The sequence below is a fragment of the Humulus lupulus genome, chromosome 8, assembly GCF_963169125.1.
Source record: "Humulus lupulus chromosome 8, drHumLupu1.1, whole genome shotgun sequence".
Lineage (NCBI taxonomy): Eukaryota > Viridiplantae > Streptophyta > Magnoliopsida > Rosales > Cannabaceae > Humulus > Humulus lupulus.
In genome coordinates, this window is record NC_084800.1 from 162,199,950 (window position 1) to 162,272,038 (window position 72,089).

Below are 72,089 nucleotides of genomic sequence, written 5' to 3' on the forward strand. Positions count from 1 at the left end.
ATCACATAATCACATAATTTCCATAATTTTCCATCCTGGCCCCCTAATCAAGGCCCTAAGCCTTATTAGGTTATTTGGGACATTACAACCTTTGTATTTCTTCAAGTTTCCATGAAATTACTTTTCACTCTGTCCTGCCTCTCTTTGGAACCCTAAAATGTCATAATGGCTTTCCTCAATAGTTGTACCGACGGTTGTGAAGTTACCGAAGAGGGACATGCCTGGGGAGATGTGCCTGCAGCGGCCGAAAGGACTACTGAGTGGACAGTTTCATTAATGTCAAGTAGGTGAGAGGACACTCTGTAGCGCCAGGGATGCCCATGAGGTCCCGCTCCTTGAGGAAGAGTCGAACATCTCGGGGCAGGAAGAGAAGACCCAAACAGAGTATGCCAGGAAGATCAACACCGAGGCTATTCTTAACCCCTCACCAAAGATAGAGAAGGCCTCCCTAGACGTAGCTCCGGACAGAACCATCTCTAATAAGCAGTTGCAAAATGTCAAAGAGCATTTCAAGCTCGGAGATGCTTCAATCCTCAAACCTACTACCTCACAGACTGTCAAACATCTCAGGGGCCATTTCTGCGCCTAGAGCAGGTTTCACATTACTCCTGGCGCCACTCTTCCACTTCTACCATACTTCCAAAGTGTAGTAGATTATTTTGAGCTTTGCCCCACCCAGATCAGTCCTAAGGGCATCAGGTTCCTCTTAGCCCTCTGTAATGCCCTGAATTCTCCGATGTGGTTTAATGGCGAGATTAGTAGGCCGGGAGGGCCATACTTGTTTAATTATGCCATTAAATGATAATATGCATATTTATATGAATTATATTATAATATGATGTTATATGCATGCATGTGGGTCCACATTTGAATATTATGATATTTTGTTAAATTGGCCGTTTAGGGCATAATTGTATATTTGGGTGCATATCGTGAATTGTGAATGAGATTCCATTATTATGGAGATATATTCGAGCTATTCGGCATGAGACGGTCATATATAATGGATTAGCGGTTTTGTCATAATGGGGTCAATTTTGGGGTAATAGGAATGTTTATTTGATGATAAATTAGGAATATTTGAGATCGGGAGGAAATTTCGGAGGTTTTGACTATAATGTCCCCGGGGGTATTTTCGGGACCCCGAGCACTAGGTTTTATTTGAGGTTACTTAAGCTTGAAGTAGCTTATCAGATGGAACGTACGTTAGAAAACCTCTCGTTCTTCCTTTCGTTAGCTCGTTTTACTGCTTGAGCCTTTTTGAAGAAATCTCGAGTTCTAGGAGTCAGAATCAAGTGAGGATTGAGGCATAGCGATCCTAGGAAAGATTAGAAGCTTCTTAACTGAAGAATTTGACGAAAAATAACCCAATCAAAGGTAATCGAAGTTTAAGTTTTGAGTTTTTCGAGTTTCTAAGCTTTGAATTAGATTTTGTAAATTGTTGAGTTTTTGGTTGGTTTGAGCCTTGAGTATTGAGGGTTTTGGAGCTTTGGGAAGCTTGGGAACTTTTTTTTGATGATTGGGGAATGTTTAGGTATGATTTTGGAGGCTTTGGAGTGTTAAAAACACGTTTGGGAGTGGCCCAGAGTTGGGGGTCGCGGCCCTGTTCTTGGGGTGCCGCGGCCCTGCTTTGAAGAAGCATGTGGGAGTTCTGAACCTGTTGGGCGCCGCAGCCCTTGCTTTAAGAAATTTTGGGGGCCACGACCCAAGGTGCCACGGCCGCAGCCCTTGCCCAGTTTTCACCCCGTTTGCACGTTTTGACCCCAGGAACTTAGTTATAGGCCTCGGGAGTGTTCCTACTACTTGGATTAGTTTGGATTGATCTTCCGGAGGCTAGATATTGGTTTGGGAACCTATGTTGATCATTATTATTAATGATGTCCCGTGTTTGGTTATAATTAGGTGACCACTAAAGGACTAAAGGTTGATCATTCTCAAGGGTCGTTCTTTTAATCATTCTAGCTCGAATTTGAGGTAAGAAAACAGTGTATGAATACAATTGCACCATGTATATGTATATGACATGCATGATTGTTATTGAGGCATGTTGATTGATAAATGTGGGCATGGATTGCATATTAAATGCTAGTGAATGTTGATTACTTGTATATGGCACTGACTAGTCAAGGACACTGACCTAAGAGTCAGAAACGGCATAAGCGTCCTAAATGCAGGGCCAAATGAAGATTAGATCTAATCAATATCAGTGTTGAATGGCTCTAAGGCATTAGCACTGGACCGACCCTAAGGTCGATGAACTTATAAGCGCTTGACTAGTCTAAGACTAGTTACTCAGAGCCAGGGCATAAGGCCCCGGTGACTGTTGTCACATGGCTAGGGAACGATGTTCCAGGGTTATGACTCTATGGTCATGAGGAAGGTTATGTTGGTAACTATTCACCATACACCTATCCTGGTCAAACTTATGAAAGGTTCACTTATCTGTTAAGCCCTAGTGACCCTATGGTCACATGGCTAGAGGGGGGTTGTACCCACTTTTGTGACTCTTGCATTTGTCACCTGTCTGTTTTGGACTGATAGTCCTGAATGATTATTATGATCATTGTTGATAATATATCATGCTATATGGAGTTTTCTTGCTGGGCCTTGGCTCATGGGTGCTATGTGGTACAGGTAAAGGGAAAGAAAACTCACCCAGCCTTGAGTGGAGAGCTTAGGTGGTGATGTGTACATATGCGGCCGCTTGACCACCACGGCCAAGGAGTTCTCAGAGGAACTAGGGGGCTTACCCTATTTTGCCGCTTAGGTCGGCGGGATTGTAAATTTGAAACAGTAATGACCATTTTGTACTGAGACCAACTTGTAAATGTTTTGATTAGCTCTGCAGAGCAATTTGTAATGAAAGATATCCATTCCTTTTTATTGGTTTTCCACCTTAACTTGTTAATCACATTTAGAGCATGTTTTTAACTAAAGGACTCGGGTAGTGGGTCAAATTTCCGGTTCACCGTAACTGTTCTGGGGTAACCAAGGCGTTACACCCTCTGTGTTTTATACAAGTCCTTAAACTGGCCGGTGTTGTCTGCGCATGAAGTAAAGTACCTTTTTTACCTCCGCTAGGGGTATTTCTACTTTAGCCATAGAGACTCTAATGTTTATTTAGCTAATAACGAAGGTATCTCCTAGGTTAGGGAGTATGCCAGCCAATACTTCGTTACAGCGTACATTGCCACCCATCCCTTGTCATTTCGACGTAATGGTCCCTTCAGTTGGCCTGCCCCCACTAGGGAGATGGAGAAGCGAGCCCAAGAACTAGCTGCCATGGACCCTAACTGCAAACACTTGGTGGCCCTGACTATTGCATAAACACTTGCCAATGTCTGGCTCTACCCTAACCCCAATGCAAAGGTTAAGGGTGCCACCGCTACCAGACAGACTCCTAGGAAGCAGCCACCCAACACCAAGTCATCCAGTCAGCCATCGCCCAGCAAAAAGCCAACAATGACATCCGTACCCCAACTAGGCCTTGCGTTGCCCACAGGACAAGGACTTTGACTGGAATCGTTTTAAAGGAACCCTTTGAATGCAGCGCTCCTAAGACTGCTGCTGCCCCCCAGCTTGGAAAGGGCAAACAAATTGAAGTTGAGCGCATAGACTCTGACTCATCAAATAGTGATGAGGACCTTCCACCTGGGATAGCTGGCTGTTTGGGGGACACAGAAGAGGGTGACCTGAAGCTAACCTTTAGAACTTTTTTTCCTTCTGCTTATTTATCTCTTTGCATGTTCTGACTTTGATCAGCATATTACTAACCTTTTTCTTTTACTTTGTAGATATGTCATCCGTCTTTTTCAAGAAGTTTGCTTAGAAATAGGCTGGCACTCCAAGCAGCGAGACTCCTTTGGCCAAGCGCCAAAAAACTGACCCTCCTGCTAAGGCTACCGAGCAGGTTGAGAAGACTCCCGAGAAGTATCCTTCTTGTAAAAATATGCAAAGTCCCTCGCGCAAACCTGGCAAGGGCAAAGTAACTCCTACCGAGGAAACTGCCCCCTCCGATCCTGCCTAAGAGCTTTTTGTCTCAAGCAGAGTTTAGGACGGTGGCGTTGAGGACCCTACCGAGGAAGTTAATGAGTCGCTCAAGAAAGCCTTGGCAATCCACCAAGGGCATGTAAAAAGGGTGTCCTCTTCCCAAGGAAACTTCATGGCTACCCTGGGCACCAAATCTCTGGAGTACATCAATAGCACTGGGCTTCAGGACATTGTCAGGGTAAGTACTTGAACTGGCCGGTGTTTTGTTAAATTTTCATCTTTGATATATTTCTAACTTCCTTCTTATAATGTTGCAGGCCATTTTAGCTCTCAGCTATGCTCACCACCATGCCAAGATTGTGAACAAGCAGGTGGGCAGCTTGAAAAAAAGAGTCTAAGGAAAATGCCTCCAGGTCACCCAGCTAACTGAGCAGATCTAGGAGCTACAGAGGACCTCCGATAATGTTACCAAAGACAACGCAAGCCTCAAGGCTACTGCTGAGCAAAGGAACCTAGATGTCAATTGGCTGGAGATGAGGGTGGAAGAGCTGAAGGATATAGCCAAGAAAAATGTTGCGGAGGGGAAAGCTGCCTAAAATGAGAGGGACAAGTTGGTGAAGGGCCTCGATGAAGAGAAAATTGGTAGGGCTGGTGGTGTGAAATCCTTTGAGGACTTTGTCATGAGCACCTATTATGACTTCTGCATACACAACAAAGGGGCAAATTACTGCTACTCGGGGGAGGCTTTCGACGAGCTTATGCACTATTGTACCCAGCGAGAGAAGACTGAGGCACAGGCTACTCCCACCGTGCCAGCCTCTGACCTAATTACTGCGACCCCTGAGGAGGATGCTCTGCCTTCCGGCCTAAGTGCCTCAAATGATGCCCAGACCCATACTGATCAATCTTAAAGCCTTCTAGGTGAACAATCTAACATCCAGCAAGACAACCCAGTTTAAGACCCTTGAAAACTTTATTTGTATTTGTTTTTAGTATTATACATTGTTGAACTTCTTTCCTTTCTTCCTGAACAAAAATGGCTTAGCTGAGCGTCTTTATTCTCAAGCAATCTTTTATTTTTGTTGAGACAGCATAGTTGAGCCAGTAGCCTTTAATCTCGAGCACTTAACACTTTATCTGATTAATGTTTTTCATATTGACTTTATATCTGCTCGTGTCTTATTTTTCCTTAGTACACGGCGTATACTATTTTTGGAGTTGTGCGGCTCTGTAAGTCGGAGCTATTCAATTTTTTTGAATGAGTTGTAAACAAAAACTGTTCAACCCTATCTACAGAAATTGTTTTATGGCTCTTTTTGTTGCTCGGTACATACCGAGCAACATGCAAGTGCTTTAACATTAATAAAATTAACGTTTCTAAGTCCTTTTAATTACGCACTTTTTCCTTTGTTTGTCCATGTATGACTATGGTGCCCCCCAAGTGACCCAGCAGGATTCATAACTCTTGGGTTATCCTCTTGGTCAGTTGCTAACTGACCAAAGTTGCTTGTTATAACCTGCTTGAGACCACTTGGGTTTTCCAAAACCTACGAAGGTTTCATACACTGCCGACAATCCGTGAAACAATTCACTAGTTAGCAAGATAATCATTGTAAAGTAAGGCTTGTAAAATTGGATAAAAATCGTGTCTTATTGATTAAAACTTAACCATACAAGTTGTGTCACTACAATCATAGCTTGCATTAATAAATACTAATTATTACAATAAATGGGCAAATCGTGCTTGTGCATAATTAATATAGCTAACTTGAGCTGGTCGGTGGTCGGCAGTTCTTGTCTGTACCAGCCAGTCAACAATCACTTAAAAGTGATCTCTATTGGTAGTAGTTCCTTAGGTGTTCCCCATTCCAGTAATGGGGGATATGTACTAACTAGAGATCTCCATCGTACTGTGCTAGCTTGTATGTGTGGGCAATACTACCTCTGTAACCTGGTAAGGACCCTCCCAACTTGGACCTAGTACTCCTGCAGAGGCATATGGAGTTTTCACGACTAGATCTCCCACGTCAAACTTTCATTCCTCAACTCTAGAATTAAAATACCAGGCAACCTTTTGGCGATGGGCAGCTAGGCATATGTTGGATTTTCCCATCTTTCTTCAATCTGGTCTAAGGATTTGGCTAGCATCTGATGGTTATGATCTTGGTCGTATGACGCATGCCAGTGAGATAGGGGAGTTACCTCAACTGGAAACATTGCTTCATACCCATATGTGAGTGCAAAGGGGGTATTACCAATGGATGTTCGCTCGGGAGTCCTATATGACCAGAGTACTTCAGGAAATCTCTCAGGCCAGTTTCGTTTAGCCTCTTCTAGACACTTCTTCAGAGTATCTTTGAGGGCTTTGTTAACTAATTCTACCTACCCATTTGCTTGAGGGTGCGAGACTGCTGAAAAGCTTTTTGTGATGCCCTGCTTTACACAGAAATCAGTGAACAGTTTGCCGTCAAACTGGTTGCCATTATCGAACACTATTTTCTGGGGTAGACCAAATTTGTAGATTATATTTTTCACCACAAAGTTCAATGCTTTTTTGGAAGTGATGGTTGCTGGTGGCTCGGCTTCCGTCCACTTGGTGAAGTAATCAACTGCCACTACTACATACTGTACTCCCCCATTTCCCTTTGGTAACCGACCAATAAGGTCAATCCCCCAAATGGCGAAGGGCCAAGGACTTTGCATTTGACTAAGCTCGTTTGGAGCTACTCGGGGTATCTTGGCAAACCTTTGACACTTGTCACATCTTCTAACATATGCAAAGGAATCTTCATTCATAGTTGGCTAGAAGTAACCTTGCCTTATAATCTTTTTAGGCAGACTTTGCCCCCTGGTGTGATTCCCAGAGAAACCCTCATGTACCTCCTCGAGCAGTCGTCCTGATTCTGTTTGGCTAACACATCTTAGCAATGGCATGGAAAATCCCCTTCTATGCATAACCCCGTCTAGGATTAGGTACCCGAGCAACTTTTCTCATCAGTTTCCTAGACTCATTATGGTTGCCAAGCAGGGTTCTGTGCTCTAGATAAGTTGCAATTGGGGTAATCCAGGATGGATTATCGTCTATCAGAAGGACTGGCTCTAGCAGGCTGATACTGGGTTTGGCCAAGTACTCAATAAGGACCAGGTTTGCCTTGTATACTACAGCACTGCTGACCAGTATGGCCAATGCCTCTGTTATGGCGTTCAGTTCTCTTGGTATCTGTCATATGGTGTATTTCTTGCACTGAGCAAGCAGGTCCTTGACCTTACTAAGACAGGCCATCATTTTTTCTCCTCGAGCAGGGTACTCGCTGAGGACTTGATTGACAACCAGTTGCGAAGCACTGTATATATCCAAGAATTCATCCTTTACTTCTTTTGCTAATTTCAGACCCACGATTAATGCTTCGTACTCTGCTTTGTTATTAGATGCGTTAAACCCAAAACAGAGTGCACAATGGATGCATTGCTCTTCTTGCGTTATTAGTAAGACTGACCCCAGATAGCTATTCGGTAGACGAGTTGTTGACATGCAGCTTCCAGACTTGTGCTTCATTCTAGAAATGGATAGTACTAGACTCTAGTTGTTCGGTGTTTTGCTCAGCACCTATATGAGGCTGTGGTCCAGATTTTGATGGCTGCTCGGCCATTTCCTCATCTATTTTTTGTACTCCAGTACACTCAGCATCAAAGTCTACTAGAGCCTGACCTTTAGTTGTCGTTCGAGGTTGGTAGGTGATCTCATACTACCCCAGCTCTATAGACCATTTTAGTAGCCAACCAAAGGTGTCCGTCTTTTGCAAGACTTGACGCAATGGTTAGACAGTAAGGACCTTGATGGGATGAGCTTGGAAGTATGGACGAAGTTTTTTGGAGGACAAGAGCAGGCAGTAAGTCAATTTTTCAATTAGATGATACCTACTTTCTACCCCAATCAACATTTTACTAACATAATAGATTTGATGTTAGATTCTGTCTTCCTCTCTGACTAGGACTACGCTGACAGTGTGTTCCATCACTGTCAGGTATATGCACAGTTCTTCACCCTCAAGGGCTTTTGAAAAGATCGAGGGTTGCTGTTTTAGAGCTTTAAAGGCTTGTTCGCATTCCTCAGTCCATTCAAACTTCTTGGTACCCTTGAGGGTATTACAAAATGGAATGCACTTATAAATTGATTTGGATACAAACCTGCTCAATGCTGCTACACGCCTTGTCAGGCTTTGCACTTCTTTGATCCTTGTTGGTGAGTGCATGTCTAGCAGCGCTTTTATTTTCTCGGGGTTTACTTCTATTCCTCTGGAGTTCACTATAAACCCCAAAACTTGCCCAACCCCACACCAAAGGAGCATTTCAAAGGGTTCAATTTAATTTTGTACTGCCTCAGAATGTTGAAACATCCCTCCAAGTCACCAAAGTGCCCCCCAGCCTTTTTGGATTTCACTAACATATCATCAATGTAAACTTCCATGTTATTGCCAATTTGGTCCTTGAACATATGGTTTACCAGTCATTGACATGTGGCTCCAGCATTTTTAAGGCCGAATGGCATGACCTTGTAGCAGTACAACCCTACGTCTGTGCGAAAACCGGTGTGCTCTTGGTCGGGGGGATGCAAGCTAATTTTGTTGTACCCCGAGTAGGCACCCATAAACGTTAAAATCTCGTGACAAGATGTAGCATCCACCAATTCTTGGAAGTGGGAAGTAGTCTTTCGAGCATGCTTTATTTAAGTTTATGAGTCTATGCATACCCTTCATTTTCCATTAGGTTTTGGTACCAACACGGAGTTGGACACCCATGCCGGGTAGAAAGCTCCTTAATGAAATTGTTATTCCAATGTTTCTCCACCTTCTCCTTTAACGCCTTAACCATATCTTTATCAACTAACCTCCTATTTTGTTGTACCGGCTTGAAGTGATCGGTATTAATATTAAGGGTGTGGCTTATAACTGTTGGGAAGATCCCAACGATATCCTCATGGAACCAGGAAAAAACGTCTTGGTTGTCACGAGCCTTTTCCCCACCTTGACAACTCTGGTCGGGTATTCTGGGTCAAGGAGGACTTCTTCTAATTCTTCGAATGGGCCTACTCATGTATCAATATCCCTAAAATTGGGCTCTATGTCCCCGCCCCCCCCCCCCCCCCCCCATTTTGGGTTGCATCCTATTTCTTGTTACTGGGACCTGCAGGTTGTGCGGTGGAGACTGTCTTTCCTACTTTTTTCACTAAAGAGTTATAGCACTCCCTAGCCACCACTCAATTCCCTTTGAGACATCTGATACCTGTTTGAGTTGGAAACTTGACGAGTAGGTGGAAGATTGAAGTTATTGCTCGAAGGTCATACAGGGCTGGTCGCCCTATCATGGCATTATATGGAGAGGGGATGTTGATTACAACGAACAAGGCCATGACACTGTTGCTCTTAGGTGCTATCCCCACCGTTAGTGGCCGCCTTATGCTTCCTATTAGGGCCATACTGCTTCTTGTGAACCTGTACAGAAGCTGCTCGCACGGCTCCAGATCTTTGATGCTCAAATTCATTCGCTCCATGGTATTCTTGAATAGGATGTTGGCGGATGACCCATGGTCGATCATTTTTTGGGCCACAATCATGTTGGAAATTTGGACTTCCACAACCAAAGGGTCATTATGTGGATGACGCACATGATCAGTGTCTTCCTCGTTGAATATGATGAGCTCATACTCATAGCGAGGTTGTTTGGGAGTACACTCCTAAACAGCTTGTACATCATTGTCCTGCTCGTATCTAAGGGAACGAGCGTATTTTTCTTGTGCCCTGCCAATATTATCGGCCAAATGTGGTCCTCCATAGATCATATCTAACCGACCAGCAACTGGTGGTGGTAAGAGAGGTTAATTACCCTGATACTATTGCAGGGATTGTTGCTGAGGATGTTGGTTGGCTGGCAGTCGGCTGTACATACCTCTTCAGATGAGCATTGTTTTGTCGAATAAGGAATTCTATCTGTTCCTTCAAGTGATTACATTCATTTGTCTCATGACCGTAGTCATTGCGAAACCAGCAGAATTTAGTCAAATCCTGTCTGTTAACATCCTTTCTCATTTATGGAGGTCTTCTGTGCGGTACGACCGCTTGGGTAGCATTGAAAACATTTGCACGGGGTTCCAACAAGATGGAGTAAATAGTAAACTTAAGAACATATTCTCGTGGTTTGGGCAGCTCAGTAGTCTTAGGCTTCTTATTGTCATTGTGATTACTACTACTTCCAGACCCATTACCATGTTTGTCGTTTTTGGCCCCATTTTTACTTTCTCCTGCTGTGTTAGTGGTATTCCCAGCTTCTGTTTTTCCCTGCCCAGCAATTGCTTCAATTGGATTTATCTACCTTCCATTCAACTTCCTCAAGCTTAATAAATTCTTCTGCCTGATGAAGGAATTCATGGGTGGTACGCACAGACTTCCTCTTCAAGCTGCTCCAAAATAGGCTTTTTACTTTGATTCTAGAGTTAATGGCTATCAATTTACCATTATCGCTCAGGGATTTCACCTTGGTGGCCTCCTGCATAAAACGTTGAATGTAGTCCTTTAAAGGTTCATTATCTCTTTGTTTTATGTCCACCAGGACATTCGGCTCAGGCAAAAGGGGCATCGCCGACGAAAATTGGGAATAGAATATGTGTACAAATCCATCCCATGATGTAATTAACCATGGCTGTAGCTTGAAGAGCCACTACTGGGCGATTTTCGACAAGGTGGCAGGGAAGATCCTGCACCTAGCATCATCCCGAACCCCTTGGAGATCAGTTTGTAGTTCAAATATGTAAACATGTTACACTAGGTCTTCCCGTTCAGTGTACATCTTCCATGTTGGTATCTTGAATTTAACAGGTATGGGCAGCTGGTTAATACGTTATGAAAATGAGGAGTCATTCTGCCTCTTCATTTCAATGCCCTTCAACTTGGGAGCTGTCAAGTCTCTTACCAATCGCGTTAACAGATCTAACTGGGCCTGGATGTTTAGGTCTACAGCTGCGTAGGGCTGTGCTACATTGTGGACCTCATCAATTCTCAGGTCTCAAATAGGCTCAAGCGAAGCTATGTTATTCGAGTCCGAATTTTCCCTGTTGCAACTGAGAGCATCTCGTAAATCTTCACCTCCCCTAGGGGCCATTCGGTTGAATACAGAGTTTGGTCGTGGCCTTCCCCTAGCATTTTGGCTATCTGCTCAACCGGGTACTGGAGGTACTCCCTAGAACCCTTCACCTCGGGTGGTTGATTGGGGCATCCTGCCTTCGGGCTGGTTACCCCTCTGATCCTGATTATTCTATTGGCGGACTTGGCTCGCTGCCTCATCATGATCATATCCATCGGCATAGTGGGGTTTGTACGCATTACTAACCTCTGGCTCCTCCCTTCTAGATCTTGTTCGATACTCTTGGTGTTGTTTATACCAACCAAGCTGTTGTTGGTTGTTTCGAGGCTAACCACTCCTATTCGGTGCTGGTGCTCGGGGGTTGCCATCCAGTCCTGCAGCACTAGGATTTCTGTCATGGCCACTGCCCTGAGATCTCGACCAATAGTTTCTTGCTTGGTCCTGTCCCATACAGATCATTAGAAGGACATGTTCATCTGCTAGTAAGGGTTGCCTATTGTTGTTGGCTTGGACACCCCGACCAGATCAATGACTCTTGGTCAGACCCTGATTCCCATTCTGAGGTTGAGCCTCTAGTCCATTCATGACTCCATCACCAAAACCAAATACAGGAGGACATTGTTAGTTGTGGGCAATAGTTCCAACTACAATTCCCATACCCTGAGTCTACTGTTGTTGTATATAATTGTGAATGGATTCAGCAACCTCCCTAGTTCAGCGTTCCATGTCTATCTGATGGGCCTGCACCTTCCGGGCATGTCGTTCCATCCATTCTTGGAAATCTCTTCTTTGTTTTTCGAAAGCCTCATTAAGGACCTCCTAAGTAGTAGCTCACCCCTGGTTCATGGTGGCAAGCTGATCTTGCATCTGTCCCATGGCCTCCCAAATTTGCTCAATTTCAGGGTCAAGTCCTTCAATATCCATGTCAAGTTCATATTGTCCAAGACCTCCAGCTCTCGATCTTGGTTGGTCAATACCCCTTGCAGCACCTCCACCTGAGGCTCTTGCGTTAGTAACTCCTGTAAAGGTAGTAGCCCTATACCCGGCTGTAGTGAGCCCTGCAGCCTGTCCCTCGGTGCCATGCGAGTATCTAGGTGGCAAATCAACTCGCCTCCCATTAAGATTTCTCATTAAGGGAACTTGGAGCGACGATTCAGCTTCGAGCACTAGAGGTTCTTGACCTGATCTTCTTGTTGAAACTACCATCTTTGCATCAACGAAATATGAATGCGATTGTTCCTGCTCTCAATGAAAGCACCAAAATGTTGACTGGTTGTTTAGACAACTGACGTGGAGTCATAAACATGCTTCGTAGTGTACAACAATCAATAGAGGTTCGGCCCCAAGGATTTGTAATGACCTACTTCCTGTTAGATTTGTATTAATCTTGAAGGTTTACACAATATCACAAGAGATTGGAAGTAGATTTCTATGTGTAAATGACAATACAATTAGGTAGAATCGCTACTAGGTATGAAAATAAAGTTTCCCAGTATGTATCTAAATACTAGCCGGTAGGCGAGTTTCTGAACCCCCTCCACTGTGGTGGAGGGTTTGTATTTATAATGTTCTGTTGGCCCAAGGGCTGCACACAACGTAACTGATAGTGGAAATATCTCATTATTCTCGCATGTAGTTACAGTCCTATTTGTTAGGATGCTTGACCGAGTTTTTAGGGTTGTTAGGAACTCCTGGAAGGTGGTTGGTCGATTCTTGCGGAGTGCTAATGAGAGTGTAACCTCCTCTTGCCGACCAAGTTTGTCTATCTGTCATACCGATCAATATGTGTTTCTAGTGATTCTGTCGAGCAGTAACTATTATATATTATGTAAGTATACGTCGACCAACCTGCCCGGCCTAAAGCCATGTGTCTAAAGCATAATGCCACGTGTTCAAGATTAGTGCCACGTCAGATATGCCTATTTTTGGGATAACATTATGAACACTAAATTTCAAACTAATAAACAACATCAAATAATTTACTTTAAAACTAGAATGCATCATATTTTTATGTGAAAAAAGTGTATCTAACAGATTCTTCATTTAACGAACTTTTTGAATAAAAATTATGATATTATTTAAAACTATAAACAATGTTTTGGCTTAATTTTTTTAAATATGTTTGTGTTGTCCATGTGTTCACCTCTGACACGTGGCAACCCCCAGTGGCTGGCTCAGACGTTCATGAACATCATCAGGGCATGTTACAACCTGAGGCCTCTAGTCAGAGCGAGGGTTCTCCTAGGTGAGATACTGCCTCTGACAGTGGGTCGTGGGTGCCTGGGTAGATTACTCTCTAAGGTTTGTCCTCAGAGATGGAGGATCTCTAGCTCGGACAATTAAGGCGAGGGCTCTTGTCTCCCAATCATCTCACAGGTCCGAGGTTCTGATTCTTAAACCTAACGTAAAGTGCAATGTGTCAGCAAATGCGGGTTTTCAGAGCCAGAAGATCGTCTGACAACCTTTGTGGGCGATTCGTCAATAATGTTGTCAAGCGTTCGACTCGATAATTCGCACTCCCACTACGCCGTCTGAAATGGAGGTAATTACAGCACACCTTAACTGTACCTGGGGGCATGTTCCCTATAAAGTTGGTGTTCTTCTGCAGTGGGCCCTGCAAATCTTGCTTGGGCCGTGGTCTCTATTCAATGCAAGCCAAAGCATTGAATTGGTATTAATTCACCAATAATGGGAAGAATGTGTATTAATTTCCGATGATTAGTATTAATGACCCCAGCCACTATAAATAGGATTGGGAGTCCCATTGTAAAGGGTACGATTTTTTAGAGAAAACACCTGATAATCAGAGCAATCTAAATACTGCCTGAGAATACACCATTGGAGCTTGCCATCATAAGCTTTCAATCCTCTTAATACAAGAGACTTGTTGACTAGGGTTCTTTTATAAGTTGAACCACATAAAAATCTTTGTGTTCTTATTGCTCATTTCTTTAATCTCTCTTCTTAAGGTTGATAGCGAAAAAGGCAGTCAACATTTTGGTGCTTTCATTGAGAGTTAGAAGAAAGCATTTGAAACAATTACAGCCATGGTAACTACATGAAGAAACATTACAGATGACGTGCTCCCTCCTACTGGAGTTGAAGGAGGAGAACCCAGTCGATAGCCACCTCAGGACGTGTCTGAGATGATGAATACACCGAGTACAACAGCGAAGATAATGGTGTCGACCAGGGTTATTATGAGGAAGAATAACCTCAACCCATGGATGCAGAAGAGACACCAGAGGTGGTTGTGCTCTGTGAACAGGTGGCCACCCGGCAACAAAAGATCGATGCTCAAGAGGATAACATCACCACCCACAGGAGATGGTACTTGCCATGAAGGCCACTCTTGCACCCCAGGGGCTGCAAGTGGACCCCAATGGCAAAGTACCTATTGGGCACCCAACTGGCATACCACCTACGTACCCCATTGGAGTAACACCTGTCAGTGTAGCTGGAGTGCCTCCCGAGCACCCGCCTGCAAAGGCGCGAGATCCGCCAGCTGAGGTGCCCACCGGGCACCCAGCTGAAGTTGGAACCCCAATGCCACTACAGGACTATGGTAAGGGAAAGGCTGATGATAATCTTGCTCCAAAGCAGAAGAAGGCTCGTTAGAACCCGGAGGCCACCAGATTCCTCAGCAGGTTGGCAAGGGTAATGACCCAGGGGCCCGAGGGCATCGCCAGGCAGTCAACACCCGTGGAGCTCGACCGCCCTGATGCATCCATACAAACCGCGCGAGGCCTGGAGCTGGTGTCCCCTCGGAACCTAACCATCCCCATAGGAATAACGGTCCAGGGATCCACTCGAGGAATGTCCCACAAAGCTGAGAATGCGGCATCAGTATCTCAGTAAATGAAAATTTCGAGTCCGATGGAGAGACCGAGTGGCTCTTCCCAAGGGTAACGGTGCATTTCGAGGACAAGCTGATCTACGAGACAACCCTAATGCCTGAAGATGCAATAAGGCAGGGGGACGCGAGCCTGGTGGGAGAGGTCCATTGGACCTCAGAGAAGACATACCCTGGCTTAGAGCATCAACCAAGATCGTGACCAGCTTCATGCAGAATTAGAAAGTTTGAAGCAGATAATGCTCAGGATGACCAGGAAACAAGGCCATGAATCTGACTCGGAGGACGAGGAGGTGGAGCCATGTTTCCCTCACCTTGTTGAGGCCCCTCTGCCACCAGGATTCAAGATGCCATCCGTACCGCCCTATGATAGTGGTTGGGATCCCACGGATCATCTGTCTAAGTTCAATAGGTTAATATCGGTGCATCGTGTTTCCGATTACGTTAAGTGTCATGTATTCCCGATCACCCTGACGGGGCTAGTAGATGAATGTTTTAAAAAGCTCCAACCAGGATCCATTCAATCATGGCATCAGTTATCATTCGCCTTCCAAAGACAATTCATAGCGATTTGGAAGGTAAGCTTTGAGGTCAACGCCTTGGCCAACATAAAGCAAGGGCCCTTCAAGACCCTCAAGGCCTACATCAAACGCTTCAAGGAGGAAGCAGCAAGAACTAAAAGGGTCAATGATGGCCAGCAATTGGTGGCATTACAAGCTGGCATCTGCGCAAGGTACCCTCTTTGGGATGATCTCCCACGGAGGGGATGGCGACGTCTCGACGACTTCATTCATCGAGCACAAGAATATATCAGCTGGGAGGATGCCCAAATCGGAGCATCAGCCGTTTTCCCTACTTCGGCCATGGTCGGACCTGTGGCTTTAGGAATCCAGTATTCCCCCTTTGTTCCCGTCCAACCGAGCTCGGGAGGATTCCAACCCAGCCAAAGTGCCCCCACCTTCTAGTTATAGCGTCGTGTCCACTTCTGGATTCAGTATGGCTCCAACAAGGTTCAGGGCAGTGCCTACTGGATATATCACTTTTCAGCCTACATTCAGTGCTGGATTTGTTGCCCTCTCCCATCCTGTCGAATCCAATCGAGCTTCCAACAACAGTAGGCGCAGAAGGAAGGGTAAGGGCTGAAACGGAACCGCACAGGCCGAGCAGGGAGTCACATCCGGTGAAAAGTATGTCTCGCAGTATTCCGAGTACACCGACTTGGTAGACTCTCAATATAATATCTTCGTGGCCAGGACACAGCACGTTCACTACATAAAGCCGCAGCCCATCCAGATAGACAGGGATAGAGGGGACCCTGGAAAATTTGTCGTTTCCACAACGACATAGGGCACCACACCAATGAGTGCCGCCAAATCAAGGAGGAGATTGAGAATCTCATCAAGCTGGGACACCTCCATCAATATGCTAAGGGTTGAGCGCATCAAGCACACCCTCTCGTGGTAGGACCAGTGGTCCCACCTTTGCACCACAGGTCCCAGCAATATCTCTTGTTGCTCCCCAACATCCAGTGGCCTAAGGACCTCCTTCGGTGAATGGGCGGGTAGGAACCATCTCAGGAGGGCCTCAATTGGGGGGCACTTCATGAAGCTTGGAGAATAGGTATGTGCGAGCTTTGAATCACGATGATGAGGTCATGGCTTTGGCCCAGCTACCTGCCCAAATGCCACAACTGACTGACCAAGTGATAACATTCTCCGACGACAATGCTTAGAGGGTGCATTTCTCACTTCACTACCCGTTGGTGATTGAGAGTCAAATCTCCAACAAAATAGTGGTGCAGATCCTAGCAGACAACGAGAGTTTGGTGAACATCCTGTTTAAGTCAGCCTTCGAGAAGATAGGGCTGACAATGACAGACTTGTCCTCATGCACCTCGACACTCTATGGATTCTTGAGAGAGGCCCTCATCCTAATGGGACAGATAAAACTCCCTGTGACGCTTGGAGAGGTGCATCGCCAAGCCTACAAATACTGCACCTTTGTAGTGGTAGATTGTTCCTCAGCGTACAACGCCATCTTGGGATGACCTGCACTGGTGGAGTTCGGGGCCGTCACCTCCATCCATCATCTGTGCATGAATTTTCCCACGGATGTAGGAATTGGCATGGTCTGTGGCGACCAGAAAGAGGCAAGACAATGTTACAATGTCTCCCTCAAGGCTCCCATGATGATGGTAAGGGAGGTAGGCCCAAGAAGTCTAAGGCCTCGGAGGTACAAGCTGTCCAGGAGACCAGGCTCGACGAGTTGGACCCAAGGTTTCAAGAGGAGAGGTCCATTGAACCAATAGGGGAGGTGGAGGATGTAACGGCCTACTTCCTTAAAGCCATTACTAAGTGAGTTTAAAATGTGCTTCTAACTCGCTAATCGAGGTTTTAAGACAAAAGTGTAATTAAACCATAAACAGAGTCATAAACTTTGAAAATAATTCCATTTACTGAAAATCATAAAGCGTTTAACATTTAGGATCCCAAAATATTGTTTAGAAATATTTACAACTCAAAAATATAATCAGAGTCGGCTAAACGACAAAATCTAGGTTCAGTACAATCATCTCCCAAAATACCCCTGGCCGTGGCAGCCAGGCAGGCCAAACATGTACGTGCCGCTTCACGCTCTCCATACTCATGGTTGGTCAACTTTTCCCTTGCCCTTACCTACACCACAGAGCACTCGTGAGCCGAAGCCCAACAAGAAAACCCTCACAAGTAGATAACATATGCATATCAAACACTTTGCATATAAACAGGCCATCAAAAGGCTATACACATATGGCCATGCCGTCCCAGGCGCTTTACCAGGCCCTGGGTTCGCGGTCCATATCGTAAGGATATCCCAGGTATCCTTTAGGGTCTCGCCCTGGCAACTCGCACTCCGCATGCTAAACGCTGCTCCCGGCCCCTTGCTGCACTCGACCTTGCACTCCACGTGCTTAACGCCATTCTCGGCCCCTTACCATTGCTGGCCTTGCCGACCTCGGCCTACGCCGTTCCCGACTCTTGCGGAACATACACACATATGCATACATAGCATAATAAAGCAAATACCAAACATGAATAAACTCAATCAAAGGGCTACGCTCTGCAACACAATCATATAGGGCCCTGCCCTGCATACAAGCTCTACGGGAACAATAGTTTTTTGACCTGTGTCCCGAGCTTCCCAAGCACCGCAATCACGAGCACAGTCCTCTAACCCAAGCCTTGAAGAAATCCTAGTCACAACGCATGAATAATAATCAACCACCACATTCTAATCCATTAAATAATTTTTAGATATAATTCTAACCTCTGGGACTTGGTTTCTACCAAACTGGGTAGTAGAAACCTTCCCGAGCCTTAACGTTCAAGTTCCCAAGCTAAAAACCCTCATTTTGCCAAAAATCCACATTTGGGCCGCTGCTCAGCCTCACTTAAGCGTCACGGCGCGCCCCAAGACAGAGGCAAAGTTGCCTCAGATCTACCAGCCTAGGGCCACGGTGCCTGGGAAATTTCCTGAAGCCCCATTAGCCTATAAACACAAGCAGGCTGCAGCACTGAAGAATAGGGCCACGGCGCGAGCCCGAAACCCAGAATGTCCATGCAAACTTTTCGAGCTAACTCCCCTGAAATCATCCAAAACACACCCCAACAACAGAATAATCACCCTAATACACTTTAAGCAGCACATAAGCCCAGAAAAGCCAACCAAAATCCTACTATAACTCAAGTTTAATTATCTAAACTCTAACCTCTCAAACTTCAGCAAAACAAAGGAAAATTAGATAGAATTCAAGCTTAAATCCTTACCTCAAGAATGGTTTCGACCCTCAGCTGTTTATAATCTGCTCCAAGCTTTGATTTCCCCAACCCTCAGCCTTAAATTCAGAGCTTTCTCCCCCAAAAATCCCGAAAAACCTTCCAAGCCACAAGAGGAAGTGAGAACCAAATTGAGAGAAAACTAAGAGAGCTATATGACTTTTGCTTCTTCCTTTTTCTTCCAGAATGAGCCTAGAGACTAAGGATAACCCCAGCTGCCTATCATAAATCTAACCTTTAACCAAACTGACCAAAATAACCCTTTACTTACCCTTGATCCTTAAGCAACCCCAAGGGCATTTCATTCATTTGCCATACCCCGTTAAGTCCTTGAGTATTCTTATAAATCCACGTTAATCCTGACATATCCCAACCATCATTTAATTGCTACCCGCTACTTAATAATTCCCGAACACATTACAATATTCCCAAAATACCCTAACCTCCTCCCGAGCCGGGTATTTGACCCCGTTGTGACTTTCTAGCTAAATCGCTCCCTAGGACCGTCTCGGATCGTACATCATATATATCACCAATATATCACAAATATCACATATATTGCATTTATGCCCTCAACGGCCTAAAATTACAAACATGTCCTTAATAACCAGACGGGGCCCACATGCATATATAATTCACCTAAACATGCATTTCTAATGACATACTCATCAAATTCACATATCATAATAATAAATCACTTATTGCCCTTCAGGCACACTAATCAAGGCCCTACGCCTTATTAGAAAATTTGGGACGCTACAGAGGAGGTAGTTCTTGATACCTCCACCCCCGATAGAAAAATAAAAGTTGGGGGAAGCTTGAAAACGGAAGTCTGAGAGGCATTGGTGGGGCTTCCTTCGAGGAAACCAAGGCGTATTCGCATGGTCACAATCTAACATGACTGGTATTGACCCAAATATCATATTCCATGCCTTGAATTTTGATCCTAACTTTGCTCCCATCCAGCAGAAGCAACAGACATTTGACCAAACACGAAAAAAGGCTTTCAAGGCAAAAGTTAACAAGCTCCTCTCCAACGGGTTTATCCGAGAAGCCCAATACCCCAGATGGCTATCCAATCCTGTTCTTGTGCCAAAGTCGAATGGCACTTGGAGGACGTGTATAGATTTCTCAGACCTTAACAAGGCTTGTCCGAAGGACTGCTTTCCACTCCCCAAGATAGACTGAATGGTTGACGCCACCTCCGGTTACGAGTTTTTGTCGTTCATGGATGCTCACTTGGGCTATAACTAGATATCCATGCACATCACCGTTCAGAAGCACACCAGCTTTTGAACAGATAAGGGTATCTATTGTTACATTGTGATGCATTTCGGGCTGAAAAATGCTAGCGCCACCTACAAGAGGCTGGTTAACAAGATGTTCAGAAACCAGTTTGGATGGAACATGGAGGTCTGTGTGGACGATATGTTGGTCAATTACAGGACCACCCCTGACCATGTGGGCGACTTGACCGAGGTTTTCACAGTGCTACTTCGGTTTAGGATGAAGCTAAACCCCCCAAAAGTGCACATTTGGGGTCGCCTCCAGCAATTTCCTAGGCTTCATTATCAGTGCTCGAGGAATTGAGGCAAACCCTGAGAAGATCAAGGCCCTAATTGAGATGTTGTCTCCCTAGAAACATAAAGTTGTTCAAAGCTTGACAGGGAGGATCGCAGCTTTGAGCCATTTTGTCTCCAAAGAAACGGACAAGTGCATCCCTTTCATCAATGTTCTCCGAGGGAGTTAGAGGTTTGAATGGACGAAAGAGTGCGAACAGGCGTTCCAACAACATAAGGTGCACATGGAAAATCATCCAATTCTGTCCAAGTAAGTAGACAGAGTGCCTCTCCTACTCTACATGGCTATCTCGGAAGATGCCATCAGTGCTGCATTGGTAAGAAAAGAAAGTCGTGTTCAGCACCCCGTCTATTATGTTAGCAAAAGACTCCTCAGGGCAGAGTCTAGGTACCCACTGATGGAGAAGTTAACCTTTTGCTTAATGGTGGCCTCTCAAAAGCTAAGACCCTACTTCCAGGCGCATTCGATTTTAGTCCTCACAAACAACCCCCTCAGACAAGTCCTTCAAAAGCCTAAGTCATCGGGAAGGCTCTTGAAGTGATCAATGGAACTGAGTCAGTTTGACATCACCTACCATCCGAGGACTACCATAAAAGGTCAAGCACTTGTCAATTTCATCACCGAGTACACAGGGAATCAAGAGAAGACTGAGGGTACCCCAGTGGTCGGACCAACCTATAAGTTATTTCTAGATGGGTCTTCGAACAAAAATGGCACCGGGGGGGACTTATTTTGGTTTCCCCCGAGGGGCATAGGGTACATAGTGCCCTCCACTTTTGGTTTAGCACCTCTTACAATGAAGCGGAATACAAAGCCTTAATTACGGGGCTCCGAGTGGCACTGGAGCTCAAGGTCGAGGGACTCAAGATCTTTAGTGATTTCCTACTCGTGGTGAACCAAGTTCTCGGAGAGTACCAAGCCCGGGGAACAAAGATGGCAGCAAAAATGACAAAGGTTCAAGAAATTCTCCACAACTTCTAAAGATTCACTATTTGGCAGGTACCACGAGAGCAAAATTTCAATGCTGACACCTTGGCTATGCTGGCCACGACCAAAGATGCTGAGTTAATCAATGTGGTCCTCATTGATTACCTGGGGTCTCCAAATATCTTAGCTCCAGACGAGGTGGAATCTATACAACCCCAAGATGGATGGATGGAGCCAATACTTAAATACCTCGTCTCCGAAGAGTTGCCCCAAGATAAGAAGGAAACTTGGAGGCTTCTTTATAAAGTACCGAGATACATAATCATGCACAATAGTTTGTATCGACAAGGTTATTCTTTGCCCTTGCTTCGATGTGTGTCTAAGCAAGAAGCCAGTTTAATACTCTTAGAGGTACACAAAGGCTTCTGCGGAGATCATGCTAGGGGGCAGAGCCTTTCCAAGAAGATCTTAAGGCAAGGATATTTTTGGCCCACCATGAATGGAGACGCAATGGATTACATCAAGAAGTGCAACAAGTTCCAGTACTTCGCCAATATCCACCGAGCACCTCCAAATGAGCTTGCGCAGATGACCAGCCCATGGCCTTTTGCTGTTTGGGGCATCGACCTTATCGGGTCCTTGCCTATAGGGAAGGGAGGAGTGAAATATGCCATAGTGGTCGTCGAATACTTCACGAGGTGGGTTGAGGCCAAGCCACTCGCTACAATCACCTCCATAAAGGCTTTGGATTTCGTCATTAAAAACATTGTTTGTCGGTGTGGGCTTCCGAGGAAGATAGTCTCTGACAACGGATTACAGTTTGATAGTGAAGTGTTCATGGACTTATGTTAACGGCATGGTGTCGTCAAGAGCTTATCTTCTGTGGTATATCTGCATGCCAATGGCAAAGTGGAAGCAGTTAACAAGACACTCAAGTACACTTTGAAGAGAAGGCTGGAGCAGGCGAAAGGAGCTTGGCCCGAGGAGCTGCATAGGGAATTGTGGAGCTACCGCACCTCTGCCAGGACCTCCAACGGCCATTCTCCCTTCTCAATGGCCTACGGGTATAAAGCTATGCTTCGAGTTGAAGCAACAATCTCCACACACTGACGGGATACATATGACCCGACCACGAACCATGCTTTACTTCGGAAGTCCTTGGACCTTGTGGAGGAGCTACGCAAAGATTCTCAGCATCAAGTGGCGTCCTACCAGCTGAAGCTAGCCAGATATTTATACTCTAAAGTAAAAGACAGAAAATTTGGGGTCGGAGATTTGGTGTTGCGAAGAGTCTTCTTAGCCACTTGAGACCCCAGTGCGGGAGAGTTGGGACCCAACTGGGAGGTTCCATACTAAGTCGAGAGCATTGTGTGTCTGGGAACATACAAGTTAGCCTGACTAAGTGGGGAGCTGATTCCTCACGCATGGAATGTCAAGCATCTTCTCCGATATTACTAGTAATATAAGCAGTAAACATTGTCTATTTTTGTAATAACCCCTGTAGCCTTCGGACACCTGTAATGGAAACCGTGTATCTAAAACATGATAAGAAATTTATTGTCTGCTTATATTCCTTGGTGTCCTTTATGTTCTATTAATGTTGTGTAAGAGCACCCGCTCGCCTGGACAAGTGATCACGGACTAGTCTCCGATCACTTGGGAGGCATGGAGTTAGGGCAGCATCACGCCTCACAAGGAACAACCTATGAAACTAAACTTGTTAAGAGAAGTAAGGCTAGTGTTGCCATCCAAAGAATAGAAAATCCTAGGAAACTAGTCAAGTCTAGCCTTGAAGGCAGCTTGTTCCAGGTAGAACTGAGCTTAGTACCTAGAAGCTAGATGATCCAAGTAGCGCGAGAATAGATTTTCGTCACCTACCGTGGACACCTAGCCCGAGGAGCTCTGACCAAGTCTCTTGATCTCGAGATGTGAACGGGAGGTCGAGTACCCCGTACTCAACCTCGGGAAATCCTTAACATGGGGAGCTTGGCTAGTCGATGAGTGAAGCGCCCCAAATGTCACTATATCCCATAGCTAAAAAACCTAGTATAATGCAGACTTAAGAATTCAAGTTACCTCCTGGGGACAGCGCGTGCCCAAGGAGTAATAACCAAATCCCAAGGAGTATAACGGGGGGCAGGCGGCTTCACGTGTAAGGACCCCTGAAAGCCTGAATCTTTGGATTGCAGGGGTATAGGGCATCGAGTTAGGACAAATGGTAAATTTCACGTCAAAGTTACTTCTATGAATATGGGTCTACAAGTGACTAAGCGCTGGAACAACTTTTGAAGCAGTTTGAGTTCTTGTTCTCATGACATTCGTGTTACGTTGAATTTATAGAACCAAGTGTATGAAACGGTTTGATTTCTTGTTCTCATGACATTCATGTTACGTTGAATTTATAGACCAACTGTATAAAATGATTTGAGTTATTGTTCTCATGACATTTGTGTTACGTTGAATTTATACAACCAAGTGTATAAAATGGTTTGAGTTCTTGTTCTCGTGACATTCGTGTTATGTTGAATTTATAGAACCAAGTGTTTAAAATGGTTTAAGTTCTTGTTCTCGTGACATTCGTGTTATGTTGAATTTATAGAACCAAGTGTATAAAACGGTTTGAGTGCTTATTCTCGTGGCAATTTAAGTTACAGTGAATTCATAGAACCAAACCAAATAAAAAGCAAGGCAATCTACATAAATCTTAAACGGGCAAATAATTACAACTATGCTCGGGGGCTTAAGCGATTGTTTGTCTGTACCCCTATAAGTCTATGGCACGCAAGCCTAAGTGTAGAAATTGTAATCAGTCAATGGGGACCTCCGCCACTAGTTCAATGATCGTATCTCTACTTGTAGCACCCTCTGATAGCGAAAAAGGTAGTCAACAGTTTGTATCAGTCTTTTCTAATATATGATATTGTTTATTTATTTAAAATTTAAATGATAATTAAAAAATATAATAATTTATAAACAAAATTAAGCAAACATGTATTGCACGTTGCTTATACCTAGTGTATATATATATACTAGGTATAAGCAACATGCAATGCACGTTTGCTTATTTTTATTTTAAAAAAATTATTAAATATATTTATTAAATTTTATGATTGTCATATAAATTCTAAATAAATAAATAATATTATACATATAAAAGAATGACATTAACATGTTAAAAGAAAAATTAAACCTAAAAATTGTTTATGTTTTTTTTAATATATGATAATATTATAGATCATAAACTACACTATTTAGTGTATAAAATATTCATGAGATTATTCAAATCACATATTTATAATTAGAGAAGAATGTTGTTTATTATTCATAAAGGATAAATGTTATTCTAATTTTTTATGTATTATATATCATTATAATAATGATATTTTATAATATTTGAATTTATATTAATATAATTAATAAATTTTATTTTTAATAACTTTTAAAGGTATATTCCATTAAATATTTGTAATATTTCGTTAAAGTTAACAAAAAAAACCTTAAAAACAAAGAATTTTCATTATCTACACACTTTTTATATAGAAGATATATATATATGTGGCATGTATCCTAAACTACACATAAAAATAGTGAGTCTCACTCTAATTTTTTTTTTAATGGTTTAAGATCCATGACACATCATTGTGTGTATAAAATAAGTGTCTGCCTATCATTATGGATATATTAAAATAAAAACCAAGACTACAATTACTCTCTTAACTAGGGAGAAAAAAACCTTACTACAGCAGCTTGTGTTTTATAATGTAAGGCTGAATTTTACTAATATATCAAGGGCCACAAAACATGTTATGTTGAACCCCAATTTACAATATAATTTTTAAGTCGAACACTGTCCACTAGGGAATTCAGGCAATTGCATATTTAATCTTTGTATTTTTCTGCTTAGAGTACTTTCCTTTAGCACATGTATGGGGAGAAAGTAGTGTCGGGTAACTCTTAAGGAGGGGAACCAGATAAACCACCACAAAGGAGGACAACACATACCACCACAAAAAAACACTATATAATACGAGGAATCTTCTTAGGTATGGGTTTTTTCTATTTTCAGTATTTGGAGAAATTATAATTAATTTTTTTGTATGATGACATACATTATTATAGTTATAACAGATATCTCGCCAATTTTCGAGAAATTCTGAATAATTTACAATGCCGAAATCAGAGTTCAAACAATCAATTTCATGCGTGTCTGGTTGTTTTTATACGCGTGGAAAACAGACTATTTGAACTCTAATTTCGACAGTGTAAATTATTCGAAATTTCCTTAAAATTATTGAGATGCCTAATACAACTATCATGTACGCTGTCATTAAAGAAATATTAAGTTATAATTTATTTAAGTGCCAAAAATAGAAATCTTCCTACCGTAAAGGTAAAAGTAATGTCCCTAGGAAACTTCTTACGACATAATTATTGCAACAAATAATTATTATAAGTAGAAATTCTGAAGTAATGTTTATGGGTGAAGTTACGCTATTAGGAAACAACATTTAATGGATCAAAATGTCCCATGATTAGTATAATATAATTTATTCTTCATTTTTTAAAGGAAAGCTTTTTTTTTTCATTTGGTTCATTTCCAAATAAATTTCGATTGCAATTCTTTACAATTGGAATTTCACCATCCGTTTTCTCATTCAAAATTGTCGGAAGACGACCACTAAGTAATAAAATATTAAAATAAACTTATTTATACCGCTGTAAATATTGTGAAAACATAAAATATTAAGACAGAATCTTTAACAAGAAGACAACACATTGTAAAAGCGAAATAGAAGTTCTTATATATTCTGACTTGTATCACATAGAAATGGAATAATAAATTGTTTTTAGTGTAAGATAAATCATAATTTATATAATACTAACATGATAAATACAATATTTATATCTACTAAATTAAATATACATAAATATTATAAATATAAATAATTTATAATATATATAACAACATAATATTATAATTATAAATAACTTATAATATATATATAACAATATAATATTATAATTATAAATAACTTATAATATATATAACAATATTATAATTATAAATAACAATATATAAATAACTATAATATAAATAGCAATTATAATAATTTATACAATAATTATAAAGAACAAAATTAAAAGCTGAGGCCTGTGTAGCACACAGTTTCTTTAAAACAGATTCGCCGCCTCTACGAGGTTTAGACATCTATCTCCCAAGATACAACGGTGAACGACAAGTAACTCAATTACTTCGCTGAACCAAATATATCCGAACTCTATCACACTAGAATAGATCTAAGAGTAGAAAGGAAAAAACAATATTGAAAATATATATCTATCACACTAGAATAGATCTAAGAGTAGAAAGGAAAAAACAATATTGAAAATATATATATCACAATCTTCAAAGGAAGACAAATTTATATAAGTATAAGTTTTTTGTGTAAAAATAAACTAAGACCACTAAGGTCTATATATAGTTTCTAACTGTGGAGATTTTTCATTCACAAATATTGTGGGACAAATAAAAATTACTATTCACTACTGATTTTTTCTAACAGTTATGTCTAAATATTCTGACTTTTATCCATGTGTTGTTATGTCTAAATAAGTTTAATGGTTTAAAAATAGTAAATAGTTGTACTAAAAAAACATTCCACGATGAGCTGTGATATCATAGTAAATAACGAAATTATTATAATTGATCACTAATGTTTTTGTGCATAAAAAAGTGAATACGTATATATATGAATGGTTTCAAATTTGGTATTGTACATGCTAATTAAGATTCGTGAAACAACATAAAGAATCTCCCATAATTTTATTATTCAAATGTCTTCCTTGAAAATATTAGACATCTAAAAGCTACAGCAAAATCTCTTTTACAGATATTCATACTTATTTTTAGATTTGGGAGAGTAGATCCAACAACTACACAATTTAGAGTTGACATTTCTTATACACTTACTTTAATTAAACCAAAATATTTATTGGTGCACACGTTTGTGGATATAAGATCATCTCAAATAATTTATTAAAGTAATACACAATTTTACAAATTTGGATAAAGACAATGGTACTTGTGAAAATGATATTATATAAGGATCAAATGTATTATCATGTAAAGTTCTACAAAATCATGAGTAAGTTTATCATCAAAAGGGTTGGGCTTACTTTAAGGAAAAACCCTACTTAATTAATAATGCGCCAGGTGAGGTGTCCTTTTTTTCTTCTTATTATTATTATTATTTTTCTTTTGGTTGTGTTACTTTAGAGAAAGCTAACTTCTTTTTATAAAATATGTTTGACAAGGAGATAGTATGTGTATGAGGATAATTTCACTATAATTGAGGTGGCGTGATTTTATAGGTGAACACAAGGAAAAATGTTGCGAACTCGGCATCTTATTGACTGAACAGTTAGACGAGCTCTGAGGTCTGTTGATTGAGTAATTAGCTGAGCTCAGTGCTCATCAGATCGAATAATTAGCTGAGCTCAGCGCTCTCAACAGATTGAATAACTAGCTGAGCTCAGCACTCAACAGAATGAATAATTAGCTGAGCTCAACGCTCAATTGATTGAATAGTTAACTGAGCTCAACGCTCTATTGATTGAATAAATTAGCTGAGCTTAGCACTCAACAAACTTAATAGTTAGCTGAGCTCAGCGCGTGAGTTAAGTCCGACATGTGGACAATAAGGATAAGTGTTCTTAACCTTACCCTTTATTATTTTTCTATAAATAGACTACGGATGGACCACATTTGGAATCTCGAACTTTAGTTCAATTAAAGTTTGAATAGATTGAGAATTGAGAGGGAAAACATTGTGTTAACTTAAGCATCAGAGTGTCTTTTGCAGGTACACCCCTTATGCTTTCTCTACTCATTCCATTGAAGAACACATTTATGCTATTGACATTTCCAATGAAATGCGTAAAGTAAAGACGGTTCGCATCAACAATATAGCGATCTGAAGACGCAGAAGATTCACATGGAAGATTTTGATAGAAAAAATATGTTTGTAGAATTTTTTTTCTCTTTAAAAAGGAAAAAATTATTAAATGAGAACAGAAAACAGTTTTTGTATTTTTAAAAAATAACAGATATTTGGTTAATGTTTTCTAAAAATAATATTTTAGTTTTATTTTTAAAAGAAAATCTTAAATAAAAAATTAATAAATATATTTACAAAAAGAAAAATCTTTTAAAAATTTGTAATAAATAATGTGAAAGAAAAAATGATGAAAAATAATAAGAGAAAAAGTAAGTTTAGAAATTTTGAGGAAGAAAAATTGAGAAGAGAGAATTTGATGCAAGAGAAAAATGAGAGAGAAAGTGATGAGAGATAAAATAACAAGATAGAAAAAAATGAGGAAAGAGAAAATAAAGATATAGAAAGTGATCAGAGAGAAAATAATGAAATAATAAGTGATGAGAGAGAAAATACGCAAATAAAAAACGAGGAAAGAAAAAGTGAGAAAAGAAAAATTAATAAGAGAGAAAGTTATATGAGATAATAATAATTTAAGAGATTATGTGAGAAAAAAATATTTGACAACTAAAAACAAGTTTTTATTTTTTATAACTTCTTTTTAAAAAATTATTTTAAAAAACAATGCAAAATACAACTACTTGTTTTCAGAAAAAAAAAAAAAAAAAAGTCATAACAATTTTTTAATTAAGGACCAGACACCCTCGATATGTTTCCTCAATACGTTTGAAGATTTCTTTCTCTTTAAAAAGGAAAAAATTGTGTCAGAACAAAATCTCCTAGTAAAGTCATTGAGTCAGTAGTAGGTCCCATCTATAATTCTATATGTATTTCCCTTTTCATGCCGCACGTACATGATTGAAAATGGCTCCATCAAAAGTATCTTTACTTTTCAATTATACTTCCATTAAAAAAGCTGGGAAAATAAGATTAATAAGAGTCGATCAAATATGAATTGTCAAAGATTACAAACTATATACATGTATAAAAAAGATTGTACAGATTAACTCAAATCAAATTAATGTATACCTCATATCTTAGTATATATATATACATGCTGTCTCTTTTTCAACAAAAAAGGTGTATTTAAATACATTGCAGTATAACTGTGAACTGCACTAATCAAAGAATAGCTGTATACATTGCCAAGCCAATTTAACCCTGTAAAAATGGTTTATTTTTCTTTTAACACACATTACGGTAAACATAAAAATCCCACTCTTTTTTGCAAATTACTCTTTTTCAACACTAATCAAATTCCCAAACTCCCAACCATTCTGTTTTCTTCTTCTTTTTTTTTTATCCATATATTTTTTCTTCTTTTTTTTTTTTCCTTTAAAATTATGCTTGGGATGAAAATATGGTACACCTTTTTAAAAAAAATGAACCTCTCATGTGCGGACCTTGTTTGCAGCCTGTTGTAACACCATTTTAGTTCAGCATTTGGTTTGGTGTAACTTGTAGCTATAATAACAAGGCTATTTACCTTCAAATTTCTCAAACTGTTGTCCATCGAATCTCAACATGTATCATTCCATTTTTCGAATTGATTAGATGATATTTCTCATTGATCCGCCCGTTGTCAACAACATCGCTCAGATTAATTTCAACAAGCCCCAATGATTCCTACAAGATATAAAAAATAATGAAGCATTTTATAGAGTGTGGAGTAACTTGCATGCCAAGTAAAAGAAAGTAAATAATGGAGCAACATACCTTTGACAGAAAGCTAATTAGTCCTCTCTTGCTCAATACCTCAACATGAATCTTCTCATTCAAAGGAGGCTCCTCAAGCATGAACTGAAATTCCTCATTCCACAGCGGGTTACGAGTTCTTTTCATTGTCTGCACAGAGCAAAAACTTATGGAATTTAGCAAAAAACTTGAAATGTGATGATTGCATATAGTTTTTGAAAATGAGAAGAGAATTAAAATATATGAAATAACTGTGCTTATGATGTAACTTGTAATATTACTCAACGAAAAAACCATTTACCTTTGTTTTCTTTCTTTCTCCTCTAAAGAGAACTACAGCATAAGGATTGTTGTGACTCCGACCCTCAACGTCCTCAGCGCCTTGGACCAAAACTGTAAGCAAACCTGCTCCACCAAAGGATCCATCATCCGATGCCCTGTCAATACCACTTTCTGTTTTTCCATATGCATCTAAAGTTCCATTTATATATTTGAGGCTGTTTTCTTTAAATGGAATGAAAGTCATTTCAACTTCCAGTTTTCCTCGTTTCTTCTTGTCTTGAATATCTATAATATTTGTGTCCTTGAGCAAATCAAGTGTAAACTCCTTTGTCTCATAAGCTGTCAGCTGTTTCAAGGGGACTAACTGTATTCCTAACCTGTCATGCCCACCAACCTATGAAGAGCGAAAAACAACTAGAACCAGTTAGCTTCCTAGATAATCATAAATGCAAATAAAAGAAACGCTTCAAAATATTGAACAGTCTCGCCTGTATTGCTTTTTGACAAGTTCTGTAAATGTTAAAGCAATAGTACACATCTTCAGCAATTCAGATGAACTTTTCACTTACTCTGATGATTCTAGTGAGCTATTTTTCCCTATAGTTCTTAGTAACACAATGAAGTGAGCTCAAAAGTTCTATTGTTAAGCAATGATGCAGAAGCTTATATCAAGTTTCAATTTTAAAGACTTTAGACCAGTGGAATAATTTTGATGGAAAATGACTTGAGTTGTGTTAAGCTACCAATTAAGCATATGAAGAACCAAGTAAGAGTTTCTTGTTCTTTCCCTTTCTAACTTATTGAACATAGGGTAAGAAAAAGTTAACCTTGTCCCAATCATAGACTTGTAACTCAAGAACTTGAGACTCCGGCTCCTTCACAATAAGCTTAAAGTTCTCATTCCACTCAGGGTTTAATGTTTTCTTCTTAACAGTGGTTTTCTTTGATGAAAGGCTCTCGCCTGTCAAACTAAGTTTGACGTAAGGATCAGAAGCTCCTAATAGGTCCTTCTTCAAGAGTTTATAAGCTCGAACAACATTTACATGCAGTATCCCCACAGGCTTTTTTATCGCAGCTCTACAGAGAAGCAAAAGATTTATTATTATTTTGATTCCTTATAGCTCAAATGTTACAAACAACATGAATTCAGATACGAAATTGTAATATAAACGCCAGAAAATAGAGAGTTAATAAACTCACGTTGAAGCATCGAGTACAGGTATTTCAAGAATTTGAGGCCAAAGGTACATGCTTGCAACTTGCTTTTTAATAGTCTCCTATAGAAAATTTATTGGCAGGTGAGTTATATCCACCAAAACATAACAAGTCAACTATAGTATTCTAGATTAAACCAAAACCTGAAACTATTACCAGTGCAGCACCTGAACAAATCGATAGAGGCCTGGTATAGACATGATATCTCCTCCCAATACTTCCAACCCGAAATCGACATGTGGCTGCCAACAAATCAGTTTTAGCATACCCTATATTAAAAAGGTAGAACGATATAATAGATGTTCTGAAAGATCTACTTACCCTTTCCATCAAAGATACCACAATGTTAGCAAAACATGGAAATGAGGGCACCAGAGGTTTCATTGATATCCTTGCCGTGGAAAAGATTTGTAAATCAACTAACTGTGAAGAAGCATAATTAGTGTTTTAGCATCCTTTAGGGTAGAAGAGAAAGGAGAAGGAAAATTATGGACTAAATATATAAACTACATATTCTTTTGGTAAGGATTCATCTTAAGTATACTGACCTGAACTGTAATTTTTAGAGACAACATTTTTATCACCAAGGATATGTTAGAATTGGCAGCCCATCTAATTGGAGTTTCTAAGACTAACTCCTTCTCATTTGTCTCATAGACTTTAAGACCTGAAAATATAAGAAAAACCAAAACAAGTAAGAGAACTAAACAAGTAACAAGGTATTAAGTAAAATGCAAACAATTGTCAGTGCAATCCTTCTTAAATAATTTCACCACTATCTCATGAAAGTACCGCAATCACAACTAATTTTATATTTTATAAATCAAATAGAAGCAATCTGATAAAGACAGAAATATCTAATCCCCAGTTAAATAAAAGCAAACTTATCCTTTTCTGGAAATTTGATTAATACAAGTAACATACACAAACTTTACACTGACTTCAAAGTGATTCCATGCACAGCTAACTTTATACTAGAAAGATAAATTGACATGGAATACAACTAATAAAAAAGAAATGGCGATTTACTTGGCAGGGATCTGTAATTTCTTATGAAAGATCGCGTAACACTTTTGATCAAAATGTTTATTTTGCTATGAACCATTCAAACCTGGAACAATAAAATTACGAGCGACTTTGATAACATCAACATACACTGTGAGTGTTCTTACCATATAGTAAGGGAGGAAGATCTCCTAGACTTAAAGTGTCAAACTCAACCGATTCGATAAGGAACTTCCCAATGTACTCTTCAAATATTGGTTGGGCTGTATTTCTTATCATACCAGAGATTGCCTGTAAAAACAATGAATTCAAGCACAGAAACTCAAAAGCAAAACATATATTACTTTATTACTCATCTTATTACCTTAGCAAGGTAAGGCCACATCTCTATGATAACTTTATTTAACCAGTCAACCTGCACCATTTAGAACATAGACGGTCAATCATAAATAAATTGTTGAAATTCAAGATAAATACAAATGAAAAATGTGGTAATAAGATTTAACAGTGATACTCACTCGATCATAATCCGCATTCTTCACCCACAATGGGATTTCAGGCAAAAGATCTAGCAAGGCACATGTGTCCAACACAGAAAGTGGCCTGACAATAGGATCCTGCAGCATTAAAAAAAACAAAACTTTTTCCTTAATTTATGCGCATATATCAGACTTGAACTAAGCCTTACTTCAAATTAGATTATATTATCAAACAATTTGAAAGATACTCCTTAAAATATATAGAACAAAAATCATGTTGGCTACATCTTTTTTCTTCGAAAGGGGATTGTTTCTAAAAATTCAACTCCAGATGGTGTGGACAAGAGATGGAATATTCACAGAGAATTATCCGTTATAAACAAAACATGATACAGAATTATTGCAGAAGGGGTTAATCAACGAGCACAAAACTATAATAAAAAAAAGCCAATTTTTAAAGAGGGTCAGAGTCTTGTTCTTGAATACAACACATATCAACCCATTTTGGATTAATCCCTCCTAACAATCAATCTCTGAGAAAAATATCAATCTCACACAGAACTCATTTGTCACAGCCTTAAACTCTGAAGGACGGAAACGTAAAGTAACCCACTTCAACATTTCAAACACATTCTTGACTCGAATGAACTGCTCTAAGAAGATATATCACATATACATACACACACATTTATATACATTACCTCAACTTTCTTGGGCTTGGAGTAAATGAAGAAGAAGAACCCAATAAGGAGTCCAAGAGGCAGTCCAATTCCAAAACCAATGATCCCAAAGATGCTGCTGAGAAATCCCATTTTCTAAAATCTGCAAAGAAACCTTAGCAAACCATCAAGAAAAAATGGAACTGCATGCACCAGAGCATTGGCATCCAAAACAAAAACTAAAGACCGGCGATACAATCTAGGACTTTGTCTTTTTGGAAACGTATCAAGTTTTGTATTTATATAAACGAAAACAAATGGAACAGAGACAGGTTTGTTCTGAACAAGCTGACGAGGAAACCAGAAAAAAAGAAACTGATATGTACAGAGATTTAGGCACGGTTAGCTCTAGTTACGATGGTGTTTCAATTTTAAATAAAACTTACAAAATGAGGTATCGAAACTTACTTTGATCATATTTGTATATATCTACTCCTATGCCCCTCTATGTTTCTATTCTATTTTTTTAAGATTTTATTTTATACGAAACCACCTGTGATTGTATATTTAGTGCTGATAAATGTCATATTGTCCAAGATCCAAACTCACGTCAACATGACCAATCAGATCCATACAAATCACATAATCTCATTAATTGCTCAATTCCCGATTAAGTTTTTTTATTTTTTGTTGGTCGGGAATTCCCGATTAAGTTATCTAAATTATAATAAAGAAAAGTTTAGTCATTTTTATTTTGGAGATTGAATCGAATGTCACTTTCTAACTTAAAATAATATAAGACAAAAGAAAAAGAAAAAAAAAGCCAATGAATAACACTAGTATGATGTCATGTAGACTAAATCAGGTGGTGGTTAGATGTGTGAATGTAAATGGAAGGAAAACTTGACTAATTATCCTTCTTAACATATGGTAATTTTTTTATTATGTCAACTTTAATAATTCATACATTTTTTTTGGTCAAAAATATCCTTCTCATTAACAACCTATTCCTCTATCTTTCTCAAACTCTCTCAATCACTCTCTCGTTCTCCATCACTACGACAACACCACCACTACCTCTCCACGCTGCCAACGTCATTGACCCCCACCTCCCACCAGCATTGAAGCCATCATCTTCTACCATCATTGAAGCTCTTTCTTTAATTTTATTTAATTATTGTGTTTTGTAACAATTAAAATTGTGTGTTCTATGTTAGAATTTTATATGAACTAATATAATTACAAACATAATTCCATTATCACAATCATTTTCTAGAGTGCCTACGAATAGTTAAAGACCATAATGGGATGGTTAATATTAATCTAATTGCAATTGAGGCACATGGTAGCACCCTAAAGACTATAGGTTGGCCCATTAAATCATAGTCCACCATATCTGATAATATAAGCCCAATAGGCCCAATATACCCCTTAGGGTAAGAAGGCATATGAGACATATATATTGAACATATATGTTGTTGGGAAACATACAGTGGCATATGGTTTGGTAAGGGTTGCTCTCCATAAGATCTCTCTTGTATTGTTTTTCTAATATTGTTTTGTGTAGATCGTGAGAGATTCAAGGATGAACATTGGAGACTCAATGTCAGGTATGTTTCATCTATATGTATTCAATTCAATGCTCTAAATAAAATGCGTTCCTGGATTGTTGTATGAGCATGCTATATTGATTTGAATCTGATTTATGGATTTATGCTCATAATATTATTTTATATTTAACAATTGGTATCAAGAGCCAGGTCTTTTGATTTTAGAGCTTATTGTCATATACCCCAATTTTTTGTCAATTTTTTTTTTACAATGAAATTTTGAATTGGGCTATGAAGAAAATTAGTATACTAATCATCAATGGGTTCAGACCATTTTTTTACAAAATTTTGGGGAATTTTTTTGAGTGTTTTCGGCCATGGATACCTATTTTTTTCCAAAAATTTTCATAGATAAAAGTATATATGATTGTTGATTTTGAGAGTTTTTTTAACCCAAATGGAGGCCGGAAATTGATAGAGGATGAGATGTGGAGCAAAATCCCTCAAAAAGAGTCGGATTTGGTGGCCGGAGATGGTCTATACGACCGGGTCACGAACCGGGTCGCGTAGACCCGAGATGCAGACCCACAGGTCAAATCTGGGTGACAGGGACGATAAAAACGACATGTCGTTTTGCCTCTGTCAGGCAAAAACGGCATGTCGTTCGTACGGAAACGACACGTCGTTCGACGTCTGAGGGGGTCGAATTTTTATAAAAAAAAACGACAAGTCGTTTTTGAAAACGACACGTCGTTTTGACGTGTGAGTGTCGATTTTTATAGTGACAAACGACAAGTCGTTTTTGGTAAACTACATGTCGTTTTTGGTAAACTACATGTCGTTTTTGAAACTTAAAAAAAAAAAAAAAAATTTGGGGCGCGTGGGGGCGCGTGAGGGGTCTTTTTTGGCCAAATTTTTACCATTTCACTCCTATTCTTATACCTTACTTTATATATGTTTATGCACGAGATTAATCCATGAATTCTATTCATAATTGTATTTGTATTTAATCTTTTGTGGCATAAATCTTATTATATATTGTCAACAATTATTGTTTATTTTCTTGCCTGTCGTAAGAATAAGCATATGAATTGTTTAGTAGAGAGGAACATTTAAATAATTATTTATTTAAATTTTGTGTTTTTTTTCTCCAAATTACATTAAGATCTATATAAGTAATTAATTATCCTATCGATAATAATTGCTTGGTAAGGATGCTTAATATGGTGAAGAAAATTAATTAAACATTATGAATCACAATTTATCTATCCTTTCGATAGTAAATTAATGTATTTGATTATAATGTTTAATAGATTGTTCTTACCTGTGTATGAGTTCTATTTAGTGTGTTTGTCTAAGAACTCTAGCATACATAATGATCATTTGTTATTTTGCGATCATATATTGATGAGAAAAGAGCACAAATGACATGGTTTATCATAACATGTATTTAATAGTTATTGCTCTTGTTTCTCATTCAGCTGTAAGCATTCCTAGATCTCCTGCCGTCTTGACGTTGAATGCAACCAACCACAAGCAGTGGATTGAAAATATCACGATGAACTTGACCTTCATGAAAGTGGACTTGGCCTTGAGAATTGATGCACCATCTAAGCCTGTTGATGATGCTACTAAGAAGGATAAGAAATTTTACGAGGACTTGGAACACTCCAATCGTTGTTGCTTGATGCTTATGAGATATCACATGGATGAATCCATTCGTGATAGTATTCCCAAGTTTGAAAATGCAAAGGATTTTCTTGCTGCCATTAAGGAAAAGTATAAGAAATTCTCAAAGAATGAGAAGAATGAACACTTGAACATGCTGCATCACACTGTTTACGATGGTTTAGGTGACATCAGGGCTCACATTGACAAGCTCATGGGCCACTATCATAAACTTAAGGCCATGGATATGGACCTTGGTGAGGATTACATGGTGTGGTTAGTGATGGAGAACATTCCATCTCAGTTTGATTCAATCAGATCAAGCTACAATGCTCAGAAGGAGCAATGGACTGTTGGGGAGATGTCTGCTATTCTTGCCAAGGAAGAGGAGGACATGAGAAAAGGTAGGGCAAGAAGTATCTCCATGGTGACGAACCCAAACAATCCTCACAAGAGAAAGTTCACTTCCAACAACTCTAGTGACCAAAAGCATCCTAAGAAGAAAGCCAACCATCCTAAAGGAAATGGGCAAGCTAGCTCATCTTCAACTGGTCATAAGAATGAGTTTTTCAAAGGGAAGTGCAACTTTTGTCAATGCTTTGGGCATAAGAAAGCTGATTGTCGAAAGCTCAAAGCTCACTTAGAGAAGAAAGGTAATTGTCTTGTGATGGTTTGTTTAGAGTCCAATATTATTGATGTGCCCTTAAACACTTGGTGGTTAGATACTGGAGCTACAATTCATGTTACAAATTCCTTGCAGGCAGTGACAAACCGAAGAAGACCGAGTAGGTTGGAGGAGAATGTATACATGGGAGACGATACTAAAGTCAGAGTTGAATTTTTTGGGACTGTTAGACTGCAGCTAAATACTGGGCATTTTTTTGGAGTTGCATGATGTTGCTTATTTACCCTCTATTAGGAGGAATTTGATTTTTGTATCTATTTTGGATAGACTAGGTTATAGTCTTCATTTTGGATCTGGAAAACTGACTTTGTATTGTGACTCTATGTTGGTTGGAAATGGAACTTTATGTGGAAACTTATATAAGCTTGATTTACATGATGTTGTTCCTGTTACTTCTACTTCTTCTTGTTCTTCTTCTCTTAATGCTATTGTTGGGTCAAAACGTGCAAGATCAGATTTGAAATCTTCTATGCTTTGGCATAAAGGTTTAGGCCATATTTCTAGAGATAGAATGGAGAGATTGGTGAAGGATGGTGTACTTCAAGATCTTGATTTCTCTGATTTCACTGCCTGTGTTGATTGTATAAAAGGAAAGTTGACTGCCAAGGTTAGAAAGAGCAAGTCAGACAGGTGCACATATGTATTGGACACTATTCATACTGATATTTGTGGGCCTTTTGTTCCACCTGCTATGGGTGGTTATAGATACTTTATCACCTTCATTGATGATTTTTCCCGATATGGTCATGTTGAGCTCATTCGTGAAAAATCTGAATCTTTGGATGCTTTTAAGATTTTCAAGACGAATGTTGAGTTTCAAAAGGGAACGAAGATTAAAATTGTCAACTCTGATAGAGGTGGAGAGTATTATGGACGTTATGATGAAACTGGGAGGAACCCCGGGCCTTTTGCCAAATACTTGCAGGAATGTGGTATTGATGCAAGATATACAATGCCAGGGATGCCCCAACAGAATGGAATCGCTGAAAGGAGAAATCGCACACTTCTTGACATGGTGCGCTGTATGTTGATTCATTCTAGCTTGCCAGAATTTTTATGGGGTGAGGCATTAAGAACTGCTGCTTATATCTTGAATCAAGTACCTAGTAAGTCTGTCACAAAGACACCATATGAGTTGTGGTCGGGTGAGAAACCAAGCTTGCGTCATTTTCATGTTTGGGGTTGCAAAGCAGAAGTGAGGCCCTATAATCCACAGTCTAAGAAACTTGATCCGAAGACCATTAGTGGCTATTTTGTGGGCTACACCATTGGATCAAGGGGTTCCAGATTTTATTGCCCATCTCACACCACCAGGGTTATAGAATCAGATAGGGCTGTCTATTTTGAGGATGAATTTGGTTCAAGTCAAGGGTCAAGAGAAATTGTTTTCAGGAAAGAACGTATTTTTGTCCCTGTACCTGTTGCTTCCGCTTCTATTGATGACCCTGTGATTGAACAGATTCCGACACAAACTCATGATGAACCTCAAAATCAAGAACAAGGTGAAAATCTTGATATTGGGGATGATGAAGCTATGATGAGAAGATCACAGAGAACCCGCAGGTCTGCTATTCCTAATGACTACCTTGTCAATTTACAGGAACATGAGTTTGATGTCGGAGACACTTTTGAGCCAGTTACCTATCAAGAAGCTATTAATAGTCCTCAATCTGTGTTGTGGATGGATGCAATGAAAGATGAGTTAAATTCTATGTCACAAAATGAGGTTTGGGATTTGGTTGAATTACCCAAAGGTTGCAGGCCCATTGGATGCAAATGGGTGTATAAGATCAAACGTGACTCGAATGGGCAAGTGGAAAGGTATAAGGCTAGGCTTGTGGCTAAAGGCTATAGCCAGAGAGAAGGTATTGATTTCAAAGAAACATTTTCACCTGTTTCCACCAAAGATTCGTTGCGAATCATTATGGCTATAGTTGCTCATTTTGATCTAGAACTCAATCAAATGGATGTGAGGACTGCCTTCTTGAATGGAGATTTATTTGAAGATGTTTACATGACTCAACCTATTGGTTTTGAGAAGTCTGGCAAAGAACACATGGTTTGCAAGCTCAAAAAGTCAATCTATGGGCTTAAACAAGCATCAAGGCAGTGGTATCTCAAGTTCGATATGATTGTCACTGCAAATGGCTTCAAGGAGAATGTTGTAGATCAATGTATATACATGAAGGTCAGTGGGAGCAGTTTCATTTTTATAGTATTGTATGTCGACGACATCCTGCTTGCATCTAATAATTCTGATCTGTTGTCTGAGACAAAACAACTTTTGTTTAGCCATTTTGATATGAAGGATCTTGGTGAGGCTTCCTATGTGCTTGGGATTCAGATTCTTCGAGATAGGGCTAATGGTATTCTTCGTTTGTCTCAGAAGACTTACATTGATCGGATCTTGAAAAGATTCAATATGCATGCATGTTCTCCTGGGAAGGCACCGATAGTGAAGGGTGATAAGTTCTCAAAGGCCCAATGTCCACAAAATGATAAAGAGAGAGATGAAATGAAAGTCATTCCTTATGCATCATTGGTTGGTAGCTTGATGTATGCTCAAGTATGCACACGCCCTGATATTGCATTTGTTGTCGGCGTGTTGGGTAGATACTTGAGTGATCCTGGTCTTAGCCATTGGAAAGCGCTAAGAAAGTCATGAGGTATCTTCAGGGTACAAAGGATCATATGTTGACTTATCGGCGAGCTGACACTCTTGATATAGTTGGGTTCAGTGACGCCGATTATGCAGGATGCGTGGATGATAAAAAGTCCACTTCAGGCTACATTTATATGATGGCTGGAGGAGCTGTTTCATGGAAAAGTGTCAAGCAGACACTCACAACTTCTTCTACGATGGAGGCAGAATATATGGCGTGTTATGAGGCTACTTGTCAAGCAATATTGTAGAGTCCAAGAACTTTACTTAGCTAATTGTTTAGTAGTATTATAGTATGTTTAGTGTTATCATTGTTACTTTGGATTTTTGGTTCAGACCGGGAGTTATTTGGACACTCATAGTAGTACTTATAGATTTTCTAAGTTTAACCTATAGTTTAAGAATATTAAGTATAACCTAAGGTTTGATTAATGTGTCTGATATTAAGGATTATATTATTATATTATAAGGTTTAGACATCAACCAATAGGATTTTAAGCACATGTTTTGAATGGTAATTAAGGATTAAGTATTTTTTTGGGATTAAATTAAATAAGGGTAAAAGTTTGAATGTATAGGGTCAGTCAGCAGCTTTGAGCACGTTGAGGGCTTAGTCAAGGCTGTTTAATCCATTCAAACTCAGCTAAAAATGTGTAAATTCGTGTTTAAATATTCTGCGTATGCCGATATATCGCAGCTATAGGGGGCGATATGTCGCAGCACGTAGATACGGAAAACACGAATCGATGCACGGTCGCCTCGGGAACAAAGGTCCAGGCGATATATCGCCTCCACCAGCATGAATTCAAATACTTTTGAATTCTTTTCCCTTCAGCCATTCAAACTCCTTCAACAGTCCAGCATCTTCTGAACGAGTCTTCAGCCTCTGCTGAACGATTATTCAAATGATTTTCACTTAAAAAGCCATTATTTTTATTCAAGTAAAATCAAGATATTTTCATTCCCAAACTCTATAAATAGGACCTAGTACCCAGCCATTATTCACCATTTGCTCTAAGTTCAGAGGCTGCTAGTGTTAAGTGAGTGTGAGAGTGTAAACACTTGGTTTGGGGAAAAACTATAAGCTTAAACATCATAAGCTTATCAAACACTTTGGGAAGAGAGTGCTATAGTATTTCGGTGGATGTTAGATTGATCTTGCAATCTTTGAGGTAAACCCAAAACTTTAGTTCTTTTCTGTATTTTTTATGTTATTTCCTTTCTCAAAACCTTCTACTCAGTCCCCTAACCTTATTCTTATTTTGGTTAGGGAATCCAAGCTTTTAAGCATATAAGTAGGTAAGTATGTTTTCTATGGTTTAGTCTTTCCATCTCTTTCATTTCATCTCCTTTCTTTAGACTTACTCTTTCTTATGGTTTTAGGAGTGTTCCAACAATCCCAACTCAGTCCATAATCTCGGTAACTTTGGTAAGGAAATAGGCTAGAATCAACATGTTATGTGATTATGTTATTTATATGTTTTATGTTATTAAAAGTGTTATGATATGTATATGTGCATGTTTGTAGGCTTGGGCATATGACCCATATGACTAACAAGACCCCAAATGGGTTATGGGCATATGACCTACTTAGCTAGTAGGACCCCACTAATCCCATGGGCATATGCTTGTTTAGTCTATGGGACCCCAAGTAATAATGGCCATTATAATAAGTGTATGTTATATGTGTTATGTTAAGTCTTTATGTTTTCTTATGAAATTATGTATGTGACTTTGTGTTAGATTTTCTTTACTGGGCATTAGGCTCACTCCTTTCTGTTTATGTGCAGGAAAATAAGTTTAGAGGCGGAAAGATTCGTGACGCTTGGAGAATGTGTATCGATGATGAATGGAGTCAAGGGGCCGAGCGTTATTCGATTCGAGGATATAGTCTCCTTTTATGTTTTTATGGTTTTTATGTGTATTTTCCGCATTATTATGTAATGTCTTTTATTTTAAATCTTGTTTTGTTTTAAAGACAATGGGATCCCAAAATCCTTCTTAGTATTCTGTTTATTTGTGAATAACTCTTATTTTCAAGTTATTCAATAAATTATGGTATTTTCGTAAAAATGTAAGTTTTATGTATAGTTTCGATAATGGTCCAATTAGTCTAGATTAGTGGGTCATTACAAATATGGCTGCGAAATTTCATTTCAGCTTTGAATGTTGTAGACTCTATTTCGAGGCCGCTGAAATTGTATTGTGACAACTCCGCAGCAGTAGCTTTCTCTAAGAACACTAGGAGTACTTCTCGCTCAAAGCATATTGATATAAAGTACTATTTTGTTAAAGAGAAAGTCGCTGAGTCCCTCATTTCTATTGAGTATACGCCTACCACTAGCATGTTGGCAGACCCACTAACGAAAGGCTTACCCATGTGTGTATTTCTGGAGCATGTTGCTCGAATGGGATTCTTAGGAGCCTAGCTTGTTGAGCTCAGTGGGAGTTTTGTTATTATGTATCAAACATGCTAGTATTTTGTATGGATTGCTTATAGCTTGTGTTTTGTTATGAACATGCATAATGATAATTGAAGTCACTTCTTATTGTTGCTATTACGTATATATGTTTATATAAGTATATACTATTGTTCACCGAAGTGATAGGTACAAAAGGAGATGAATGTGCATAGTCTCAAATTAATGTACCACATGCATGTTTGGTTTAATGATTGTTATTGTTTTTGGATGTCTTCAAGACCGAATCATAAATAATATATGTATCCTATCGATATGATATTATATATGATTTATTAGACTGTCTTTTGTGATGGACAATATTATGGTGGTTTGATTATATTGTCCAAGTGGGAGAATGTTAGAATTTTATATGAACTAATATAATTACAAACATAATTCCATTATCACAATCATTTTCTAGAGTGCCTACGAATAGTTAAAGACCATAATGGGATGGTTAATATTAATCTAATTGCAATTGAGGCACATGGTAGCACCCTAAAGACTATAGGTTTGCCCATTAAATCATAGTCCACCATATCTGATAATATAAGCCCAATAGGCCCAATATACCCCTTAGGGTAAGAAGGCATATGAGACATATATATTGAACATATATGTTGTTGGGAAACATACAGTGGCATATGGTTTGGTAAGGGTTGCTCTCCATAAGATCTCTCTTGTATTGTTTTTCTAATATTGTTTTGTGTAGATCGTGAGAGATTCAAGGATGAACATTGGAGACTCAATGTCAGGTATGTTTCATCTATATGTATTCAATTCAATGCTCTAAATAAAATGCGTTCCTGGATTGTTGTATGAGCATGCTATATTGATTTGAATCTGATTTATGGATTTATGCTCATAATATTATTTTATATTTAACATTCTATACATCCCAAATTTTGATTTTTAAACATTCCAAACATGTAGATCTCAAAAAAAAAATACCAAAATTGAAAAAAAAATCCCCTCAAACTCACTTTCAAGTGAAAAGTTATGCATCACCAAAGTTTTCATCAAATTTCAGCGCAAAACATCGTTAATGCATTGTTAGGCATCAGTAAGCATCATTTTTTGGCCTAAAAACTAGTTTTCATGTCATCATCGTCAATGCATTACTAGGCATCGTTAAGCATCGTTTTTAGGCCATAAAATAAGTTTTCAAGCCACCATCATTAATGCATCGTTAGGCATCATTAAGCATCATTTTTTGGCCTAAAACCCATGTTTTCAAGCCACCATCGTTAATGCATCGTTAGGCACGTTAAGCATCATTTTTGGGCCTAAAAATCATGTTTTCAAGCCACCGTCGTTAATGTAACGCCCTACTAATCCAAGGACCATTACACTGTATTTAAAATAATGCTTAACTCATTAAGCAAATCATTTGGACTCAAAAATGTAATTGAAATTAAACTGTAGTTTAGGTGTGGAAAATTTTTGGTCAAAAGGATTTGGTGAAAAAAAAAAGGCAATTTGAGCTGCGACGCTGAGCTTAAGGGCCACGGCACTGTGATTAGACAGAGGCGACCAAATCCTGAGAATTCGAGGGCCACGATGGCTACATGTTGAGCCGCAGCGCACCTGCATTTGAGTTGTGGCGCTTGTCGAGGAAGACACGATATGGATTTCAATTCTTGGACACGGGTTGCGGCGCTTCATTATGGGGTCGTGGCGCTTCAGACGGTCAGAGTGCGAACTATGGCATTTTCAGCAGGGGAAAAAGTGTAATTTCACATTCAAAACAAAACACAACTATATAAGAAATATTATGACGATTTTTGAAGAAAAACCCTATGGTAAGACACAAGAAAACACTCTGTGGAGGCAAATGATTGGATGTATACTAGTTTTTATCATTCTTCTCTTTCTTCTTCTTTTGCTTTCTATTGTAGTGATATTTATACTTAGTTTAATGGATTTGATTATGTTATGATGAACTAATTTCTTATTTAGAGTGTTAACGGTTTCTTCTTGAAACCTTATGATTATGTAATGCAGTTTTATGAATTTCCTATCAATATTGTGAATTATTTGTCTTGTGAATGTGTTGATCACCATTTGTATGATTTATATGATTTTAACATGAGATCTGAGAAGTGAATGATAAATATGTTATAGTCAAATAATCATAAATTTATATTGGACGAGAGTACCCATATGATTTGTGTAGCTTAGGGATTACGTGTTTAATGCATGCAATATATTAATTTACCCCAGAGATGTAGGAGATTTGCTTATTGTAGAGAGTTATATGTCCTAGTAAGAATATAATTTATAATTGTAATATGCTATCACGACAGAGATAGGAATTCTTAAATTCATATTGAAGAGGCATAGGTGGATAGTTGATGAAGTTAATAACTCTATACATTTATCCATTGAATTAATATATTTATTATTGAGTTCTCTATTGTTCTGATTAATTGTTTATTTCTTTTAGTTTAGTAAAATTTATATTCATTATTCATCAAATCAATTAGAAATAAAGATTGATTCTTGGTAATTGGTAACAGTCCTCGTGGAAACGATACTCCTCCTACTACTTAATTACTTGTTTACGATTGCATATACTTGCGTAGATTATTTTCACAGCAAGTTTTTGGCGCCATTGTTGGGGACTGTATTAATAATATCAACATAGTTGATTTTTATTCTATCTTGTTTTTTTTATTTAATTTATGTTTCTTTTCTATGTTTGCCTTCCGAGGTAAATAAAAAATGCTCCATCAAGATTACATCGTGGGTTTTTCCCAAAAACTCATGGAGCCATTTTACTCTGCTTGGGGGAAATTTAATGAATTGATGGAGAGATGTCATCATAGTTTCTCAAGAGGGTGTCTTACACTTTTCTTTTATAATGGGCTAGATGATGTTACAAGAACTTGGGTGGATTGTGGAGCATGGGTAACTGGTGAACCTTTATTAAAAAGATGTCATGAAGATATAATGGAGTTGTTGAATGATACGCCCGATTTTGATTACCATTGGCGTTAGAATCCTTCACTGCAAGGATGGAGTCACCAATGTCCTTCATCATTCCAAGATCTTGATATTATACCCCAACCATTCGATCATGAAGAGCATAAATAAATTTTTGAAAAAGCAATGGCCAAATTGAAGAACACTTTAAAATTTGATGGTGGCAAGTTAATGGTGCATAATATGGAGTGGTTTAAGGACAATGACTCAATTAATCAAGGTTGTGAGAGTTATTTGAATACTGTAGAAGCACCAATGGTTGAGCCATTATAATAGATTAAGTGTAAAATTGATGAACAAGAGACCCTCAAAGTTATATTCACTCAAAATTTTGCTAAGTTGGATACTTGCTTGGTAGATAATGATTATGGTGTGGTGAATGAAGTAAATTCAATCCATGATCATGAAGTTGTTTAAGATCAAATCAAAAGCACGGTTGTGGAGAGTGAAAAACAGCCAGAAGGGTTATATGAGGAATTCACAAATGAAAATTAGCAAAATATGACTTTGGAGGATGAGGAAGCACATGCAATCATTGATTTGAGTTCATCAATGGTACATTCATATATACCTCCAATGGATTCATATTTTAAATTAATATGTGTAACGACCCAAAATTGCTAATAGGGTTTAATGCCTTGATTAGCGTGCCAGGAGGGGAGGGCATAATTGGATATATATATGTGTGTGTGTGTTTAATTGGTTAAATGCATGATTATGTGGCATGCATTATTAATATGATTATGTAAATATATTATATGCATGTTTATGAGTATTAAATATGCATGTGGGCCCTTTACCATTCATAAGGGCATATCTGTAATTTTGGCCTGTTGAGGGCATAAATGTGATTATATGTGATAAATGGTTGAGACCACATTATTATGCAAATATATTTGCAGTATATGGCTCGAGACGGTCCTAGTGAGCGAATTAGCGAAATAGTCACAGCGGGGCAAAATACCCGGCTTGGGGGAAGCCTAGGGGTATTTTGAGAATTTAGAGAATATTTTGGGATTTATTGAGTAATGAATAAGTATTTTGTAATTAGTTGAACGTGACGGGATTATTTGGTAAATGGTAGGAACACTTGAGGAATTAGTGGGGAATCGAGATAAATGACTAATATGCCTTAGAAGCAATAGGAAGAGATGTGATAACTAAGGGGTATTTTAGTCTTTGTTAGATAAAGGTTGGGTTTAGCTGAGGCTCTAGGATTGATCAGAACTCACTTGAATCATTAGAATGTCCTCAACTCTCTCTCTCTCTCTCTCTCTCTCTCTCTCTCTCTTTCTCTCTCTTTCCTCTTATACGAATTCTCTCTCTCTCCTATACTTTGAAGCTGAAGGGAAATTGAAGGAGAAAGGCTTGGGTTAAGCTGGGGGAAATCTAGAATTGAAGATAGTAGAGGGTAGAAAATTTATGAGGATCCAAGCAACAATTGAGGTAAAGGTCTTGTCTCTGTTTTGCTAGAAATTTAGATTATTAGGTTGGAATTGGACTGGATTTTGGGTGATGAATTACTGTTGAATTGGGATGGTAGCTTCAGTAAGATTATTGATGTGTAATGTTTAAGATATGTGATTTAGAGTCCTAGAATCATAGCTGACCTTGGTTTTTGTTAGGGTGCTTGTTAAGGTTGAATTTTGAGGTTTTGGCTGGGAAGAATGCTGACAAAAGCCAGAAAATTCTGGGTTCGCGAGGGCGCGCGGTGACCCAATTCTTGGGCACTGCATCCCGCGTGCCCAGAATGCCCTAAGAGGGCTGCTAACTTGTGGGCGCGTCGTGTAACGCCCTAAGCTCCAGGGACTGTTACAGTGTGCATTTTAAACAGTGCTAAAGTCGCTAATCGAGTCATTTGGCCATAATCGTGTAACTAAGTATGATTAGCGGTTTAGGGTTAAAATTTTTGGTTAAGATACAACGTTTCACTAAAATGTTTACTGTATACATTGGGATCCCAAAAATATCATTTAAAGGTTAATTACAATAAAATATTTACAACTAGCCGACCTAAGCGGCAAAATAGGGTTTAACCCTAGTTCCTCTTTAAACCCTCGGTCGTGGCGATCGAGCAGCCGCATATGTACACATCGTCACCTAAGCTATCCAACTCAAGGATGGTCCAGCTTTCTTTTGCCTTTACCTGCACCCGTGAGTCGAAGCTCAGCAAGAAAACTCAATATGCTCATGAACAATAATACACATGTTACTGAATCATAATGTGCATGCCTCGCAATAATAGCCCTATTCCAGCATGCAAATAAGTCCATATAATGATGGTGGGTCTGCCCTCCTGTGTGGATGACTATCAAGTCAATCCTAATCAGATGAGCGATTAACACTTTGAGATTCTAATAATCATGATGGGGCTTGTAGCCCTAATCAGATGAGTGATTTAACACTTAAGATTCTAATAACCATGCTGGGGCGTGTAGCCCTAATCAGATGAGTGATTTAACACTTTGAGGTTCTGATAACCATGTTGGGGCGTGTAGCCCTAATCAGGTGAGTGATTTAACGCTTTGAGGTTCTGATAACCATACTGGGGCGTGTAGCCCTAATCAGACGAGTGATTTAACGCTTTGAGCATCTGATAACCATACTGGGGCGTGTAGCCCTAATCAGATGAGTGATTTAATACTTTAAGGTTCCGATAACCATACTGGGGCGTGTAGCCCTAATCAGATGAGTGATTTAACACTTTGAGGTTCTGATAACCATGTTGGGGCGTGTAGCCCTAATCAGATGAGTGATTTAACACTTTCAGGTTCTGATAACCATACTGGGGCGTGTATCCCTAATCAGATGAGTTACTGATGAGTGAGTCACTAACGTGGGCTCAGCACACATAGCCATGTGATGATGTAGTCACCTGAGCCTTCTGGCCCTGGCTCTAAGTGACTAGCCATTGGCCTAGACAAGCGCTTTTAGTTTTCATCGAACTTGAGGTCGGTCAGGCATTAATGCTCATGATGAGTCATTCAATGTTTATGTCGATTAGAACTAATATTTTCAGCTTGCGTTAACCGTGCTTGACTCTTAAGCCAATACCATACGACCAATGCTTAGTACTATTGTTGAACTTGACTAATGAGTCACAGCTTCACAGTTAATACTGACACCATTGCCGATTTCTGACTCATGGGTCAGTGCCATACACAAGTAAGCAATGCAACCAGTCATATATCATATGTCAAATATCCAAATGTAGGGCATTCGGCATGCTTACTTAACAATCACTAGCATAATTATGATCATGCACAATTACAGAGACTCAAGCTCTGATCAATCTCATATTCAACATTCATGTCATGCCCTAATCACATGTTTCTCATGCATCACATACTGAGTGCAGTTTTCTTACCTTTGGTCCAAGCACAGGTTACCAATAAACGAACCCCAAGCACGATCCTAATTCCAAGCCCTTGGCGATAACCTAATCACATCCATAAACAGTGTTTCAATGATTTCAAGTTCTAAAACCCAATCCCGGGACCAATCCCGCGCTCTCGAGACCACCTATCACTTTAGCGCTACTACCCTAGTGCTACAGCGCCCAACCCAAAATTCTGGGTTCTTAGCTTTGTGTTCTTCGTGTTCTTTGAGCATCAAAGCTCCAAATCCGACCCCAACCTATCCAAATCCCAAAATTAAAGTTCCCAAACATCCTAATCTCCCAAAATTAATAAAACCCAAGCTTCAATTCATCTGAAAACTCATCAAAACACAAAATCCAATCCAAGCTTAAAAACTTAGAATTTAAAACTTGAATTACCTCCGATTATGTCATTTCCCAAATAAATCCTCCAGCTAATAAGCTTCTAATCTTCCCTAGAATCTCTATGCCATGATCCTCACTTGAACCTGAATCCTATAACTTAAGTTTCCTTCGAAAATGTGATTGGGTGTCGAAATGGAACTTTAAGGAAGAGAGAACGTTCTTTTTATTTCCTAACAGGTTACTTCAAGCTTAAGTGGCCTCAAACAAATCCTAATGCTCGGGGTCCCAAAAACGCCCCCGGGGATAAAATAGTCAAAACTCCCAGAATTTCCCCCTGTTCTTACTAACTCCCAATTTATCATCAAATATTTATTCTCATTACCCAATATCCCAGTAATGTGCTAAATACCCCTTGACTCACTCCGAGTCAAGTATAAATCTCATTGTGACTTTCCCACTAGCTCACATCCTAGGATCGTCTTATGCTAAGCAACCCTAGCATAACCAAATAATAATGAAGCACTACAAACATGTCACATATATGCCAAATATGCCCGAAATGGCCAAAATATGAAAATCACCCAATTAATCTAGAAATGGGTTCACATGCATATTTAATACACCTAAACATGCATATAATCATTTAATTGCATAATAAATCAATTATGGCCCTCTCGGCCTCCTAATCAAGGCCTTAAGCCTTATTAGGAAATTTGGGTCATTACACGCCGCGACCCTTGGGGGCAAGTTGCGGCCCGCCTCCCCCAGATGCAAGAGGTAGTGCCTCTGACTTGAGGCGTGCCACGACCCTCGGGTTCAGGTCACGACCCGCCTAGACCATTTTGGCCTAAGTTAGCTTTTAGGCTTGGGAGGCTAGGGAATTCAAACCTAGGCGATCGGGACGAATTCTGCTACCCGATTTAGTAGGATCCGAGGCACCGAAGGATAATATTTGTTTCCTAAACATTTATTTGGATTAGAAATTGATAGTTGCCTGTTGTCACTGTGACTAGGTTTATCGCTAAGGCTCAGGACTAAGGATCGTTCTCGAGACCGCTCTTAATTCTCCGCTCGAGATTCGAGGTAAGAAAACTGCACCCATGTGGTTGTGTTTGGGACTAAGGTTCCCTGTATCTGGATATATGTGTTGTGTGACTGTATTGTTGTCATGTGAAATGTGAAAGTACGACCTAAGGGTGCCAGGACTGACGATTAGCGCATTGGACGCGGCTCGGCCAATGTGAGTCGGGGTCAGCTAAATAAATAGAGGACTCAGCCTAAGCGAGTCGGGGTCAACTTAATAAACAGAGGGCTCGGCCTAAGGGTGCCGACCTTGAGTATTTGTATAAATGATTAAAATATATGCTTGAAAATACATGTTTACCATTATTATTAGCTTGATGCTTATATTCTGTTGAATTACTGAATGATTTGAATTAAGATTGATTGGATGCTACCATTGTATATGTGTTTGCTGTTTATGGTTTTCTTGCTTGGCCTTGGCTCACGGGTGCTACATGGTGCAGGTAAAGACAAAGGGAAAACTAGACCAACCATGAGTTGGAGAGTTCTGGGGGCAGAGTGTACATAGTCAACTGCTCGACCGCCATGACCAAGGGATAGTTACAGGGACAGAGTTCTAAAACTTGTATTTTTTCATTAGACTGGCTTTTGTTGTATTAAATTTTGGGGATTGTAATTACCACATATACCCTGTTTTTGGGATCCCATGTATCAAACATCAGTTTTAATGAAAATTAACCGTTTATGATCAAAATCTGTTAACCCTAACTTGTTAGTTGACCTTAGGAACACATTTATGTTCAAACAACTTGATTAGCAAGTCTTGCACTATTTTAAAATACACAGTGTTTTGGTCTTGGTTACCCAGGGCGTTACAATATCACCTCCACTATTTTACATCCTTTATGAGCTACCAAACTTTTCTCCCCAAGCTCCTCATTCAAAGTCTCGTGTTGTTGGTGTGGCATTTTGAATAAATTCATATCTAGCCAAGCTTGAGGGCATTCGCAATGACAACCTTCAAGTGGTCTTGTATGACGCTTATTATGGGCGCCAACCACTTATTGATGTATGTCGACATATAAAACACTAAGGAGGATAGCAATGAATATCACTACAATGGAGCAATGCATTGGATTACGAGGAAGTTTTCTTTTCCTTTTCTTTTATTTTATACACTGGACACGATGTTTAGATTAAGTTTGGGGGAAGGGATTTGAATTTTTATTGCTTTGCTCATTGTAGATATCTTAGTTTGTTTAAGTTTTGTTACGCTTATATTTATTTTATGTTCTGTTTAGTTTATGTTTAGGATGTTAGTGTGAATCAAGTTGACAATAATTAGTCAATGATAATATGTTGACTGATATGTTGTATAAATTGAATGGAATGAAACCTATAAAGATCCATGAGCTTGGTTGAATATTTCTTTCTATTTTTACTTGGGTCTACTTAAATAATTGAGAGCTTAATCATGATTTTTTGATCAATTTTGAGTGATTGAATATTATTTATGCTTGTTGAATTTAAAATATATATATGAAAATGTTGTTATTCTAGAATTTGTTTGCTTGTTTTTTAAGACAAAAACCTAGAATATGCATGCTTAGGAAGTTGATTTAAGCAATTATTTGGAACGATTGAGCCTTTGAAGCCAACCTTGATGTATTAAATCTTTAGTTGCCCATTTTATAGCTTAATGTGAATCTTTTTGTTGTTTGACACTTATTTTGAGCCTATTTGAAACTTTGTCATTTTTCCTTCTCAAATAGTCATTTTGATAGTTTTTTAGAGAGATGTTTTCGGGAATTTTTGTGCTTATTTAGTTATGTTTGTCCAGTATGATGTTTTTGTTGCATTTGTTTGATAATATTTCAGGATCTATGGAAAATGGAGAAATAGACTGTATGTGTTTGGTCTCGAGAAGATGCGATTTGGTGAAAAAAGGAAATTTGAGTTGAGGCACTAAGCTTAAGGGTCGCGATGCTCCGATTAGACAGAGACGGCCAAATCTTGAGAAGTCGAGGGCCGCAGAGCCTACATGTTGAACCGCGACGCAATTGATTGGGGAATTGGAGCTACGACACACCTGCATTTGAGCTGCGACACTTGTCGAGGCAGAGACGAGACAAATTTTGATTCTTGGACACGTGCCACGACGCTTCATTATGGGGTCGTAGTGCTTCACACGTTAGAGTGCAAATAAGGGCATTTTAAGCAGGGGCAAAAGTGGAATTTCACATTCAAAACACATACAGCTATATAAGAAACATTATGATGATTTTTGAAGAAAAACCCTAAGGATAGACTTAAGAAAACACTCTGTGGAGGCAAAGGAATGGAGATCTACTAGTTTTTATCATTCTTCTCTTTCTTCTTCTTTTACTTTCTATTATAGTGATGTTTATACTTAGTTTAATGGATTTGATTATTTTTATCATGAACTAATTTCTTATTTAGAGTGTTAACAGATTCTTCTTGAAACCTTATGATTATGTAATCAGTTTTTATGAATTTCCTATCAATATTGTGAAATATTTGTCTTGTGTTTAATGCTTGTTAATGTTGATCACCAGTTGCTTGATTTATATGATTTTAAACTGATCTTAGAAGTGAAGGATAAATATGCTATATTCAAATAATCATAAATTTATATTATATGAGAGTACCCGTATGATTTGTGTAGCTTAGGGATTACGTGTTTATTACCTGCAATATGTTAATTTACTATAGGGATGTATGAGATTTGCTTATTGTAGAGACTTATATGTCCTAATAAGAATATAATTTACAGTTATAATCTGCTATCACGATAGAGATATGATTTCTTAAATTTATTTTAGTGAGGCATAAGTGGATAGTTGATGAAGTTAATAACTCTATATATTTATCCATTGAATTAATTTATTTATTATTAAGTTCTAATTAATTGTTTATTTCTTTTAATTTAGTAAATTATATATTTATTATTCGTCAAATCAATTAGAAATAAATATTGATTCTTGATAATTAGTAACTGTTATCCCTCAAAAATTCAGAGATGACATAGTGAATGAGAACGCGGCACGTGGCATCACACATCAGGGAAAAACGACGAAGTATTGAAGAAAGACAGATGGGCAAAAAAGATAGGTCCAGAACCTATAGGGAAGTCGACCAGGCCTAAACCCCCTAAGGGTGGTCACCCTGGCCCTAGTCACCTAGGGGTGGTCGGCTTGACATGCTCAACAAGGGGAAAAACACACTTTTCTGGTTTGTTACGGTGGAGTCACGACGCCTAGGATGAGCACCATGGCGCATATGAGTTTTTTCTAGGGTGGGTTTACCCTCGTACCGTCGTGGCACCGCAGTTCTAAATGGGAAAATTTTATAGGAAAATATCTTTGATTGTTGTGGCGGTACAACCCTTCAGAGGGGGCGCCGTGGCTCAAAATTCACAAATTTCAAAAAGGGTCTTCTTGGTTTGTTGTGGAGCTGTAACGCTAATGCTGCTTTAGGATGCATTTGTCTATGGTTGTTGGGAGTTAACTAGGGTTGTCTAGGTTTGGAGTTGCAACAGTGCAGAGGGACGTCGCGACATTAATGCAGCTTTAGGATGCATTTTTCTTGGGTTTATGCATCTGTAGATATAGTTGTTTATGATCGATCGACTAGGGTTCGTTATCGGCAACATACATGCGTAATGTAGGTCGTTATGGCATGGCCATTGACGGGATGCGGTATGCATCTATTCAGCATGAGTTTTTATATTAGTTTAAGAATAAATGTGAATCTGATTATGGTTATAAGGTATGCATTATATTATAATGTCTATCTAGATATATCTGTTTTACTTATTTGGGTTTTCTTGTTGAGCCTTGGCTCACGGGTACTTTGTGGTGCAGGTAAGGGAAAAAGAAAGTTGGACCAGCCATGGGTTGCAAAGTTGTAGGGTGGCGTGTACATACTCAGCCTGCTCAGCCACCATGGTCGAGATACTTTAGAGAGACATGGTTTATTAGCTTGATTTTACTACTTAGGTTGGCTAGTTCTGTAATTTTTTTGTAATTGCATATTGATTTAAAACCGTTGGGATCCTTTGTAGATATTCAATCCTTTTTAATGAAAAAGTTAATGCTATTGACCAAAAATTTTAATACCTATATTGTTGTTTAACTTTAATTACACTTTTAAGTCCAAATGATTCGTTTAACGAGTTAAACACTATTTTAACACACGGTGTAACAGTCCTGGATTAATAGGACGTTACAACTTGGTATCAGAGGTGCTAATGTTAATGGTTCTTGAAGATAAGTTGTAACGCCCTGGATGACCAAGGTCATTACACTGTGTGATTATAAAGGTGCAAAACCTGCTAATCAAGTTATATAGTTGAAAACGTGACCCTAAAGGTTTAATTAGGTTAGGGTTAAAATATTTTGTTCATAAACAGAAAATTTCTCATTAAGATAAACGTTTAATACATTGGATCCCAAAATAGGTTTTAAAGGTCAGTTAACAAAATTTCAAAGTTTATGTACAACCACAAGCCACTCTAATGGAAAAATAGACACTTTAGGTTTTCCTATCCCTGTACCAACCCTCGGTCGTGGCGGTTGATCGGCTGACTATGTACATTCTGCCCCAGAGCTCTCCAACTCAGGACTGTTCCACCTTGCCTGTGCCTTTACTTACACTGCGTAGAACCCATGAGCCAAGGCCCAACAAGAAAACCATAATGCAGAGCATAAACGATAATCAATAGTCAGATAATTTATAAATCATCAATCAGATACTTAGCGGGTCACATTATTCACATAATCAATGATATCAATCTGCAAACCAAAAATCAATCATCCAAATAATAAACACGCCATAATCATCAAATTAATAACAATAAACATATCACACAATATCTAGGGTCGACGTCCTTAGGCCGCACCCTCTGATTGTCCCACTGACTCCGGCTCGCTTAGGCCGAGCTCAGTGATTATATACTTAACCTCAGCTACCAGTGGTCGAGCCGCGTCCTTGTGCGCCAATATTAATTCCGGCACTCTTAGGCCATTTATTTCATGTTCACATGACATAATACCATCATACAATATTACATGCAAGTATAGGGAACTCTTAGTCCCAACATAACCACATAACCGGGTGCAGTTTTCTTACCTTTGATTCCGAGCACTTTGGCTAATTGAGATTACCCTCGAGCACGATCCCGTCTGAGCCCCATCGTACACCTAGTCACAACCGTAAAATAGAATCCTCATTAACATTCAATTTCGTAACCCAACTTTGGAACCAATCCCAAGCCCTCAGGAAGCCCAATGCCACCAAACGGGGTGGTGGAATCGACCCTCGAACCCCCAAGAAAAATACCCAAACCCCACTTTTGGAGGCAGGATAGCGCTATAGTGCCACAAGAAGGGCGCTACAACGCTATAGTCAGAAAGCCATCCCCCCCAGAAAATGAAGCATAGCGCTGCAGCGCTCCTATCCTAGCGTTACAGTGCTACACCCAACACATGCAAAACTTCTGGGTTTTTCCTTCAAACTTTCCCAAGCCAAAGCTCCAAAGACCCATTCCAAACTTCAACTAAACTCAAAATTGACCTTATAACTCACTATACCTCAGCTAAAACAACCTAACAACATCAAAGACTTGGCCATAAGCATCATCAAACACAAAAAACCATAATTGATCTTGAAGCTCAAGAACTTCATCAGAAAACCAGAAAACCTAGATAAACAAAGTCAGAATTTTTTACCTTAGCTGAGTGAATTCGACCCTAGGTTGCCTTCAATTCCCTTCCAGACTTTAGTTCCTCAAATCCCTAAGCTTAGGTCCTTAAATTTCCATCCAAAATCCAAATTCAGAATCAACCTCAACAAACCCAAAAAATTTAGACAAAACCATTAAACCTTACCTTAATTGGTAGCTAACTCCAACTGAACCCCTTAGTTTCTCCAAGGATCAACACCCCAAACCAAGCCTAGACTTCCTCTGAGTTCTTAGCTTCAAAATCTAGAAGAAAGGGTGAGAGAGAGAGCAAATCGTGTGGGAGAGAAAGAGGTTAGTTAAGTGCTCTGTTTTTTTCGTTCTTCTTCTTTCCTTTCTTTTCATCTTCTACCCCTTTTTACAACTTCCACTAGAGTCTAAAATGAACAGAATACATCATTTATCCCCTTTTAAAAATCAAAAGATCCTTTTTCCCTCCCAATTAAATCCAAGTCTCTTAATCACTCTAAGGGCATTTTGGTCATTTGCTCCCAATTCCCGCTAATTCCTCAAGTGTCCCTAACGTTTACCACTTAAATCCCATCATCCAATTAATCACCAATTATTTTCCCCAATGTCAAATAGTCTCCAATATATTTCCCAAATTCCCAGAAATACCCCCAAGCTCCCCTGAACCGGGTATAAATCCCCACTATGACTATTTTGTTAAACTGCTCACTAGGATCGCCTCGAGCCATATGCTGCAAGTACATCCATATAATAATGTGGTCTTAACAATTGATGACAAATAATCACATTTATGCCCTCAATGGACCAAGATTACGAATATGCCCTTATAATCTAAACATGGCCTACATGCATACTAATACTCATAATCATGCATCTCATATATCCATAAAATCATATAAGCATGCTTATCACATAATCATGCATTAAATAATTTTAAATCACATATAAACCAATTATGCCCTCCCGGCACACTAATCAAGGCCCTTAAGCCTTATTAGTAATTTTGGGTCGTTACATAAGCTGAGTGTGTATGCTTGCTATTTAAGATAAGCTCGACTAACGATTTGGTAACTTATGTGTTGAATATGGGTTTAATTGTTAACTGGAATATATATGCCTTATTGTGATGTTGACATAGAAAGCATGAAATATACTGAAAGGGCCTGACCCTTGACTGCAATGTGAATATGAAATTGCACGCTTACTAGTGTTATTGTTATATATGAAAGCTATTGAAATGCTTATTAGCATCATGGTTGGGTGTGTCTTCTTATTTTTCGGTTTTGGACCGTGGGGTGGTTTTTGAAGCCTGTTATCATTGCTTGATAACCCGACTCATTGATTGCAGATATACTTTGGTAGTGGCGATCAGAATGACTAGCCGACGCGGGTATTGAGGCTAAAGATTATAACTAGGGTCAGAATCCTCCACTTGCCTCTCAGGATTAGCGACAAGTGCTTGCTAATATGCAAGCGAGACTATAGAGATAAGAAGATAAGAATTGATTACTTAGATAGTGGGTTCCACCAGGGAACGTAGCATCGGCTCTACCACTTGCTGTGGTAGGAGTTCTGCGATAGCAAAAAATTGAGAATAGGTAGGACCGCTCTATGAGAGGTTCAAGAAACAACACCTTCCATCCTTTAAGGGATGTCCAAATCCACTGAAGGCTGAGCAGTGAATGAGCATGACTACCTCCATCCTGGATTTCATGAGGGTGGTGGGTAACGACCAGGTGGCCTGTGCCACATACATGTTATGTGATGGCGCTCACATTTGGTGGGAAGTTGTTTCTCAGACCCAGAACATCACGATAGTGAGTTGGGATGAGTTATGGGGTTTATTCAATGAGAAATATTATAATGACGTAATTCATACTGCGAAGACGGATGAATTCACTAGATTTGTTCAAGGCAACATGATGGTAATTAAGTATGCTCTGCGGTTCAACAGGTTGATCAAGTTTGCATTTGGTTTGGTGCCAAACGATGTTGCAAGGAGAGAAATATTTTTTTGGGGATTAAAGCCCATGATAGCACGGGATGTCAAAATCACCTCAGTGTCTGGAGTCACTACATATACTCAGGTAGTTGAGAAGGCCCTAACTGTTGAGGGCGCAGATGATAAGATTGGGTGCGAGAGCTCCGCTAGGCATGATGCCCAGAGGGTGGTACCTCCATTTACTGGATCTAGTAGGGGCAGAGGCCTTGGTGAATAGAAGAGGAAGACCCCAGACACTTTTACTACTCCTATTCCAGATAGAGTGGTTGAGGTACTCAGGGTGCCCATCAGGGTGGCAATGAGGCCTGGAGAAGTTATCTAGTATGTGTTAGGTGCAGAAGGCACCATTTGGGAGAATGTCGTGCTAAGGCATGCTTCCTTTGTGGGGTAGTGGGACATTTAAAGAGAGACTTACCTCAACTGAAGAAAGGCAACAATTTGACTCCAGTCTGAGTGTTCACACTGACCCAGTAAAAGACTATGGCTAGTCCTTAAGTAGTGACAGGTAAGAATTCTAATGCTGACTCTACTTATACAGTATTTGAGCGATTCTGGTGCTACACATTCGTTTGTTTCTAGTAGAGTGATTGATAGACGTTGTAGGCCTTGTGATCTGTGTTGTGGGGTTTAGGACCTTATTGCTTACAGGGGAAGTGATAGTTTCTAGGAGATGGATTAGATCTCTGCTAGTAGAAGTGGATAGTAGAGAGTTGTTAGTAGATCTGATTGAGCTAGCTATGGAGGACTTTGATATGGTTTTGGGCATGGAATGGTTAGCCAAGTATAGAGCAACCATAGATTGTAAAAGGAGGATGGTGACATTTGAGCCTGAGGGAGAGGACCCATTTGTGTCTGTGGGTGCTGTGAATGGGCCTTGTGTCCCTATGATCTTGGCACTAAAGGCTAGAGACCTATTGCAAGGGGGTTGCATATGATTCCTAGCGAGCGTAGTGGATACCACCAGAGATGTGCCAGTCGGTCCGGCAGAGACCAGATTGGTCTGTGAGTTCTTAGATGTGTTCCCAAAGACTCCACCAGGGTTACCGACGCATCGGGAGATTAAGTTGGTCATTGAGTTAGCACTGGGAACATAACCAGTATCTAAAGCACCATACAAAATTGCTCTGACATAATTGAAGGTACAATTATAGGAGTTACTTGATTTGGGATTCATTATACCCAGCTACTCACCATGGGATGCCAATGTTATTTATCAAGAAGAAGGATGGGACGTTGAGAATGTGCATTGACTATAGGGAGTTGGGATGCTTGGGAACTTTGATTTGATGATTTGGTAATGCTTAGGCATGATTTTGGAGGTTTTGGGATGTTGGAGAACGAGTTTGGGCATGTTCTGGGTTGGGCGCCGCATCCCTGTTCTTGGAGAGCCGCGGCCCTAGCTCGAAGAAGCAGGTGGGGGATTTTGCTCTTGCTAGGCGTCGCGGCCCTTGATGTAGGGCACCGCGACCCTTGCTTCAGTGGTGGCTGGGGGCTATGGCCCAAGGTGCTAGGGTCGCGGCTCTTGAGCAGGGTTGAGCCCGTTTGTGTGTTTTGACCCCGGGAACATAGTTTTAGGCCTCGGGATTGTTCCTACTACTTGGATTAGTTTGGATTGATGTCTCGGAGGCTAGATATTGGTTTGGGAACCTATGTTGATCATTTTTATTGATGATGTCTCGTGTTTGGTTATGAATAGGTGCCCGCTAAAGGACTAAAAGTTGATCGTTCTCTGAGGTCGTTCTTTTATTTATTCTAGCTTTAATCTGAGGTAAGAAAACCGCACCCTATGAATATATGACATGCATATTTGTTATTGAGGCATGTTGATTGATAAATGTGGACATGGATTGCATATTAAATGCTAGTGAATGATGCTTACTTATATATGGCACTGACTAGTCAGGGACACTGACCTAAGATTAGATCTAATCGATATCAGCATTGAATAGCTCTAAGGCATTAATGCTGGACCGACCCTAAGGTCGATGAAACTTATAAGCGCTTGGATAGTCTAAGACTAGTTACTCAGAGCTAGGGTCTAAGGCCCAAGTGACCGCTTGTCACATGGCTAGGGAACGATGTTCCAGGTTTATGACTCTACGGTCATGAGGAAGGTTATGTTGGTGACCAGTCACCATTCACCTATCCTGGTTTAAACTAATGAAAGGTTCACTTACCTATTAAGCCCTGGTGACCCTAACGTCACAAGGTTGAAGGGAGCTATTCCCAATTTAGTGACTTTTGCGACTGTCACTTATCTGTTTTGGACTGATAGTCCAGAATGATTATTATGATCATTGTTGATATTATATCATGCTATATTGTGTTTTCTTGCTGAGCCTCGGCTCATGGGTGCTATGTGGTGCAGGTATAGGGAAAGAAAAGCTCACCCAGCCTTGAGTGGAGAGCTTAGGTGGTGATGTGTACATATGCGGCTGCTTGACCACCACTGCCAAGGAGTTCTCAGAGGAACTAGGGGGTTTACCCTATTTTGCTGCTTAGGTCGGCGGGTTTGTAAATTTGAAATAGTAGTGTCCATTTTGAGTTGTAAATCACTTGTAAATGTTTTGAATAGCTCATGAGCAGTTATATACTTAATAAAATATATCATTTCCTTTTTATTGTTTTCACCCTTAACCTGTTAATAACACTTAGAGAACGTTTTTAACCAAAGGACTCGGGTAGCGGATCAAATTTCTGGTTTACCGTAGTTGTTCTGGGGTAACCAAGGCGTTACAAACAAAGTCTTTGTAACAGTTTTGTAAGAAACTGTTTTGAAGTTATCTTCAAGATTATTACATCAATTATGTAAAATTGTCTTGTATTCAATGATACTTTATTTCATGTGCTTTACCCTCTCATGATTTCTAGTTCTTCTACAATAGTTGTATCTCCATTGCTTTCATAATGAGATGCTGGCTATTTATTCTAGTCTAAAACCCTTTCCAGAATGTCAAAGAACTTAACTAAATCAAATAGTCTATTTAACTGCTTGTAGCTGTTATATATCGGCCTTTTGTGGTAATACATATAAATTTGAAATGTCTAACACATTTCTATATTAATGTGTTTCCTCCATAGTTATGGAATCTAATTCTGATATCAATCTTGAAGATTTAATATCAGATCATCCATTGGGATTTTAGGTCTCTTCCTAAATACACATACATATAATCTCTATTATATTTAAGATACTCAAAACTTAGTCCTTATAATTATTCAATGAATAATTCATAATTATCATTTATACTCATTGATGAAATAGGTGGAACAAGTATATTTCAAAAAATAACAATTGGCTTTATTATTCAAAAGAAATTCTAAACTTGTTCATTCATTAAATAAGGAATCTAAAAACATAGTTTCTATAAAAAGAACATTATTACAATGTTGAAATTGAAAAACTAATTTCCATGTCGGTTATCTCTTGGTCTACCAATCTGCAATCGTTTTCTTGTTTTTCTTTCGCATTCTTTTCCTTTCTTGAATAATGCGTTCCTGAAAACAAGACAAAAATATGGTGGCATAAAAGTTTGAATCAACTATTCAAATATATTAAAAAGAGATGAGCAAATAACTTCCTAAGTGATCAAAAAAATCTCTTTTGATCCTCTCCCATATCTCGTATGTAGATCCAAGGTTCACATATCTCAATTTAAGATCATATGGCATAGTCTTTAGTATGCAATGACGTGCCAAATAATCAAATCTCATCCAATTCGCATATTTTTTATGACGATCATAATCAGATAAAGTTGACGGCTCATCTAGAGGTGCATCAATGATTGCATCATACACATTTAGTTCATCTAGAATTATGTGTATGTTTCTGTACAAAACATCTAGATTGTTGAAGTCTAAATGAAAAGTACTTAGGAAGCCATCACGAGGATTAACTAGTTCTTTCTCATTGAGGTTCTTGATCAGGATTAAGAGGATTAATCATTGTTGTTGGAATTAAATAAATAAAATATAATGAATTAAAACATATAATAAATATCAGATTTTATTTTGAAAAGTAAATATGATCCATGAATGCAACATATAAAAACACATAAAAAATATACTAATCACGATAAATTAATTTGAAAAGTTAATGGACCACCTTAGGGAAGGTTAGACTAACCCCAAATTAATTTTGAGACAAATCTCAATTTCATAAGTGAAAACTTAAAAACACATTTTTCTCTTTTGACTTATGAACTACTGCTAGTTTGGTCAAGATGCACTAGTCGTGCTCGAAAGCCTAGATACACCTATGGAGTGTAACCCATTATTTTCAATCAATGAGTTAACTCAAGAGTGTGTCTTAGGGTCAATCAAACTTGAAATACATGACTAATTATATTCTCATAAGAGAAGTCAACCTTGAGATAAAATAAACATATTTAGAAGCCTTTCCTTAGGGAGGCCGTAAACGGAGGCGACACGAGGCCCTTCCTATGCCTCTTGGTGTTCAACAAATAATGGAGACCATTGAACTTATTGTCATAACTCCCTCTCCCACTCACTATTTTGGAAAAAATGTGTTTTTTCACAAAATCAATATTTTTTAATTTAGTTGTAAAAATAAATTTAATTATATTTACCAAATGATATTCTATTAATTACTAATCTAATTAAGCAAAGCCAAAAATAAAAAATTGTGCCCTTAATTCTAATTCCAATTTTGCTTTAACTAAGAGAATATCATTTTTATTTTAATAAAATATTTTCATTAAAACAACAAATTAAAAAACTTCAATTTTGATTTACCATCTTCACTAACTATGACTAAATTTATTATTATATGAATTATCATATATAAACATATAACAAAAATATAGGATGTTCCTAATAGCATGTTTCTACACGAATGTAATGCATGCTAGTTGCATACTGTGTGGGTATATGAATGACATGTTATAATAATGCATGGTAAAATATTAAATATTTTAATAACATTCAAACATTTATAATAAATAAATAAAATAAAAGCGAGTAAGGTAACTTTTTGGTATTTCTAGAAAAATTAAAACACTTGCAAAAATATACATGAAAAATGTAACCTAGATTAATTAAGGCTTAATGAAGAGCACTTTGATCTACAACCTTGAAATATAGTCTTTTTGAGCCAATGCCACCCATTTTTCCATATCCATTTTGAATTATACAAATTTTGAATTATTTTAAACAAACTTTTAAAATAATTAAACTTTGAGTTTTATCACCCAAAAGTTTCTAAGGCCCAATTTGAATTTGGGTAATTTAATTCAAAAGATAAAATTAAACAATTTAATTTTAATAAATTAAAATTCAAGATAATTATAATTTTGGATATTTTAATTAAAACAATTCTAATTATGGAAGATAATAATTAAACCATTTTTATTAGGGTAACCAATCACCATTATTTCAATTAAAGAAACTACCAAATTAAAACTATTTTAATTCAATTTCTTATTTTTAATTAAATGAATAATTAAAAATATGTTTATGGCAACAAACTTTGTGTTGTACCATGGGTCTGCGGCAATAGGTGGTCCGGCGGTGGCTGGGCGTGAAGGGGGGTCTAGTGCGCGTAGAGGGCTCACTGCTGGGTTGCGCAGGGGCGTGACTAGGTAGTAGGTGTGCGCGGCTAGGCTGCAGGTGCGCCTGGTGCAGGGGCGTGGCTGGCAGCCAGTAGGCGCGTAGGATGCCTGGGCGCAGGGGCGCACAGCTGGTGTGCAAGCAGCAGGCTCGGGTTCGTGGTCACAACAAAATTTTATAACCCAGAATTTTTACACAAAAAATTTTAAAAATCCTATGCCCCAAAATGGCTTACACATTTCATCTAGAAATTTTAAGAACAATTCATAAATCCAAAAGCACCATAATAAACAAATCCTTAAGAATCTATCATCATGAAAACAAACATCCATCAATTCAAACATATATCATATATAATATAAAAATGCATATGATCATACACATCAATTAATAATATGTATAGATTAATAACCTATCTCTGATACCAATTGTTGAATGACCAATCATGGCATGCAGCGAAAAATTTGCGTGGTGGGCCCGTTGTTGTTTTATTTTTACTATGAAACAACACAACAACAACATACAACAATTTTCAATAATCATATAAACAATTTATATGACCAAGAAAATAATCTAGAAACATTGTCATACAATATTATTAATCATGCAACAAATATATATAAATATACAATATATTTATATATAATATATAAACATAAAAAAATATCAAGAACATAAACTTTTATCTCTTGAAGCCTATCAAGTGTCCTTGCGTCTTTTCATATTTTTGTCAATCTTCCTATTAAAAGCTTTGAGCACTCAAACCACGATCTTCCAGAGTGTTCTCGACACCTCAAGATGTGTGTGGGCACATAGAGAACATGAGTTTGTATTTTAGGAATCACAAGTATTTCTCAACACATGAGAATTTGGATTATGGTCTAAGAATGACTAGAATAAATACGAAGAAATAGAAAGAATTTTTGTCTAACAAAAACCTCTGAAACTGTTCTGAATTGTGTATTGTGTTGTTATCTCATGTATTTTTTCTTGTATCTTTCTTCTTCTTCTATATCATATATATATGGATTTATATCCTTATTATTCCCAAAAATAATAATAATATAATATATTATAATAATGATGATAGGATTTGATTTTAGGTAAATGTCTAACTTACAATATTTGAAAAAACTATTTTCAAATTGTTAAATAATTAAATAAATAAAATAAAAACTACACAAATACATTATCTGTATAGTGGTACATGCGTGGCACAGTCCTTGGACTATGTCAGACGTGTACTGCTATTCCCTTTTCAGGGATTTTTTGTATTTTTATTTTATTTAATTATTTATCTAAATCAATATCCCACAAAATAAGGTGTTTATCTTTTTAAGAAAAAAGATGACAAACATATTTCAAAATTTAAATTTAAAATTCAAATTGATGATCATCATTATCATCATCTTTTAAAATTCAATAAATCAAAAACTATTTTTGACTTACCAAATTTATTTGCCCCCACTCAAATAAAAATAATTAATTTAAAAAATAATTAATTTATTTATATATATGAAATTAGAAAATTTGTATACATTTAAATTAATAAATATATTTTTGAAAATTAATAATTAATTCAAAATAAATTATTCAACCTCAATTATCATATAGTTGCATACTTGACCCGAATAATTCTTCTCAAATTCTCAAATTATAGTTATACCATTGATTCAACTCTTACCTTGATATGGTGTTCATAGAGCCACCCTGGGGACATATGGACCTATTATATCAAGCTCCAATAAATATTACATTATTAATAAAAGTTCTTTGATTAAATAATCATATTTATTAGTCTCATGATTAGTCCACTAAAAATATGAGATTGAACTCTTGATAATTATAAACATATATTTACTGAGTATTTTATTAAGAATATAGTGTCCATTGATATAATCATTACATAAAGCGTTAATCATCCATTAATGGTTCATAATTAAAAGGAAATAAAATTAGTGTTTTTGCCCTTTTAGCTATATCTTGTTCCTAGAGTATCATTGACTTTATAGTGAAGGTTGTGTCACAACAAGTTTGCGACGTGAGCGCTCATAACCTTTTCTGTTCCAAAACTCAACCCAATAGGGAACCATTATTCAATCTATAAGAATGTATATATTCCATATCTGTTAAACAACGTCCCCAAAACAATTGTTCTTAGCCGGAACATTTTGAAAAAACCTTAACACATAAATCAAAGGATCAGATGACATATATAGGAGTTCATAGTACCTTTAGGATTAAGATCATCGTGTATATGAAATGATGTTTAAACAAGTATTAACAAATCACATATAGTCCAGTTCAACATACTCTCAGCATGCAAAACACCTATACTAAAGTGTCATACTACACTAGTAACCCAGATCTAGATCACATGTATTCATAATACTAGTGGAACGCACTAGCAGTAATTAATCTAAAAATTCCATAACTTTATTTTACTGCGAACTATTTAAATTTATTATCTTAATCTTGATCCTCCCATACCAATATGAGATTAAGACAACATAGATAAACTTTGGAAATAATAGATATTTACTTAGTATTATCATATAATATTGGACATAGTCTATATATATAATAATTAAATTCAATTATTTATTTCATTTAAAACATTTTTCAACTACAATTGCTTTAAGAGCACTATTCCCAACAACCACTATCTCCTCCTTATAGGAATTTCACCCTCGAAATTTATCTGAAAAACTCCGAAAACTGATCCCGCATGTCTGACTCTAATTCATAGGTCGCTTCCTTGACCTTGTTATTCCTCCGTAATACCTTAACATAACGTATGCTTTTATTTATCATTACTTTTTTCCTTCCAATCTAAGAGATGAATTGGTCGGTATTCATAGGATAAATCCGTCTGGAGTTCCAGATCCTTATAACTCAACACTAAAATTACATCTTACTATTATTTCTGAAGCATTGAAATATAGAATATGTTATGAACCCCTGATAGTGATGAGGGTAAAGCCAATCTATAGGCTACCTGACCAACCATCTCCAGGTTCTCAAAAGGTCCCACAAATCTATGGCTCAGCTTGCCCTTCTTCCCAAACAACTTAACCTCTCTCAATAGTGAAACACGGAGGAAAACATAGTCCCCAACCTGGAACTCTATGTCTCTATGCTTGGAATCAACATAACTCTTCTGTCTACTGTGAGAAGTGAGCAATCAAGCTCTAATCTTCTCAATAGCCTCATTGGTCCTCTGAACTGCTTCAGGACCCAGATATTTCCTCCCACCCATTTCATACCAATGGATGGGTGATTTGCATTTCCTACCACACATTATCTCATAAGGAGCAACTCCAATGGTCGACTTGTAGCTGTTGTTGTAGGAAACCTCAGTCAATGGCCAGTACTTAATTCAAAACCCTTCAATGATCAACCGTTGCTTCAACTCCTGCAAATTTTAGGTTCTTATGTGCCATCTCCATCAGTGGTGTTGCAATCCTTGGGAAAACTTCCACAAAACGCCGATGATAACCTACCAATCCAAGGAAACTTCTAATCTCTAAAGCACTCCTTAGCCTTGGCCAATTCCTGACGGCCTCAATCTTGGCCGGATCCACCTTAAATCCATCTCTACGTACCAGAACTCACAATTCTGGAACTTTGCATGCAATTTGAGCTCCCTCATCCTCTGCAATACCAATCAGAGGTGCTGCTCATGCTTTGCCTCTGGTTGAGAATAAACTAATATATCATCAATGAAGATGATCATGAACTGATCCAGGTAATCCTTGAACACTCAGTTCATCAAATCCATAAAGGTTGTCGGGGCATTAGTCAATCCAAATGACATGACTAAGAACTCATAATGCCCATATCTGGTATGAAAGGTTGTCTATGGTATGTCTTCCTCTTTGGTCCTCAGCTGGTGATAACCATATCGAAGATCAATATTTGAGAACAATGTCTTGCCCTGTAGCTGATAAAATAAATCGTCAATTCTCGGAAGTGGATACTTGTTGTTAATAGTCAGCTTGTTCAGTTCTCTATAATCAATACACATTCTCAGAGAACCATCTTTCTACTTCACAAATAAAACTGGCGCACCCCATAGTGAGAAACTGGGTCTGATAAACCCCTAGTAATTCCTGTAATTGAACCTTCAGTTCCTTCAATTTTATTGGAGCCATCTTGTATGGTGCTCTTAACACTGACTCTACTCCCATTTCCAATTCAATGAGAAATAATATCTCTCTGTGAGGCAGAAACCCTGTAACTCTTATGGGAATACATCCAGAAACTCACAAACTAACCTGGTCTCCTTGGGTCCAATTGGCACAACCCTAATGGTATCCATTACACTAGCTAGGAAACCTATGCAACCATCTTGCAATAGGTCTATAGCCCTCAATGTCGATATCATAGGAATACGGGGTCCGTGCACAGTTCCCACAAATATGAACGGGTCGTCACCCTCAGGTTCAAAGGTTACCATATTTTTATTACAGTATATGGTTGCCCCATACCTGGCTAGCCAATCCATACCAAGAATCTTATCAAAATCATCCATGACAAGCTCAATCAGATCTATTGATAACTCTCTACTATCCACCTCTATTGGTAATTATTTGACCCATCTCCTAGAGACTACAAAATCCCCAATAGGCAGTAATGTCCTAAATCCCACTACATAATAATCACATGGTCTACACAACCTATCAATTACTCTACTAGATACAAAGGAATGTGTAGCACCTGAATCTATCAACACAATATAAAAAGTGTCAGCACTAAAGATCTGACCTGTCACTGCTGAGGGTTGGGCCTCAGCCTCTGACTGCGTCAATGCGAATACTCGAGGAAGAGCCAAGCTATCTGCCTTCTTTGGTTCTTTCTTCTTCACTCTTGGGAAATCTTTCTTAAGGTGCCCAAGTATATCACATAAAAAGCAGGCCTTCGCCCCACTCTCCCATATGACGTCTCCTGCATCTGGCACATTTTGGATAAGTCCTCTAGCTCTCATTGCTGCCCTGGCGGTCAAATTGTATACCCCGTGGCCTCTTGTATGGGCCTGAAACTCTAACAGTGTATAAGGTCTTTCTCTTCTGATCACTAGGGCCTCTACCCCTACCAGATCCATTAGGGCGGTCCCACCCTCATTTTAGCCCTTCTGGCCGCGTTCTCATGTCAGATCTTGTTTTCTACGCTCTCAGCAGTAAGGTCCTTTTCCACTACATGAACATAAATCATGTAACGTCCTCCTAATCCAGGACCATTACACTGTGTAATTAAAATAGTGCTTAACTCTATAAATGAGTCATTTGGACTGATAATATGTAATTGAAACTAACACCAGGTTTAGATACTAAAACTTTTGGTCAAAAGTCAACCATTCCATTAAAAGAGTTTGAGTTCAATACATGGGACCCCACTAGAGTTTAAAACTGTTACAAACTCAAAATGAATATAAAAGCTGACCTAAGCGGCAAAATCAGGGTCCAACCCTAGTTCAAACGAATACCCTCAGCCGTGGCGGTTTTGCAGGCTACATATGTACACCCTTCCCCTAAAGCTCTCCAACTCATGGCTAGTCTAGCTTTTCTTTTCCTTTACCTGCACCATTTAGCACCTGTGAGCCGAGGCTCAACAAGAAAATATAATCATGCTTATAAGTATTAAATCAACATATCACATAATCATAATTAGCATGCCTAGTAGTAATAACCCTACACGTGCATGCATTCAATCCAGGTAAGTAACTATAGAGCCACACCAAGACTCCTTGCCCAATTCCCTGTATAACCAGCCTTAGGGCTGGCCAAGCGTACCTGGTGCTTTATATTTCAGGCGGCCATAGGGTGTCGTTCAAGTGTGTACCACACTTTTGGGCTATCTTAACCACATTGGCCGACGTTAAGCACACTATTTTCGCTTGACTCATAAGCCGAGCCTTTAAACCCTCTACTTATTAACCAAGCTTTGTAAACCCTCAAATTAGCGTATGACAACCCTGAGTACGATCATTTCCTCTCAAGCTTAACAATTCACCCTAGTCACAACCAAAACTAGGCAGAACTATTAGGAACACGCTAATATGGGCTTTCGGACTGAGTCCTAGCCTCCGGGACTCTGAATTCTACTAACCCGGGTAGTAGAACTATTCCTGAGCCCTTAGTTGTGGGTTCTCATATCTTAAAACATAAATTTCTAATTTTTTCCTAATTAGAGTCTTGGTGCCCCTCACTAAGGGTCACAGCGCTCGACAAGTCAGAGAGCCCCAAGCCCAAAACCACAGGGCACACGCCGTGACACAACCTCTAGTACCTCGGCGCTAAGGCAGTTCGAGGCATCTCCCTGCCTCTTTGAGTTCATGAGGGCCGCGACACCCTAAGAATAGCGCCGCGACACGATTTGCCAACTTAGAAAACCAGCGATTTTATGAATCGTAAAACTATCCAAAATCGTCCCAAAACACTATTTTAACTAGTTTCAACCATGATAATGGTCTCAGCATCTCGGAAACATCAAAACCAACCTTAAAAATCAATCAAAACTCCCTTAAACTTAGAATCTCACTAAAACTTCAAAAATTATAAAGACCAAAAACTAAACTCAAATATTAGAATTACCTCTGATAGAATTCAAATCCCAGTTGTTTCACTAAGCTTATAAGCTTCCAACCCCACTAAAAGCTTGCCTCAAAACTCTAAGGATCAAGAGTTTCTCCTAAAATCTCAAACAACCTTAGAGAGAGAGACTGTTTTGTTTTGTTTTTTTGTTGTTGTTAAATTTGAGTTGATAAACTCATCTGATTAAGGCATCCCATGGTCCAAATGACCATAGTGCCATCAGTCTCCTAAAACCTTCTCAAAGCCTCTCAAGGGAAAAAACATCATTTTACTCTCCCGTCTCACATTACACTTCTAATTCCCCAATAATTCCGCCAAACATGGAATATCACTATTTTTTCCAAAATATGACTCATACTCCAATGAGTCTCAGTAACTCACCAAATTACCGAAATACCCCTTGGCTCACCCTGAGCCGTGTATAAATCCACCTTTATGACTAAACCTCTATCTTGTTCAAAAGGACCGACTCCTGCAGAATATCTCAAATATATCCACATAATAATGTGGTCTCAATCATATAATATGATTTAATCACTATTATACCCTTAGCGAGTCAAAATTACAAATATGCCCCTTTAAATAAAAGTGGCATGTTTCCCACATTTAATACACTTAAACATACTTAATCGGTCATATAATGATATAACCCATGCAATTCACATAATCTCATAAATATTCAATTAGTTCACATATAAACACATAATATTCCAATAATGCCCTCATGGGCCCCTAATCAAGGTATTAAGCCTTATTAGGAATTTTAAGACGTTACAAGTCGTCACTCCAGATACCGAAGTAAAAGTACCATTTTGGGCTATCATAACATTTAGCCCTCAAACAAATCTCTCCATTCTTATTACATCTGTTTGCACCAAGTCTAAAGCGAACTTGGCCAACCTATCAAATTTCAGAGCGTACTCTATCACAATGATGTTACCTTGCATAAGATTACTAAACTCATCTGCCTTTGCATCTCTCATTGCATCATTATAGTACTTCTCGTTAAATAACTCTCTGAATTCTTCCCAGCGTAGAGTCTTCACATCCCTGGTCTGGGGTGCCACTTCCCACTAGATTTAGGCGTCCTTCCTAAACATAAACGTGGCTCATGTCACTCTCTCATTATGTACCACCCCCATAAAGTCTAGGATGGAGGTGGTAATACCCATCCACTGCTCAGCTCGCAGTGGATCTAGCCCTCCCTCAAAGGTAGGAGGGTGTTGCTTCCTGAAGCGCTCATAAAGAGGCTCCCACCTGTTCTTAGCCCCTAGTTGTTGCTGTAAGATTGGTGCAACAATAGGTGACACAACTGGTGCAGCGTTCCTTGCTGGAACTTGCTGCTGTCTCAGTAGGCAGATCTTTTCTTCATGCCTCTCAATCTAGCTTGCATGTTAGATTACACATTTTACATCCAATGCATTCAACACATTATTTCCACCTTTGACTTATAAGCCGAGCTTTTTAGTCAGATATATTAGATGAACAATCATCATTTAACACAGGTATGCACAGCGCAATCAACAAGTTTGACAAAACATTCTAAGTATGATTACAACCATGTTCGATAACCGAGGCTCAAGCCCCAATCAACATAAAGTGAAAATATAACTTTTAAGTAGAAATATATTTATTTCTATTAAGTCTTTTATCCTTGAAGATAAATATAGACTAATAATTCTCAAAGTTCATCATGAGTCTTCACATGAAAAACTCTCAATAGATCAAGATAAACAAAAACCTCAATGTTAATTTTGATTAATTTACTTGTTAAAGCAAGACACACTTCTTTGAAAGTAATCT

At 38.6% G+C, this 72,089-nt stretch overlaps 1 protein-coding gene across 1 annotated transcript; it reads right to left on the bottom strand.

The window, feature by feature from the left end:
* Window positions 1-29,249: 29,249 nt before the first annotated feature.
* On the bottom strand, window positions 29,250-34,086 carry LOC133798599 (synaptotagmin-3). The gene is made up of 12 exons (XM_062236978.1): window positions 33,676-34,086; window positions 33,014-33,112; window positions 32,860-32,910; window positions 32,663-32,786; window positions 32,039-32,157; window positions 31,812-31,913; window positions 31,658-31,732; window positions 31,476-31,552; window positions 31,103-31,352; window positions 30,295-30,669; window positions 30,015-30,143; window positions 29,250-29,924 (listed from the first exon to the last, which is right to left on the bottom strand). Exons 1-12 carry the CDS (start codon window positions 33,784-33,786, stop codon window positions 29,796-29,798), a joined length of 1,641 nt encoding a protein of 546 aa, XP_062092962.1. The 5' UTR covers window positions 33,787-34,086; the 3' UTR covers window positions 29,250-29,795.
* Window positions 34,087-72,089: the final 38,003 nt, after the last annotated feature.

Bases quoted from the DNA above. Each gene is read 5' to 3' on its own strand.
- LOC133798599 (XM_062236978.1), bottom strand. From the start codon at position 33,786: ATGGGATTTCTCAGCAGCATCTTTGGGATCATTGGTTTTGGAATTGGA. The intron at 32,158-32,662 runs GTAAGAACACTC...TTATATTTTCAG, and splicing joins TCTTCCTCCCTTACTATATG to GTCTTAAAGTCTATGAGACA. The intron at 30,670-31,102 runs GTTAACTTTTTC...CGCTCTTCATAG, and splicing joins AAGTCTATGATTGGGACAAG to GTTGGTGGGCATGACAGGTT.